Genomic DNA, 58,954 nt, shown 5'->3' with positions numbered 1-58,954 from the left:
TCAAGGGGGGGGGGCAAAAAAATAAAAAAAGTATTAAATTATAAACTGTCATTAATAAAAAAAAAGTATTTTGTTCAATAAAACAATAAGATATTGAAACAAAAATTAACGTTTGCTTTTTTATATTCAAAATTTGGTAATATTTTCTATAAGTAACCTGAAAAAAAGGTTGTCAAATAGAAGTTTATGCAACAAGTTGCAAAAAGAGGATTTTTTCAGCACGAGTCGTACATTTATCCAACGAGGTTCACCGAGTTGGATAAACACGAAGAGTGCTGAAAAAATCAAGTTTTGCAACGAGTTCCATGCAACATTTTTTGCAATTCCCAAAAACACCCATTGAGTGAAATTTTAAGTCAAATTTTCATGTATTTTGTCAATAAATCGTTTAAATAAAAAAAATGCTGAAAAGTGTTACTTTTCGAAACAAGTGCTGAAAAGTTCAACTTTTCAGCACCCATTTCAGTGCTGAAAAGTAGAACTTTTCAGAATTTATTTTGAAAAGTGTTGCTATTCGATTCTGTTATTTTTGGTACAGAAAAGTAGGCTATTTCGTCGTTCAAGAATGACAGGAAAAGTAAGTAGTTTCACGACGGAATTGCAAAAAAATTATTTCAATGTTCTGTTACCGTAAACCGGGGTGACATTGATGAAATTGAAATTTATTTTTCATATATTGTTGAACCGGTAAGACTAGTTTATGCAGTTGTTTGAGAACATGTACTTAGGTAGGCCTCAAAATATCCGTCCATGTACTTCTTCGAATCAGTTTTTTTAATAAGGTTTAAAAAAGATGAGTTGAAAATTGTTATTTTTAAATTTGGGTTGATAATGTGGTCATTGTGTTTCTTACATTTTAGATTTAGAGTGTGCAAATTTAATTATTAACGTCGAGTAGAACATTCGTAAGATTGTGTTTAATGTTTCATTCAAAAATTATCAAGTAAATGTTTGTTTAACTATGTTTACAAGTTAAAACAGGTTCAAACTATGCAAAAAAAACAATAGAAAAAGATTTAAATAACTATAGCTCCTTCATTTTTTTCTATCTGTTTTACTGGACTTAAAGTAATAATTTATGCTCAATATTGTTTGACGGACGAATCGTTTGGGTATTGCTATGATTTTTTGAAATCAGAATATTTTAAACTGTGAAAGTGCATTTTAAAAGATTTCCAACACATTTTTGATTTCAGATTTACAATTACTATAAAAAGTACTTGTGATATTTTAATAAAATACACCGTTTTCCAGTTAGGCCGTCGCAATTATTTTCAAAGTTTATGTCCGAAAAATCAGGGGGCAAAAGTTTTGTTTCAAAAAGCTTTAAAATTTCTATGGAAATATTACGTGTACAGCACCGCAAAATCTTTTTTTTTTCTCACAATTCTGAAAAAATCGCTTAGTCGAGAAAATTCTCTACTATTTTCGTTTTTGTTTTTTTTAAATAAATTCTTTTCCATTTCTTTCTTCGGATACAGAAAAATATATACAGATACAGGCGACGACTAATATTTCAAAAGTGCATGAAAGCCTTGATTTAAAAAAATTTAAAATATTTTAATAGACCATCCATAAACAACGTGGACACTTATTGGAAATTTTATTACATTGAAAAAAGAATCTCTAATTTCCATATTATCAACAGTTGAAAAATAAGGGCTGATTGGGTAACACAGTAAAAATCATGTTTCTTAAATTTCATTTTGGCAAAACTTATATTAAACCAACGAAAGGTTACGGAAAGGTTTGTATTGTACCCTTAGGGGTCGGTACATAAACCACAGGTTGAAATCATTTTTTTAAAAACTTGATTTAATCAAAATTTCTCATTTTTATTTATGTTTGTTTAAGGTCCAACATGCGATGAATAAACCCTAACGCCCATTGTTGCACCAGTGCACCACTAAATTTTTAGTTCAAATTGAAAAATTCTAAAAAACTAGTGTATAAATTGCACTGATTCTTTATCCAATATAATCACGTCAGTAAAAAAAATGGCAAGGAAAACGTAAAACTTATCTCCTTTTTTCGCTGGGCGGGATGAGGAAAACAAATGTTTTCGAAATTTAAGAGCGAGTTTTTCACCAATGTGTAACAGGTCGTATCGAGTTGCTCCGATTTGGATGAAACTTTCAGCGTTTGTTTGTTTATACATGAGATGAACTCATGCCAAATATGAGCCCTCTACGACAAAGGGAAGTGGGGTAAAATGGGCTTTGAAGTTTGAGGTCTAAAAAACCTAAAAAATCTTAAAATTGCTCGCATTTCCGTAAAACTTCATCAATTCCAACTCTCTTAGATGCATTCGAAAGGCCTTTTGAAGCACTTCAAAATGTGCCATAGACATCCAGGATTGGTTCGACTTTTTCTCATAGCTTTTGCAAATTACTGTTAAAAATGGATTTTTTTAAAACCTTAATATCTTTTTGCAACAGCCTCCAACACCCATACTCCCATAGGTCAAAAGATAGGTAATTACATGGACTATAAGCCTACGGAAATAACTTTTTGGCCAATCGCAGTTTTTCTCATAGTTTTTCGATTTTTCTAGAACAAACATTTTACAACGTTAGTTTTTGCCCTGTAGGCCGCCATAATGTCACTTTTTGGTCTCAATTTTGTCATATTCGGAATCCTCGGACAATTTCACGTAAGTTAGAGGTATTGGAGTTGTAAATTTGATTGGAAAAATTGCCATTTAGAATGAATTAAAATATTTTTTAACAATTTGTTGGATTAGGGGTAAAACAGGTTTTCGCCTACTTGATACAGCATTTGACGTATTGATCACAGGGTAAATAAGATCTATTTCTTTTTTCAAAAATGTTTTATTTAATTATTTTTTAAATCAAATTTGCAACTTCAATACTACTAACTTACGTGAAATTGTCCGAGGATTCCGAATATGACAAAATTGCTTATAGTCCATGTAACCTATCTTTTGACCTATGGGAGTATGGGTGTTGGAGGCTGTTGCAAAAAGATATTAAGGTTTAAAAAAAACCATTTTTGACAGTAATTTGCAAAAGCTAAGAGAAAAAGTCGAACCAATCCTGGATGTCTATGGCACATTTTGAAGTGCTTCAAAAGGCCTTTCGAATGCATCTAAGAGAGTTGGAATTGATGAAGTTTTACGGAAATGCGAGCAATTTTAAGATTTTTTTAGGTTTTTTGGACCTCAAACTTCAAAGCCCGTTTTACCCCACTTCCCTTTGTCGTAGAGGGCTCATATTTGGCATGAGTTCATCTCATGTATAGACAAACAAACGCTGAAAGTCGATACGACCTCTAGAACAAACCGAGCAATATTTACAAATACTGCCTATTAAGTTAAGATGCACAGTAAAAAAGTTAAATTTTGGAAATTAAAGATTGTATTGGATGGTTGAAATAACCTCTTTTTTATCGATGTAATTTTACCTCAATTTATGTGGAAAAAGTGTATTTACACATAGAATCAAAAAATAATCTAATTTTTCATGAGAACTCGTCCAACCTTCTAAATTTTTGTAAAATTTGACGGTGTAATATTACCTCTTTTGTTATGTAAATTTATCCCAGTTTGCAAACGTGACTGGAAAAGAAGTTAATTCACATATTTTCAGTGGTATAATTACACATTTTTCCTGACCTTGTTGAAAGCTATATTAATCGAATCGTCTTAATTCTTCTTACATGGTTTTATATAGAATGATTTTCTATTTAAAAAATCATGGTAATATTACATCTGAAAATGTGTACCTTTTTTCTGGTGTAATGTCACTTTTTCAATCTGAATTGAGTTAAAATTACGTCATAAAAGTGGTGATATTCAGCCTTTCAAAATAACACCTTCCAAATTTACACAATTATTTATGTGTAACAGCAATGAAAAAAAATCAGTTTGGTCAAGCCAGTAATTATATAAATAAGGAAAAATGGAAAAAAGGCTAAACAAAAAAGTAAAACACACAATCTTCCCTGATTCAACTCAAAGAAATTACTGTCATAACCTCTTCATCCACATGCTCGCCAAAAGCCTTTGAACCGAAACTGCGTTGTCGAAAATTTTCTAAAGCTTTTAACACCTGACACCGAACACAAACACACCTCATCCTAAGAGGGGTTACACGCGCTGGATGCCAATAGCACACTCACACACACACACACACACTTCGTCATCTTAATCAATCAATAACAATTTGTGGGAAGAATCGCGCCAAAATTGCCTTCGCCAACAGGTGAAACCTTGATGAATAAGCTTTTGAAAGTATGGAGGAAAAAACGTGTCGCACGCGTTTTTTGCCCTCTTCTAGCATTTGAATGACATTCAATAAAAACTTTTGCTTTGAATATTTTTGGTGTTGTGAGTTTTACAGGATTCGCAATTTTGAGTCGATTTAAGATTAATCTCTCGTGCGTGTTGACATGTGGAAATATGGTGAAGTTAATTTACATATCTTTTGAAATAATCAGTTCTCCAAATTTATAAAGGATGATAAAAAGCAGTCAGACGATGTTATCGCGCCTTATCTTAAATGGTCAGTCATTAGCAAACAAACTTCTGTCGAAAGTTTCTTCCACTTGAATGAATTTTGGCGTTCTTTATTTTTATAAGCACAATTTAATTATGATTATGTTATATCAGACCAAAGGTTCTAATAACGGTCTATGAAACTGATATGTTTGAACAGGGGTGCTTGAACGATAATTAAAATCATCCTCGACATTACGTCTCTGTTGTCCTAAAATGTACCTATTTGAACTAGTTTAGGCAAGGAATATAACCAAATTGAAACATAATCTCAAAATATCAATTTCATTTTCAAACTCAATTGCGCACCTTTCCAACAATTAAATCTAATTTCACTGAACGTTCCTCAAACACTTTGCCAAGTTCGGAAAAATTGCACAAAACTTTTCATCATTTAATTTCAAAGTTTGCCGCTCTCCGAGCCTAGATACTGTAATTATCGCCAGAAAACGAGACCCGCCAAAACAGCGTCCCCAAAATCTGCCCCGTTTGAGGCCCACGCTCATCGTCGCGATCCAATCCGGAAACTGGACTCCCGAAAGTGAAAACCAATACCCAAAGCCGGGCATTAGCCTTCAAAGTGTGTCCACAAGTGTCGCGCGCGCAATATTAATTTATTGCCAAATTTCCACGCCTCCACCCCCCGAGCAACAGAGGGAAGAAGAGCAAGAGAAATTAACCAATGTCCACCCCTTTCCACGAGATGAGCGGGGGAAAAACAGACGGATCATTCATAAACTGGCCACGAGTTCATCAGTTGGACGGGACCAGGATGACTAATTTGGCACGTTTGGCACGTTTTTCGTAGCTCCTGTGACCGCGTGGCCTTCCGGGAAGCGCTCATTGAAGATCTGATAATTTGGAGATGGACCACTTCGAAAGTTCTAATTAAAGCATACGCCTCTTTTTGTAATAGGTTTCCATGGCAAATCATGTTCAATTCGTATGAAACTTTCAGGGCTGATTTTTTGGCGCTAAAACAACTTTTCTCAACAGTTTTCAACAACATTAATAAAGCACGGGGCTTCTCTATGACCAAAGCAGCCATTTTGCATATTTGTTTTCCCCACACAAGTTTCCATGCAATGTTGACCACTATCGATACAAAAATTGTATTTAAAATTTTATGTATCTTGGGAATTGATTTTTCTGATCGATTTGGTGTCTTCGGCAAACGAATCTCAAAAAATATCATCTTGATTATTCGGCGAAACATCTATTTCACAACTACACTTGCAGGTGTAACGTCACACGTCGAAAATGACCTGTCTGTTTTTTTTTTTTTTTTTTTTTTTGGCAATGCGAGAACAAAACGAAATAAATAAATTTAAGTGGTGCTAACAAGGAGATTCACAAAAATCTTCAGCTGATTGATTTTATTCGAGAAGTTCGGGAGAGATTTTCTTTTGCGTTTTTTGCCTCTTCTCTCTTTCGCGGGTGAAGAAAGTTCGCGAGCGATTTTTTTTTTGCGATTATTCCATCACTGCGTTTTGGGTATCCAACTTTTAGTTAGTAACTGTTGAAACTTAAAACTGTTAAAAGTTGAACTCCCAAAACTTGTTTTTTAGATCTTCTTTTTTCGATATTTTTAAGGGGACTAAAAAATGCATATTTTGAGCCACAGAGAAGTATGGAAAAAAAGGTAGGTGGGGTTTAACTTTTAAGAAATTAAGATTTAAAAAAACGAATTTTAAAAAATATGTTTAAGCATATTTTAGGCCGTTGCAAATATTTCTCAAAGTTTATGTCCGAAAAATCAGGGGGCAAAAAAATATTTTTTCAAAAACTTCAAAATTTTAATGAAAATAGAAGTTAAATCAACTGAAAACAATCTAAAATGCATTTTTCTGCATTGATAATCATATTTAGCATGTTTGGGCTGGATTAAAAATATTTTGAATTTTTATGAAATTCCAATGCACAGCACCGCAAAAACTTTATTTTCTCGCAAAAAAAATCGTCAATAGGGGTAATTCTCGTTTGTTTGGCAGGTTAAGCACTCGCTCCTAACTCCATCCAATTTGCAGATTTTCACTATTTAAACAACTTATTTTGCAAAAATTTTGATAGAAACTTGCTTGCTCACTTCTTATTGAGCTATTTATCAATCCATTTCAGTTGAAAACGCTTCTAATTAGCTTTAATTGAATGTCAAAGTTCTGACCTGCCAACATTAGAGGCACGCTGGAATTAGATGCTGTTCCCCTACTTAGATATTTTGGAAATTAATGATTGCAAAACAACTGGACAGGTGTATAATGCATTTTAAAACACTTTTTTCATTCAAATGTTAAACCATGGCTCGTAAATTAAATTATTAAGCTTTTTTCGACTTAGGTCGAAGGCGACGGACATAAACTTCAAACAATATTTGCAACGGCCTTTTTGAAATGTGAAACCGAGTCTCAATCAAAAACTACAATACATTTTTGTTAAATTGTACACTTTTCGAGTTTTAGCCACGATTTTGAGAAAATACCATCAATTTTTCGATTTTTAAAAATAGTGCCGCGAGTGCCCATTTCTGAAAATACCTCTGTCAAAAGGCTGAGAAAATTTCAAATAAAATCGTTAAACACTGGAACGTCCGACGCATGTACAACTTACACGGACGCCCAAGCCTCCCAAAAAAGTTGAAACGGTTACTTCAACTCGTTGGTTCTCGGGCATAACTCAACCAACCGGGACGATTCTTGTTTCCAGTGATTTGTAAGAATGTCTAGATCAGTGTTTCTCAACCGGTGAGGAATTCCCCCCTGGGGAGGAATTTAGACATTCTTAGGGGGGAATGAGGATGCAATAGAAATGTAATGCATTTGAACGAGCTTGCAAAAATAATCCATGTCTGAAACATTCTTTGAAAGAATATTTCTTCTTTTAAAAGAAAGGTCCTTTGGATGGAAAAGCAGTTTTTATTAATTAAAATTTTTTTGAACACATTTATTTTTATTTTTAATCTTTCAAACTCTCCTAAAATTTAACAGTTTTTTGAAAAATCAAATTGACAATGCAAATTCTGGAAGTTTTTTGCCTTTGCAATTTAAAAAGCAGATTTTTTTTTTTTTTTTTTGTGAGATCTCTCATCTTAAGAAAAATAACACAGAAAGATCCTCAGGTTTTTTTTTTTTTTCACGGAAACATTTGCATTAATTCATACAGGAACAATTTTGGACTACATTTTGTTGAATATTTCACAAACTGCATATTTATATGTTTTGCATGATTTTTGTTTTTTTTTTTTAATTGAAGCTTCAGTCTTATGATAAACATCAAAACTTAAATTACGAAATTTGACTAAAGTTTGTCCAAGTTTGAGGGGGGAATGAAGTTCACAAAAATTAGCCAAGGGGGGAACGGAACGAAAAAGGTTGAGAAGCACTGGTCTAGATGATCGTAAAATTTTGCAGAACTTGATTTGAACCAAGCTGTCATTTCTGCGACCGAAAACATCGTTTTAAACGACTGCCTCCGCGGATTTTTTGGCGATTTTTTTTTACACGCCAAACAAAAAAATTGGAACGATGTTTTTGATCGCAAAAATTGCAGATTTGATCAAATTAAGTTCTGCAAAGTTCTAGATTATCTAGACATTCTAACAAATCACTGGAAAAAAAGAATCACCTTGATTCGTTGAGTTATGCCCGAGAACCAGTGAGTTGAATTTACCGTTCCAACCAAGGGTCCTGATTGCTCCAAAAAGACTCATTTACTCGCGACCACAAATCGAACGCGACAAACCCGCTCTGACCGTTTCCTACCGTTACCCTCTCTTTGCTCTCCCTCTCACTCCAATCGGGTAATACAGTGAATGGTTCAGAGAGACCGATTGCGTTATGTCGCTCACTCGAAATAGATTGCGACTTGAAATAGTTTGCGATCGGCTTTGTTTTGCTCAGTTATTAAACTGCTTAAAATCTATGTTATCAAAAATGTTTTGCAATTTTGTTGATAACACAACATCAAAGACACATTTAAAAGCAAATTCCATCATGCCAAATACAAATTTACGGCAAACTGGGGTAGTGCAGGCCAAAAGAGCACAGAGCTGGTATGTTGTCAAATTCTCTCCTCTCTGAACGACGGACGGAGTAGGCAAAGAAATTCACAAAGTATTTGTGTCGCTGAGAGAAGCGATTAAGCAAGACACTGGCAGCCTGAGTGTTGTGTTCACTCGCGACTGGATGCAAGCCCTAGTCGGCAATGATTCGCTCGACGATGAGTGAGTGATTTCTGATCTTTGAACCGAAAATCAGGACCCTTGGTTCCAACTTTTTGGAGGGCTTGGGAGTTGGAATGTTAAGAAACACGAAAGGTTGGTCTTTTCGTTCCTTACTAGAGCATCCAATTATCCGTCCCGAGAAAAAAATACTTGTAACTACCGTGAAAAAATATTTCCCGTTTCCCAGGATTTCGTTTTTAATTTCCCGGGAATTCCCGAAATGTTTTGAATATAATGAAAGAACTTAATTTGATTTAATTCCTTTCAATTAACTGCTCTCAGTCAAGCCATTTATTGATTTTCACACTAACGTTGACCATTAAAATTGCTGTCCTATACAATTTTGTTGCAAAATATTAATCAAAACCAGGATCTTAACAACTTTCAATACATTTCAATTTTCTCGGGAAATTTGTTGAAAGATTCCCGTTCAACGTGATTTTTGTAACCCCGGGGAATTGAACGCTCTATATCCTGACATACAGCTCCTTTTAATATAAAGAAACAATAAAATTGATGTTTTTTAAATGTCACCCAAACAGCACTCAATTAAAAAAAAAACGATATCATAAACAGTCAGAATCATTAATTTTCACCAATTGGTGAACTATTTGTAAAATTTTCTGATCTGCGCGAAAATTTTAAACCAAGATTAACATTTTGAAAAAGCCAAATCCAACTTTTTTTCAAAAATGTATTATTTAATTATTTTTTAAAATCAAATTTACGACTGGAATATTTTAAACTTACGTGGAATTTCCCGTGGATTCCGAATATCTAAAAATTGAGCCCAAAAAGTGCCGTCTTCTTGGGCTACAGGGCAAAAACTAACTTTGTAAAATGTTTGTAATAAATGAAAAATCGTAAATCTATGAGAAAAACTGCGATTGGCCAAAAAGTTAATACCGTAGGCTTATAGGCTTATAGTCCATGAAATAACCTATCTTTTGACCCATAGGAGTATGGGTGTTGGAGGCTGTTGCAAAAAGATATTAAGGTTTTAAAAAACTGCATTTTTAACAGTTATTTGCAAAAGCTAACCAACCAAACGTCAAACCAATCCTGGATGTCTATGGTACATTTTAAAGTGCTTCAAAAGACCTTTCGAATACATCTAAGAGAGTTGGAATTGATCAAGTTTTACGCAAATGGGAGCAATTTTATGTTTTTTCATGTTTTTTAGACCTCAAAATTCGTTTTACCCCACTTCCCTTTGTCGTAGAGGGCTCAAATTTGGCACTAGTTTATCTCATGTATAGACAAACAAACGCTGAAAGTTTCATTCAAATCGGAGCACCTCGATACGATTTGTTACACACTGGTGAAAACTCGCTCTGAAGCAGACATGAGTAAGAAATTTTGCAAACTTAACTGTTGTAATGGAGCACTTCCATTCGAGCAGTTTTTGCTTTTTTCTACAATGTATTCCTTATGGGAGAACTGTCATTTCTACCACTCGAATCGGGTGCTCCTTTCAAAGCTTTTATAATCTTTTTATGTTTAATAATGGAGTGCTGACAAATACCAATTACCAAGCGCCTCCACCGAAGTAGTCATCTGTAGAAGGAAAAAAAAAGAGTCAACATGCACGACCTCCCCGCCTGAACCTGAGAGCGCAGCGCGTTATCACCACCGAAGTCAACCCGGGGAAAAGGACAACTCTTCACCACCTACGCGCTGCAATCACGAGCGAATGCATCGATGCTCCCGGATGCAAAAGGTTCAACGGTTAAATAAACCAATTCCCCGATCGTCGCGATGGTCCATCGATCTCGTCTCGTTCGTCTGTCTGTCGTCCTACCTGGGTGCAGTAAGACCCCGATAGCTGGACGGCATTTGCAGTCAAAACAGCAGATAAGAAAGTGTCACAACAGTAGGTGTCAAACGAGCAGCAGCATACTGTATAGAAATCAGCAATTTCTGTTTGTTGTGATTGCATCCTTCCAGCGGCTGATAACCAAAGTATGGACCCGAGCTAGGCGCCGACCCAGAACAGGTCCCCACGTGGACTGCCATATGATAATGAGTCCAACTCCACCCGGCAGGTCATGTTCTGATTAGTAGAGTCCAGTGCGTGTGTAGGTGCGCGCTTGGGAACTACCCGCCGGCCAAAAGCAGCCCCGGGGCTTAACCCGCGATAGCCGCCAGCTGGGATTGTTATTATTAGGGTTGTTTTGGTTTTTTTTTTCGCTCCTCATTTATTATTGTCTCACATCAAGCGCGAAATAAATCAATTTGCTCCGCAATCAGCAGTAAGGCTCAATTGCCAACAAATTATCACTTTGCTCGATTTTTGCTCTGTTTTGTAAACAGCAGCGGCGTTCCCAAGTCCCAATTGAACTCCGAACTGGAATTCCAAGGGATCAAATATTTGAGTGCGTAAACAAACAAACAAACTTTTTGACAGTTTGACAGTTTGCCTGCATTTGTTTACAGAAAAGTCAGCCTGCATACATTTGGCTTTGTTTGCGAGTTTGCCGCAAACTGTCAAACACATAAAAGTTCGCGTTTGTTTGTTTGTTTGTTTGCCATAGTCTAATACCTTCTTTATTTCGAAAGTGAGTTTTAAACTGTTTAATCATCTTTGTCAAAAAAATTATAAAAAATATGTAATAAATATAAAAATTTAAATTACAAGCCATGGTTCAACATTTGAATGAAAAAAGTGTTTAAAATGCATTTTACACCTGCCCAGTTGTTTTGCAATCATTAGTTTTCAAAATATCCAAGTGTTGAAGAGATTTTTTTTCGCCGAAAAAAAACTTTTTGCAAAAATTTAAAATATTTTTGATCAATCCCAGACATGCTAAATATGATTTTAAACGCAGCAAAATGCATTTCTAATTGTTTTCAGTTGGTTAGACTTCTAATTCCTTTAAAATTTTGAAGGTATTTTGAAAAAAAAAATTTTTTGCTCCATGATTTCGGACCGATTTTAAAAGGGGGGGGGGGGGGGGTGGGGTGGGTCGACATTAATCTTTGCAGCTGCCTTACGTAATAAAAGAACACGAAAAAAAAAACGGATTCTTTTGCTGGTTTTAAAATTTTATTTTTTTTTCTTCAAAAATATGTATTTTCCAAAGTCTGTATTTTGATTTTAGAAATTTTTCAATATGTTTAAGGAGCCGGAAAACCCGGAACTTCTGAGCCACCGTGATATCTTATTTTGAAAAAAAAGGGGTTTCTTGAAAAAAATATAGAAAACTTGCTAAAAAAAAACCAATGTCTTTTGTTTTTATGCGCAATTGCCTTCGAAAAAAACTTTAATTTTTTTTTAATAAAATTAAAAAGTTTCAACTTATAGCTGTTTCAAGTCTAATTTATAATAAAAATTGAAATATTTTTTATTTTATTTTTAAAAGTTTCTTGTCTATTTTTGAAAATATTTCTATCGAATAGTTGATAAAAATCTCTTAACGGTACACATCACCCATAGCTTTTGCACCCAGATTTCTGTTACAGACATTTCAGTATTTTCAATACTACGGGAACTATCGATATAATTTTTTATTCATCCCCTAAATTACTGTCTTCGTAGTTATTTACAACAAAGTTTGACTATTTTTACAATCAGATTCTTGCAGGATTGGGTCCGTAAATTTGACAATTTTGGTATAAGAAGACAACAACTTCCTTGGTTGCTGTGCACCCTTAAGTAATGTTATTGGACTTTCAAAATCGAACAATTAGTTGCCGAGGTGCCTGATAATGAAAATGAAAATAAACTAGATTTTGAACTTATTTTCCCGTTTTAGAAGTCCAACAACGAAAATTATAGAGAATTTTCTCTGCTACAGTCCAGACTCGATTATCCGAAGGCCTCGGAAAAATTTCACTTCGGATAATCGAAACTTCGGATAATCGAATCACGATTTTTTTTTCGCTGTCTTATTTTTGATTGTCGAGCTTAAGTATGACCCCTAAACTACGCTAAAGTGATTTACATTTTTTTAATCCAAGATGGCGGCCAATATGGCGGTGACGAAATATTGAAAAAATGCATTTTATTATTTAATAAGCAATCAACTATTCAAATTTGACTAAAATGGGGTCGCAGAACTCGAATTTGATGTTTAAAACAAGAAAAAGAAAAAAACGAAAAAAAAATTTTTGTTCTTGATTCGATTATCCGAAGTTCCATACAAACCTTCAGATAATCGAACTTCGGATAATCGAAACTTCAGATAATCGAGTCTGGACTGTATTTGAATCGACACTGCTGTTTTAAAAAACTTGAAAATGATCTATTTTTTAACTGAAAAAATAAAATAAAGTTAAACTAAACTTTTCGATTGCAATATCAATTATCTGCCGTTCTACGCATAATTGTCCCATGTCAGTTTTTGACGATTTTGACTTTATGCCATTTTTAAGTTTAGTCTGATGTGTACTTTAAGAAAAACACATAAAATCTGGTACTTTGTTCGGAAACTCATCAAAAACAACACCAAGTCTGTTTGTCCCATCGTTGAACTTCTACGCATAATTGTCCCACCAAGTATTTTCTTACACGGAATCATTAGTTTTACTAAGCATTATGCCTTGTTTACCTGTTGTATAGCAAGAGGATCACAAATAAGGGTGATAAACTGCTAACTGGGACGATTAGGGACACATAGGGCGAATAGGAACCCACGGGACAATTATGCGTAGAAACACAGAAATCGGTCGAAAAATTTCAATCGCGTTTTTCTCAGTCAGGCACATAGGGCGAATAGGAACCCACGGGACAATTATGCGTAGAAACACAGAAATCGGTCGAAAAATTTCAATCGCGTTTTTCTCAGTTGCACTTTTTTGAACATGGGACAATTATGCGTAGAACGGCAGTTATGCACAAAAAACTGAATTTTTAGTAAGGTAAAAAAAAATCAACTTTAAAAACTCGGCTTCAAAAATTCGACCGTTCTTTTTTATGTCTCAAAAGTTGTGGGTTTTTGTGACTCCCGACATAAACTTAGTCTGTTTATTTTTAATCAGTAAAATTAAAAAATAACGAAAATTCCCTCTTTTTTCTAAGTGTCGTCTTCCGAAGTACAATTTAATTTGTCTTTCAATATTTATTCAATTGAATGTTTTATAAAATTTTACGATAAGAATGAGAAAATTTTGCCAATGATGTTTAATTGTTTACATTGAAAATTTAATCAATATTTATTATGAGTTGGTTTATTATTGAAATAGAGAAAACAAATCGAAAACGCATTCTACAAAGTTTCAATTACTACTCAAGTTTTCCTACAACTTATGGTACGAAAATCAATGTGAGGAAAACTGAAGTAGAGAGAATATTGAAAAAATATTATGCAATTTAAATTATTTTCGGTTGATTAGATCCTAATACCATTTAAATTTTGAATTTTTCAGTGTATATTTTTTCACATATGACCTACTAAATTATACGAAAACTGTAGAAAAAGTAATGGATCCGGATGGTTTCTGTAATATATCGACAAAAAATGAATATATTTGTGAAAATAATACAAATACTACGAAATACTTTCAAACCTGAAACTTAATTCAACCATGACTTCAAAGCTTTCCCCCTTCGCAACGATCTTTGACCGGCAATCGGTCCAGTTATTAAAATAGGGTAGTCCAGAGCCCGCGCGACGATGGATGCGATGTTGTTGTAAACAAGGTTGATGTTTACGCGGGGCGCCGGGGCGATCATCTTTTTACAATGCTGTGCAGCGAAGAAAACGATGATGAAGGCCAAAGTCTATCGTCCACATGACGTCCGACCACAGACACGGTGCGTGGCTGGTTGGTGGACCGCTCCACCATACTCTACGTCCTGAGTCGTCCTGATGATGTCACTGTCTCCGACCCTTGTAATCTCGGCCAAGAATGTAACATGGGGGGGTTCTTGGAAATTTGACCGTTTGAGAAGAGACATTTAAGCTGATAACCAGCAGTGACTGGACACTTTTATGTTACTAGACACGATGAGGCACTCAATTTCAGTTGATACCACGTGCAACCTAATCGAATTGTTCGTGTAATGAAAGTGGCATTGTCAAAGGCTGGAGTACGATAAGACAAATTGAGAATCAGGAAAAGGCCTAGTTGAAGAGCTAAGTGAAAGGTTTGATATGATTCCGTCTAAAGATTTATTTTTTATTTTTCAACAAACTTAACAAAAAAAAACAATCAGTCTAGATTTCAATGGAGGGTTAACAGCCAACCTGTTGTGAAAAAGAAACCCCCTTTCTTGACCTTTGCCAAAGCTTTAATTTCTACGCTAGCAACCAAAAGTGACACCGATTACGAGAGCGATTACGCCCAACTAAACAATAAACGGTTCTTTTTCGTAGTCCCACACATGTGTACACGAGGCCAGTTAAATCCCGCCAACGTCACCGCGTGTCGTGAGAATGTCCCCAGCTTGTCCAGCATCCCGTGAAATTAAACCACGCATCATCCCAAGAAGTTGTGCTTCCTGTTGCGGCAACCGAGTCGTCACCGAGAGGCTTCTCCCCCGGCCAGATTAGCAATCAAAGCTTAGATAATCCGTCACGCTTCCCCGGCAGCGGTGACCAGCGTAACCGTAATGCCTTTCTCTGTGTCACCGGATATTAACGGGGAGGTAAAATAAAAAGAATAACAACCGTTCTAGGTCAGGGGTTCTCAGAAGATGTTCCTTCCTTTTTTTACTCATGATTAAGCATATGAGAGTCTCTACCTTCTCTGACCGATGGGAATCAAGAGAAATTCCGAGTAAGAGTCGCTCGCTGTGAACGACTGCACCAATATTTATGTATTTAGCAGGCCAGTCAGGTGTTTAGTGGATGATAATTGGATTTTATTCTCCGGATATGAAGTTCCCCAAACAATTATGCTTTTATGATTTTTGTTTTGTTTCATGATAGCCAATAAAAGCATTCCTTGATTAAGCTAGATGACGACCGATTTGATTTCCAAGGTATTGCAGATTTCAGCGATTTTTAGACAATCGTGCAACTTGTGGAAAGCTCTATACAAAAGTGCACACCTCAAACTACAGCAGAAAAAAAACTATCTGAGACACACACCCTAGTTTGAAACTGTTCTAAAGTGGTCGAAAGCATCAAAGCTCAGTCAAGACACGCACCACTCCAGGCGAGCGGGGGGGAGAAGGGGTATGATTTTCAGTGTGCAAATATTTTGTGTGCAGTTATGATTTGCATAGGAGGAGAATTTGGTGCAAAGTGTGCAAAAACGTGGAAAACTGATTTTATTCAGCAGTTCCTTATAAAACGATAATTTTTTTTTTTTTGCTTGAAGGCATACAATAATTTGATGTATTTTTTGGTTTGGATGGAACTTTGTTCATGAACTCCTTATGTCAAAAGACGTTATTTTGCATTATTAGTTTTTCTATACAAGGCTCCATACAATTTGCGGTCTGGTCATAAAAATAGACATGTGAATATTCGAAAATCTGTATCTTGCAAACACATTTTTATCGATTTGGTGTTTTCGGCAAAATTTTAGGTGTATACAGCAATTCCATTTGAAAAGAGCCTAAACCGAAAAATAAGTTCTCCGATCGGGCTCAAATTTTTTCTGGGGTTCCTTGGCCAAAATTATTCGACCCGTATTTTTTGTTTGGCCATTAGGGTGACCTACATCGTGCTAGGGTGGTTCAAAAAATTGCTATTTTCGTCATTTTTCGCAAAAACCTCTTTTTTCGAAAAATCATATCTCCGCGCCATTTCATCCGATTTTAGCTGTCTTAGACGCAAAAGAAAGATGATGAGTTTGGCTATTTGGGAAAAATAGTAAGAAGTTTCAAAAATCTAGCTTACCATTTGAAAAAGTCGCATGAAAACTTAAAATGGCGTTTTGACCGTGTCTGGACCAAAGAGCATATGTCTGAAAATATTTTTATCGGATTCCTCGGAAAATTTCACATAACATATCAACATCGATGATGAACCGTACGTTTCGGAGATATGATTTTTTGAAAATAAAAACTGAGTTTTTCGACGCACCACGCGCAAAAACGGAAAAATGACGAAATCGGCAAAAAATCAACTTTTTCCACTAAAACTGCGATAACTTTAAAATTTCAGCGATGACCTATAGATGTTATGGTACCAAAAGTTGCGTCTTTCAATTACGAAAATTTTGACACCCAAACTTCTTCCTTTTTTCCCAAATAGCCAAACTCATCACCTTTCTTTTGCGTCTAAGACAGCTAAAATCGGATGAAATGGCGCGGAGATATGATTTTTTGAAAAAAGAGGTTTTTGCGAAAAATGACGAAAATTGCCATTTTTTGAACCACCCTAGCACGATGAAGGTCACCCTAATGGCCAAACAAAAAAATACGGGTCGAATTATTTTGGCCAAGGAACCCCCAGAAAAAATGTGAGCCAAATCGGAGAACTTTTTTTCGTTTAAGGCTCTTTTCAACTGGAATTGCTGTATAGATAGATATGCAAAAATCAATTAAAATTTACAAAAAATATATATTTTTTTTTCAATTAATTTCAAATAAATATCGAAAAAAAATTAAAAACAAAACTGCCAACTCCTTGTTATACATGTTTTGGTGATAGCCTTGAACCGACGGCAAAGTAGCTCCAAAAACTGGTCCAACGAGGCTGATTTGAAAAAATATTTTGAATTGAGTTTTTTTTTCGAATAGTTTTTTCAATGGTTTAGTGACGAAAAACATAAAAGAATTAAATAAACAACAGTTACATTGCTCGGAAACCGGACGAAATTGCCTGGTGTCAGTGTAAAACAGAAAAAATCATCAAGGCGTCGCGAGCCAAATCTGAAAAGCAACGAGGACGGAATTTTTGGACCTAATCGATGTGCTAGGAAAATGGTAGGAAATACGAATAGCATTGGAAAAAGTGGCTGAAAAAGCGGAAATAATCAAAAATGTTAACATTTTTGGAAGAGGTAAGCTACAAAACGATCCTGCTTACAAATTCTATTGATTGGATTCAGTAAATTCGTACCTTAAAAGCCTGAACTACCTCGATTAATAAAAATAAGTCTAAAATAGGTACTAGGTCCAAAATAGGGTCATATACCCTATATATGGGGCAAATAGGGACTTCCGGAACAATTATGCGTAGAAACACAGAAATCGGTCGAAAAATCTCAATCTCGTTTTCCTCAGTTGCACTTTTTTGAACATGGGACAATTATGCGAAAACGGCAGTGTTTCTCGGCAACCTGTCAGGTCAACAAAGTCAAAAAAGGAAATGGTAGGAAATTGGATTGTTTTTAAATTGGAAAAAAAACTTTACAGTTTTAATAAAATTTTACATTAAAATGCCTATAACTTGAAAACGGTAAACCTTATCAAAACATGTTTAAAGTTTTTGATTGCAAATTTGATTCTGCATCTAAAACATATGTTTAAAGATTTGCTTCACAATATTTAAGATTTTTCAACAATCACATTTAAAAAAAAATCATATCTCTAGTACCAGTTTTTGTTTATAGCACAAGGCCCCTAAACATATAAAAAATCGAATATTCAAAAATACGTATTTTTGGGAACGTACAACCACAGGCTGTGCTACAACTTTTCCGAAGACCGAAGATCAGAAAATCCCTTCAAATGCCTATTTTATGTGTTGTAAATGAGTGATAGAAAAAACTATCATTTGATGACTCCAAAAAAAAATAAAAAATAAAATTTATATATTAAAATAACAAGCCATATATATTGAATAACAAACCATACATTAAAATAACAAGCTCAGTGAGATGTCCATAAAAATAGTATTCAAGTCGTTGACCCGTCGACCCCGAACGACCAATAACCCATTTTTTTTTTATTTTTTTTTTGCTCCATCCCACACAAACAAAAACAGCAATTTAATTCGCTGCGTTTTTCGGTTATCATTCCAGGGTCGACTTTCAACGTGTATTTATTTGTGCTTCGCGGCCGTGCTGATTACCGCGTCACAGGGCCAACCAACCCGGCCCGACCAGCGACAACAACAACAGCCAGGGGTGACCAGCAATTACAGTAGCAATGCCCTCGCCCGGCCACAGATCAAGAAGGACGTGTTCATGTCCCGGGGTTGGGGAGCCGCCGGCATGCCCTTCAACATGGTTTACCTGAACCACTACACGAAGGCGCACAAGGCCTACGCCCAGAACCTGCAGCTGCAGCAGCAACAGCAGGAGCAACTTCGCCAGCGCGAGGCCGACCAGATTCGATTGCGATCCGGCGGGGTGATTCGCGAGCAGGGCCTGGACCAGCCGAGAACGCTGCCGTACGGAACTCGATACGCTGATGCCGTCGTCGCTTCGGAACCCCAAACGAACGCCCAACAGAGTGAATTTGGCAACGGCCAGCGGGAGGACGAGTACGCCGACAGTGGCGTGTACCTTTCGGCCAAACCCAGCTCACCGCGGCGGCAGTACAACGTGCCCCAGCTGTTTGTGTCGTACGGTTGGGGTCCGATGGGTTAGACTGCTTGCCGTTGCTGCTGCTGCTGCCGTCTGCACTAGGATTAGTTTCTATTTATTGCAATGACCTTTAATTCCCTCTCACTCCCACCACACTCAAGTTAATCAATGTTTCGTGTGTAGGCCCCCAAAAGCGCCCTGTCCAGCCCAGGTCAGCCGGTGCCACTATTACTGTGTACTATACCAAACACACGCAAAAACAAAAAAAAAAGAATGATTGTGTCTCTAAATGTGCCCCCTCAGCAAAATGTGTACAAACAGAAAATCGAAATAAAAAAATAAAACCTCAAAAGCACTCACCGTCCATCTCCTTCATTGCCCGAATAAAGTCCTGGGGGTCCTTGAAGCTGACGAAGCCGTAGCCCTTGCTCTTGCTGGTGCGCTTGTCCCGGATCACCTTAGCGCGCTGGAACGACGCGAACTTGTTGAAGGTGCGCGTCAGCAGCTCGTCGTTCACGTCGTTGCCCAGGTCGCCGCAAAAGATGCGAAAGTCGTCATCGGCCCAATCGCCCAGCGACGGATCCTCCCAGGTTTGTCCACCGGCGACGCGCACCGTCTGGAAGGCAAATAATTTTGAAATAAAGATTTTTGAAAATATGTAGATTTGAATTTATTACCTTGCGATCCTTCTTTCCTCTGCGATCAGCATTCCCAAACGACTGCAACGCCGAGGATGCCCTCGCCGCCTTGATAGCTTCTTCCGCAATCGGATTAGGTCCGGATTTCTCCGTCTTTTGCTTCTTTATCTTGGTGGTCATCTCAAACTGAATGTTCCCAATGTCGTACTGAAAGAAAAAATGAAATTATTAGACAGTTTACAAGCTTTAACAAAAATTTCCGTCTTACCGATTGCACCGGTGCGGACGAAATCGTCGGCCCGATGGAACTGCTGGAGGTCGACGGAGCGTCCACCTTGGGCAGCAACCCGACCGTTGGCCGAGCGTTGTACAGCTTCGGGGCACTGCTCACCACGACCGGCTTCGGTTCCGTCGAGTAGGACTTTTCCGGCTGTGAGCTGTGCTGTTGTTGGTGCTGTTGCTGCTGGGGAACCGGTGTGGAGTAGGTCGGAAGGAACGGTGGCACAGGCGGAGGTGGGATTCGTGTCGGTGCCGTGGCCAGTTTCTGCTGCACCTGGCTGTACGTTTGGGAGCCAATCACGGTGCGCACCTGGGACGGGATGAACGGGTTTGACACGGACGGGCCGGAAGGTTTGGAGGCCTTGGAGATTTCCGCTTCGAATCTAGAGGGGATTTGGGGGATCAAGCGCTTTATGAATTAAGGTAAATTGAGTAGCAACTTACCTGGACATTTCGTCCTCCATATTCCGTCGTTTGGTGCCCATTTTTCGTGATAATTTTGGTTAAATTTGCAAAAATCGAAAAAACGTTTTTCAAGAGCTTCGTTCAAAACACTTGTTGTTTATAAACTTTATGAGATCTGTCAAAGTGAGCCATATAAACACAAAGGAACAACGGAAAACGAACCCAGAAAAGGAACAAAGTGAAAACAAAATTAAAGTTGCACGGAAAATATCAAGAAAAATATTCAGGCTGATTTTGAACATTTTAGAATCTTATAAGGCCGATGCAAATATTTTTCAAAGTTTTTGTCCCTCGGCTCTGACCGGGTTCGAGGGGAGGGGGGGACAAAAAAATGAAATAAAAAGCCATCGTTTGTATAGACAAATCCAGCGAAAGCTCAACGATGTTTTTTGATGGTGAGAGATTTGACAGCTCCCATACTAAATGTCTCGATTTTCATACTTTTTGTTAATTTTCTTTTAAAATAAAATACTTAACATATGAAAACTATATATTTTTGGTGCCCAAAATTCCTGCTGAATCGAATGGTGTACTTATCTCGATTGGACATTTTTTGAACAGTTTTTATTTTAATGATATTCTAGACACATTTTGTGCACCTAATCAATCAATATTTTTATCATAAATAATCATTTTATTGTTTAAAAATTGAGTTTCCTTGAGCTCCCATATTCAAATACATGGAAGCTGTCATTTCTAACACCATTGGCCACCTGGCGGCCATTTCAAACTGGATTCGTCTATGGAAAAAGTGATTTAAAATGCATTGTACACTAGTTCATTTTTTCAATCATTAGTATCCAGGTTTTTAAGCGAAGATGGCGTTTGAATGTTGAACGTCCGATATGTCAAAATCGCGCAGTAGCACCAACATTAGACAAAAAATGTGGCTGTCATGCCATGGCACACTTTTTTCGCAATGTTGGTAACACTGCACGATTTTGACATTTCGGGCGTGCACCATTCGAACGCCATTTTTGCTTAAAAAGCTGGATTCAAAAAATGTAAGATTTGACAAAAACAAAAATTTTAGCGTAAATAAACATTTTGCGATACTAAACATCGACAATTTTCAAAAATTCTAGAGATTTTTAAATCAACCCAAACATGCTAAAAATGATTCTAAACTTAGTTCTGAACGCAGGGGAATGCATTTTAAATTGATTTCAGCTGATTGCACTTAATTTTACATTGTGAAAAAAAGTGATCAAAAATGGTTTTTAATCGTGCTTTTTTTTAAACGAGCCTTCAAGTATGACCTTTTCTGTCAAGAAGGGCCGTGATTTGACTTAAATTGATTTAAAAATCCAATTTAAATCCTATGCGGTTCTACAAATCTCGAGTTTTTTTTTTTATTCATAACTTATTTTTATTAGGTCCTATTAGGTGCTGTGACCAGGTTTGTCGAGTTTTTTTATTAGGTCCTATACTGCCGCTCAAATCAAGTCCGTCCCATATGTAATTTCGTCAATTTTGAGGTAATGATGCAGTTTGCTTCAAAATCACGTAAACTATCAGAAAAACCAATAAGATGTAATACTTTGTTCTAGAAAGCCGGAGAAAATCCACTTTTTTGTGAAATTCTAACACGTAGCCTTATGGGCGGAACAACTTTGACATGCGTTTTTCTCGGCTTGCTGTTTTTACACATGGGACGGACACGATTAGAGCGGCAGTATAAACATATGAAAGACAATAGTTTATAGGACCTATCAAAAAATCTCTGGAAATGGTCTTAATACTCAGAAAAATAAACTCTATCGTTGTAAACAATAATATCACAAATTTAAGCTTAATTTTAGAACCCAATTCAGAGATTTGGAGAACTATTCAACTGAGATTAGTTCTTACCCAGTATTCTAGCAGAGCTGGTTCTGTCAGAATCCTGCTAGAACGGTGGAACATTTCTGCTAGAATGCTGTAAGAATATCCAGCTCTGTTAGAACCACGGTTAGAACTCTCCTAGAATCCTGCTAGAACATCGTGACTGGGTAAGCCTTTGCAGGGAGGGTGCATATGTAAGTTTAGATTTTGCTAGCTGAGTTCTTTTTTAGGAAAAATAAATTTTAAGAAAAAAACACTAATTTTCTTGAAACAATTCCTTGGAATTTACCACGAATCTACCAATGTCAGTTGCACAATACGGTTCAGTTTAATAACTATTTTTGACGTTTGAGTGCGTTTCGATTCGAATACGTCCGAATTAGCGAGCAGACATTGGGAGCCTTCTTTTATTACGTAACGCAGTTGGGGGGGAGGGGGAGGGGTCGGAGGCCGTGTTACGCTCCATACAATTTTTTTTAAATTTGTATGGAAATTTTGTTACGAGGGGGGGGAGGGGGTCTAAAAATCCGATTTTTTGCGTTACGTAATAAAAGAACGCTCCCATTTGAAGTAACAAAATTATAATTAACGAATCCGCTCTGTAACACGTTTGATCGGTTAACATCGTTGACGATAATTTGTTAATTTTCATTAGTATTTTCAAACATGCTTAAGGTGAAACCGTTGATAATTTTTAATTATATCACTCTAAAATACTCTGTATTAAATTCAATTTAACAAATTTTTGCACCAAATGAATCAGTGGACCATTCTAATTTAACAAAATTTGCTATAATTTTGGTTTAATTGTTCGAGATCGATGTACGAAAACGGTGCACATTGTCTACGGAGGGCATGCAAATTTGCCTATTGTATTTCGCCAGACATTGCTCTTTATGCACGTTCAAGTCCAGTTTTCAGTTGTCCGTTTGTTTCGTTTCTTATTTAGCGAAATTGTGTTAATTATATAAAGTTATTGTTAATTTTTAATTATACCAGTAAGTAGCTACTTGTAGGTTACAAACAGATTGAACAAATGTATAATTTTCTAATTTGACTATGCTCAGTAAAAAATTTGAAAAATGGCGACTTAATTCGATATTTAAAAAACATGAAGCTTAATTATTGACTCCTCAAACAAATAATCTATTTATAATCTATTTTCAACAGAAATGAGTGCATCCGAGTCGGGTTCAGAGACCGAAGCTTCGATGGAGGAGAAGCCAGAGTCCGAAACGGAGCAAGGCAGCGAGGAGGAAGAAGAGGAGGAAGATGACCGTAAGTTTGCGTTGGATTAAAGTATGGCCCATGGGCCAATTGTAGCTCTCACAGAACACTCTGGAAATAAAATCATAGCAATATTAAAAATTTATTCGAATTTAATTTTTAGATCCTGTTAATGCTGAACAGCCCAAAGGCACCGTGCAGTCCGAAGAAGAAGAAACTGCCGAAGAGGAGGAGGACGAAGAAGAAGAAGACGATGAAGAAGACACCGAACCCGAGAAACAGGAAGTTCGACCTGTACGGCTGAAACCAGCCGTCCAGGCCATGCCGAAGCCAGGACCAGCTGTTCAGAAAAAGCCAGCGATGGGACCAACGGCCCAAGCGGCTCAGGCGGCAACAGCCCATAAGAGTAATCATCCATCATATATGATAATGGTCCTCGATGCCATGCAGGATCTTGTAACGGATGAACGTCGAATCTCCAGCGTCACGTTCGCAAAAATCAACAAGTTTGTAGCCGCGAAAACCGAGCAATCAGAAGCGCATGTTAAGCTGTTTTGTTGGAAAGCAATCGAAAAGCACATCAAGGACGAGATCCTTATGAAAAAGACCGGCGTTGGTATGAATGGTTCCGTCGGTTACTCGGCCAAGTACCGAGAGAAGCTCAAGAAAGCTGCCAACCCTAAGCCGCCGAAGGTCGCAAAACCTAAAGCGAAGCCGGCGCCCAAGAAAAAGCCCGAAAAGGCAGCCCCAGCGGCCAAAGCTGAACCCAAAAAGAAGCCCGTCGCGAAGGCCAAGCCCGCCAAAAAGGACTCGAACAACAATTCAAAAACCGTCAAACCAACCAAGAAAGTGGCCGCGGCAGCTGCCGGCACGAAAAAGGCCGTCGTTTCCAAAACGACCGGAAAGGTTCGACTCTCGGTCGGAGGTCCGACGGTGGCCAAGCCGAAAAAGCCAGTTGCGAAAGCCAAACCAGCAGCGGGCGCAAAGAAGGAGGCCGAAGCGAAGAAACCGGCAGCCGGGGTCAAGACAAAGGCACCAGCGCCGGCGCCGGAAGTGGCCGGGGCCTCCAAGAAGGCCAAAAAGTTAAAGTTCTGAAAGGGATCTTGATGTTATGCTATGTAATTTAATTGACCATTGATGTTATGCGTGTCGAAAGTAAGATATGATTTTCTAATAAATTTATTACATAAATGTTACAAAATTAAAGGACCATGCTTAAGTTAATCCACTTTTAGGGGTGGTTGGTGTCTTCCTCACAATCTTATAGAAAAAGCCTGCCCAAATGTTGAAATCAAATGTTCACATTCCAAAACAATTTTAATTAGGAACGTGTATTTGTTTAAAAAAAATGTTACTAAATCAACGTTTTACATTCAACTCCCGATGATTTGACACCAACTGTTGTCAAACGAACGGGGTCACTTTTTAGTTTGACACCCCTTTTACACGGAGTTTATACATACTACCAAACGTTTGTTTTGATAGTGTGCGTGAGCACCAAGGACAGATTGTCACTTTTTAGTTTGACTTTGACCAACCAACGGGGTACAAGATCTGAAAATTTCACGAAAGTTTCATATTTTAGCATTGAAAATCGGACCATTAGTTGCTGAGATATCGACATTAGAAAATGGTGGGTTGTTTTGGTGAGACATAGAAAACTTCAATTTTCCTGTTTATTTTTCTTTAAGCCGCTGAATCTCATCAACCAGAGGTCCAATCTTCAATATCTCTTAGACAATTTTATAGGTAGCTAATTTTCAGAACTTTTAAACAAAAATATTTTAAGAAATGGTCACTCATGGTCACTATTTTTAAAAATCGAATAACTGCAAATATTTCGCTAAAATCAAACTTTCGGTGGGCGGAGCCCTTTATCAAAAAATCTGTAAAAATACTTTTCGATTGCAAATTCAATTTTACGTAGTAAAAATAAGGTCAAATTTTTTTTTATGAAATTTAGATTTTTTTCCAAAAATCACTATTTTTTCAAACATTCATAACTCGGCGGCAGTTTTTTTGACCATACTTCTCTATGGCTCAAAAGTTGCGGGTTTTTGTCCCCTAAAACATATCAAAAAATCTCGAAAATAAAAAAAATGCGTATTTTGGGAAATTTAGTTTTTGTGAGAAAAAAGTTAATAAAAAAACGTTACTTTAAACCACCTTAGTGATTGATGCCTTCCCCCTAAAATCAATTGAAAACGCTTTCTGCTTGTATTCAAATGCGCCTGAATACATGCAAACAAAATGCTATAAAAGCGTTACTTTAGTTTCTGACATAAAAAGCCATTACATGAAGAATGCTTGGGCTAACGAGACCGATATTAATAAAGCTTAGTGCTGCCTCAACCGGATTTTTTGCAATGTTCACCCTTTTTTTATCTATCACAATTATGTTTTAGCACAATTGGGTACTAAAGCCGTATGTCAATTTTTATGTACAATGGCAAAAAACACGATTAAAAACCATTTCTTGTTTTATTTGGTAGTCAATTAAAACAAGTTTGATTAACTTAACAAACTAGCGTTTATTGACACGACTGTACTGCTCGGCACTCGGATACAGAATGAATGAAAAGTGAGAAAGAAAGAGAAAGCGCGCGTGAATGAATGACGTTTGTAGAGAGTGTCCATAAACTACGAAACTATGGCATGGTAGTAAATAACGTAATATAACATCTTCCCTGTTTTATCAAAAAGAAAACTAACTAGAACTGTGCTTGAGAATGAGGTTGATGTGTAACTAAACATAAAGAACTAAAACTAAACCACAAAATGCTGGATGTTTCTGAAGACCACTGTTCGGATGATGTGTGACTGCTAGAGGCAAAAAGCTTGATGACTGGTATCGAGATTTGGTGGGTTACCTTGGGCGTGTTGGGTTCATTACGTGGATCCGGACTCACCAAGTCTCGAAAACTTCGTGTAGCGGCCACAGCTAGCACCATTCGTGATTCGCCGTGCGTGGACTGGATCATCCGTCTGAGCTTCAACGCGGCAGATGCTGCGCTTGGTAGAAACCGGCATGTTGACGCGAGTCATTTTGCCGAACTCCAAGAAGCCCAAAGTGCGACACACGTGCGCAGATAGCAACGGACCTTGCTCAACATCGATCACTTGTAGGACCAGGTTGTACTTACGGCCGTATTGTCGACAACGGATAGTCGTCTGACCGATCACAGGAATCTCGCCGCCACCAAAGCCATGAAGGCGGTACTTCGACGGTTGAAGATCACTGTGGGCTCTTCCGGTCATCCGCTGTAACCAACTGTGTCCCACGAGGCTGGCGTTTGCCCCTGTATCCAATTCGCACTGAACTGACTGCCACTTTCCAGCGATGCACATGTCCAGATTAGCTTCAACATGCCCACCACTTCCATCGGAAACTTTTCCGATTGTTGCACTTTCGCTGCTCGTCGACTCCGTCTCCGTCAAGTCACCGTCGGTACTGCTATCCACAAGCACTTTCTGCACACGAGACTTCCGCTTTAGCTTCTTCCGACGCTCTGCCTTGCACACTGCTTCGAAATGGTTCTTTCCGCCACAACGATAGCACCGCTTGCCGAACGCTGGACAACTGCCTTTCGTGAAGTCATGCATTTCACCACAAAACTTGCACTTTTTTGCATGCTTCTTCACTTTATTCACGCTTGCACTTCGTTGCTCGGAAATCGGGTGCTGCTCGGCAATTTCCTCCGCGCGGCAAAAATCAACTGCTTGTGCCTCCGTCAGATTCTGCATCGTCAACAGCTTCGTGCGCAGCTTCAACCATTTGATCGACGTAACGAGCTTGTACTTCAGCAAATCTTCTTCCAGGACTCCAAACTTACACATCTTCGCTTGCGACTTCAATCGACACAAGTAGTCATCGATTCTTTCCTCCGTCCCCTGAGACAGGGAGAAGAAATCAAACCAATCGATGAACTTGTTCCGTTCACGTACAACCTTCCGCTTGATCGCCGCCAATGCCAGCTTCGGGTCCTTCTTCTCCACGGCGGTCAGTTCGAAGTTGAAATACTTCTTTAAAGCCTCCGTTCCAACCACCGACAGCAGGATGCTGGTTTTCTGCTCGTTTTGAGCCTCTGGCCACTTGTCCATCCAACTTGTCTTCCAACTTTCTTCGAAAAAATCGAAGTTTCTCTCCATGTCTCCATCCAGTTCCAGCGGGGGCGGAAGAGGAACCGATGCCACTTGTGGGAAAACACTTCACCTCGACACGACGTTAAAGAAAAATATGGCGCTGGACAGGATCAAACAAGTTCGCTCTTCACTGCGCAACTGCTTCGCGATCACTTCCTCTGATGATTTTCTTCGTCGCTCGATCGAACTTTTCCTCGCCAAACACTTTCCGCGATTTCAAATGACGCCGGAAATCACCTTTAGTCCACGAGTGCTTCTGACACCATGTTTTATTTGGTAGTCAATTAAAACAAGTTTGAATAACTTAACAAACTAGCGTTTATTGACACGACTGTACTGCTCGGCACTCGGATACAGAATGAATGAAAAGTGAGAAAGAAAGAGAAAGCGCGCGTGAATGAATGACGTTTGTAGGGAGTGTCCATAAACTACGAAACTATGGCATGGTAGTAAATAACGTAATATAACATTTCTGATCACTTTTTTTTTCATTATAATGCAAAATACCTTTCTAAAAATGTATAACATGACGGGTTTCCTTACAAAAACCACCCTTTTTACAATCTTCCGGACTTTAGTCAAAATCGTTTTTTAAGCATAACTTTTGAAGTACTTAACTAAACATCACTATTTATAGAAAGTGACTTAGGGAACCCCAAGACGGATCGAATGAGGCCAAAACGGACTAAATCGGTTCAGCCAGTTCCGAGATAATCGAGTGCAATTATTTTGATCAACATCTAACCACCCGCACAGACATTTGCTCAGAATTTGATTCTGAGTCGATATGTATACATGAAAGTGGGTCTAGAAGGTCAAAGTAAGAAGTTCGTTTTCCGAGTGATTTTATAGCCTTTCCTCCCAGAAAATAGGGGCCGATCGGTCTGATCGTCAGAAGAATCATCCTACAGGTCCGATGGGGTCTGATTTTGAACACGATCAGAGAATAAATATTTTGCACCCGAAACGTCAACCTGTCAAGGTTGTTCGAACATCGCAAGAGGCCTACGTGCGGGGGCGATGTAAGAACGACGTAGGGGTGAAAAATCGGACGCGCATCAACCACTTTTTTGTGCTCTTCTTCTTGTTTTTCTTTCATCTGTCATTTGATTTGTTGATATTAAAACTGCAATTTTCGCGTTTCGATTTGTTTATTTTCATAAAATTGTAAGCTATAAGTTAATTTAATCTAATGCACATCAATTCACCGGTTGGACAGTCTTCAAGGGAACGCTCCAGGCACGTGAGGACCGGCTCCGGTTGATTTAGACCTGGACGCGTTCGTGCAGCATTTCATCCGTGATTCCGAGGGCACCTGCAGGGCGGCGACCGTCCGCCGAGCCTGTCCATGAGCGACGTTCCGAGGGAAACTTGCAGGGCGTCGTGTCTGTTCCATGTTGCGTCTTTCTGAACGAATTTCCAGGGACCATGTCCGTCCAGCGTTGTTCCGAAAGCACTTGTAGGTTGGCAACCGCCCGGCAGTCCTGTTCCGTGCTGCCTCTTTCCGACAGAACCTCGAGGTCTATTGCCGTTTCACTTGGCAATTCCGGATTGCGTGAACCTTTTTGAAAGGAGAATAAACAATTAGTACATTGAATCAAGCTAATTTTGGAAATCAATTACCGAAATTAGTCAAACAATAGGCCAGGATTGTGGACCGGATTCGTTAGATCTTGACTTGGCGCGTCCGTGCAGGTTTTAGTCCATCGTGCCGAGCGCACTTGCAGGGCGGTGACCGTCCGGCGAGCCTGTTCCGTCCAGTGTAATTCCGAGGGAACTTGCAGTTTGGCGACCGTCCAACAACCTGTTCCATGCAGCATTGTTTCGAGAGCATTTACAGGTTGACCGCCGTCCGGCGAATCTTATCCAGAGCTATGACGACCGTACCGCGAGCTTGTTCAGTGCTGCGTGTTGCGCGTGGCAGTTCCGGATTGCAAGAACCTATTTTAAAAGGAAAAAAAAAATTACTGCTCTGATACTGCACAAAAATGACACAAGAAAATTACCAAAAGAATTGACCGGGAACGTGAACCGGTTCCGGTTGATCTTTCGTTCCGAGGGCACATGACCTTCCATCGGAGCTGAGGTTGTAGACTGCTCACCGGTTCCTACGCTTAGCCGGGATGGGACGGAACGTGACATGCTTTTTGCTGCTCGCGAGGCCAGTTCTTTTCTGTCCGGTGGGCAGCGCTGCGGACCCCTCGGTTCTCGGTCGTGGCCCCATTGCTCCCCTCGTAGTGAAGCATGCTGGGATCAAGCAGTTTTTTTTGAGCTGGAAATGGGATGGGTTAGCTGGGAAAAAAATCAAGGATAACTGTTTTACCTGTCCTTACAGGGCATTGGTTGACCTCCAAGGTGTTCTAGCTGCGAGGCCGTTGTTTGATTCTGGAACTGAATGATAAACTCCCGGGAATTAAAATCCGTCCAAGGAGGTAAACTGACCGCCCTGTAGTCCTCCTAACGACAGTTCTGGCTAACGTTGATCAACCGGGAAGCAGGACCTGGTCCTTGTTTTCCGACTTTGTCCCCAAGTGTATCACCCGATTCAGCGATTGACATTTGATTTTGTTGGTCAGTGCTAAATTCACCTTCACTGGATTGACCATTTTAGAGGGGCTTCTTGGTGGCGGTGGCGGAAAAACAACGGAATTGAGCGGCGGCGTTCGATATTCCCAGGAGGCCCAGGTCACCTGTGGCAGCTGCAGTCGTGGGTTTAACCTGGCGCACTTCCTGTGACGCCTGTCCTCCGTCTTCACCCTCTTGCTCTTCAGCTTCTGCTCCAGCTCCTGCAGATTCCCGGCCGCGGCCTGCTTGCGTTCCATCTCCCTTCACAGGTCCTTCTCGCGACGCAACATGAGACGTTCCTTGACCTCGGCGTACAGGTCGATGGTGGGCCGCTGAACGACAATCCTTGGCGGGTTGACGAACGGAGCTTGCTGCTGCTGCTTGTTTTGTTAAGTGTCAGCTTATGGTCTTCCGGTCGCTGAGGATTCTTTCAAGCTTCCTTCTTGATCTCGGTGTCAGAACGTTCCTCGTAGTGTTGACCACGCTATCGTCGGAGGAGTCCCGAGTGGTGCCGATTCCACTGATAGAGACGCTGCAAATCTATAGGGAGAGAGTAAAAGTATGGAGTTATGATAAGTTTTTTTTTAAATTAATTTGGAATTTTTCTCACAAAAAAAAACCTTCTATGTTCTGGAACAACAGATCCTGCCAGCTATCGTCTTCATGGCCGCAATCGGCTTACAACCTGCATCGCCAGATTCCGTTGATGGCCTCTCGGAATCGTCTTGTTATTGACTCTGGTCTCGATTTGATCAGCTCAGGTCACCGACCCCGACCTTGGCCATGTTCTCAAGGCTTGAATCGTAAACGATGCTTTGCCCCTGATGGCGGCCGGTGCCGATTTGAGCGTAACGGAAGTATGGTTCCTCAGCTTGTTGACGTCAAGCGAGGTCGATTCCGGCGATGTGCCATATGTCATCTCCGGTCGACGTCCTGGTCGATCCATCTCCATCATAAAACCCACTTTTTGGGGTGGTGCAAAATTATTTGACCTGGAATTAGGAAAAGTTAGTTCGGGTTGAGAAATGTAAAGGATAATTGTTTACCCTAAAATCTCGCAACATTGGTTCCGCTACCACCGGCTTTCGGTTGACTTCCCTTCAGATTGTTCCGGAAGGTTTTCGCTCTGCCTTACGCTTCTGGAACCTCTGCGGCAGATTAATGTGGAAGTTCTTAGGAGGACGACGAATTGTCCCCGGCGCTTACTCGCGACGAAACTTGGTCTTGGTCTTGGCGTCCAGTTCACGACCTCCGACGCCGATGTGGCCATTCTGTTGCGAGGGCGGTGGCGGTTGTGGTGGGTCATTGAACGACTTCATGAATGAAGCAGCCAGATGCTGGTCTCACTGCTGCGAATGGCCAATCTTGGAGGTTGCGTTTGTTCGCGATGCCGCGACCACCACCTCTTCCGCATCCTCCGTACGAGTCACGATATTTACCACCCAACTACGTCTGCGAACAGTCACGGAACCATTATCAGAAGCCAGGTGGTGGCCGGTGTCGTCTAGGTCGAAACGGATGTACGCCGCGGCGTTTGGCTTTCAAATTCTTCCCGGTCAAAGAGCTGGACACAGAACGGGCTTTTCCGGTTCAGTTCCCAGGGCAGATTCAAGTTTACGACAAGTTTAACGACTGTAGATTCTGGTTCTGCTTTTTGTTGGCTGTGACAGTCGGGGCAAATGAAACACCGTTTTTTCAAAATTACTCGACGTTTCGACTCTCTGGTTTGAGTCTTCTTCAGGAGGATCTAGGGTTTATTGAAGACATAACTTAGTTTAATCCCTCCCAAATGTGTCCAGCCACTTACTTCGTGTCAGACAGTGTCCCAAGTCCGGATTGCTTACACAAAGCTTGGTCGGGGTGGGGTTTTGGAGATCCTTTCGTCCAGACCGGCTAGCAAAATCGAGTAGGAAAATCAACATATCGCACAAGAAGTTGTTTTGTTCCAGACTCACCCCAAAATAGTAGTGAGGCCACCGTGAAATCTGGAGTTCGCTCGATTTTGCCAGGGGGAATTGCGCCATCAACACTTCACTACACAACGGGTTTTGAACAGTGAAGGCTGGTGCCGTAACTCGGGAGAAAGTTTGTAGTGTTGTGCGTACATAGCTTATTGTGTGTGTGTGTGTTTGCCCGAAAAGGGGGGGGGGGGGGGGTTTGTTTGGATGGGTGGTATCACGGTACTATGTGTTTTGGTGTGTGTTTGGTTGTTGTGGTTTGTTTACATTTTGTGTTCTGTTGAGTTTCATGGATTTGATAGTGTGAAGAATGCCCTGGTAGGTAGAACTGATCCGGTCGACATCTGTGCGACGGTTTACCACATCCGGAGTGTTCAGAATGTGGAACATTTCCAAAAAAAAACCCCACCCCGACCAAGCTTTGTGTAAGCAATCCGGACTTGGGACACTGTCTGACACGAAGTAAGTGGCTGGACACATTTGGGAGGGATTAAACTAAGTTATGTCTTCAATAAACCCTAGATCCTCCTGAAGAAGACTCAAACCAGAGAGTCGAAACGTCGAGTAATTTTGAAAAAACGGTGTTTCATTTGCCCCGACTGTCACAGCCAACAAAAAGCAGAGGCAGATTCAAGCACGGTTGGCTTCCTTGCAGTTGATCCGGATCAGGTTCCGGGGGCATCTTTGGAGTTGAAATTCAGAAAGAAACGATCTTTTATAATCCTTTACACTTGAGCGTTCTGAGCTACTTACCATTTCAGTTCCTTTGGAACCACCGTGGCCATTTTCCCTGAGCTCAGCTGGCACTACGGATTGAGTTAACTGGCCATTTCTGGCAGAAATTTTCCTTCCGAGGGTTGGCACTTGCAGGCAGGTTCCGGTCGGTGATGCAGGCACGGAGTCATTTTTGTTTAGCAGCAGGTTGCATGGCTTCAAACAGAAGAATTTTTAATCAAACAAATTTATGCAGAAATAAAAGGATTAACTCACCGTAAAACTGTTTTTTTTTTTCAAAATTTTCCCGACTTGAACAAACTTGTCCAAAATCAAAATGGCTGTTTGGCACTTTGACAGTTCTTCCAAATTTTCGCAATCACGAAAGAACGAGATAGCATGCTGAGCGAAACTTCGATGAAAATACTTAGCATGCTTTCTCTTTCACTCTAACGCACAGCATACAGTTCATCGAAATTTTCGAAAAACATCGTTGCCTTACAAAACATCGTGGGTTTACGGGCTTCCGATCTGGGTCATTGAGGTGAAAGGCAAAAAACGGCATTTTTTTCCGTGTACCTATTTTTTTTCTCAATAGTCCTCAACAATACCTACAACTTTGCCGAAGATACAAATTGATCAGAAAATTCACTCGAAAGTTACACATGTTTGAATATTTACGTACCATTGTTGTATGGATAGCAGCCGAAATTGTATGGAGACTTGTATTGGTAAACCAATGACACAAAATAGCTTCTTTGGGCATAGGGAAGACCCCCATAAAGTTGAGCCAAATAAAAAAAAACAAATAAAATCCATTTCCGGTTTTGGTAGAGAATTGCTCTAGTGTCCTAATCATATTGACGAAAATACCAAATTAACCAAAACATCTCTTTTCATATGTGATATTTGAAAAGCTTCAATATTGAACATTGTTTCTCATAAAACAATCAAAACGCGTCTTGTAAGCTCGATTCAATCAAACGAATTATATTTCAATAGGTTGTCAAAATACTTTAATAAATAACATTAGTGAGAACAAAATGAAAATAAGTTCAACACTTCCGTCCGCCAATCACTCGCTATAACATAACCCTATAACTCCTACTCCACCGCCTCGTCCCCACCGACCGTCACAATCTCCTCGATCCAGGCGGCCTGATCGCTGGCGCTCATCTCCGGCTCCGCGTGAATCGAATTTCCATTCCTCAACCGCTTGAACAATCCGTCGATAAAAATGCGCACGTTGCACCGTCTCGACGACGAACATCCCCAGGTGCTGCTGCTGCCGGACTCGTTGAGAAACACCAACCGGTACCGGTGACCTTCGTACATGATCGTCACGATGGGGCGCAGGAAGTTCGGTTGCACGCGGAACCAAAACGGCTTTTCCGCGCCCGTTTGCGCGTCGGTGATGGTACTGCGGCCGAGGGGGAAGGTTAGCAGGTTCCACGGCTTGGTGGAGTGGCTGTGGCGGGGGATTTCCGGGAGGTGGGCCAGCTTGCAGCTGTTGTCGAGTGTGATGGTGGCTCGACAGGCGCGTACGGTGGTGTAGATGCACTTCCAGCTGGTGAATTTGGCGGTCGACAGGTTGTAGTAGTACTCGAAGCCGTTTTGGACGATCTTCATGTTTCGGTTTTTGAGCTGGACTTGGAAGTTGCGGTCTGGGTCTTGGGTGGAGAGAATTTCTAGCAGGTCGTGGGTACTGAGGGGACCTTTCTTGATGGGGACGGTGCTGGTGGAGGGCGTGTCGGGGAAGGAGGCACCTTCGAGGAGGTCGGGTTGGTCCGATCCGGTGATGGTTTTGATTTCTTGGGGTGTTAGGGCGGCGTGTTGGTGAGAGTTTTTGCAGGCGATGGAGCGGAGGCTGCACTCGACTTTGATGTATCCGGTGCAGGTTCGGGGACATTTCCAGGTGCTGTGTCCGTTTCGGTCGATTCGACAGAGCGTGTACTTTTGGCCTTGGTAGATTAGGCCACGGTTGGGGAAGAAGTCCGCCGGGTAGGTGTACAAATAGTAGGGCTGGTCGACGTTTTTGGTTTCGTCAAATATTGTCCTCTTTCCGTCGGCGAGTTTGAACGCTGGGACGTCCCCGTCCGAATGGTTGTGCTTGTGGTCGGATTCGTGCAGTCTTGCGCTCATTCCGTCGGGGCTGATGTACAGCTTTACATTGCAAAGGCGAATGTCGCTCCAAACGCAGCTCCACTGGCTGAAGCCTGTTGATTCCTTTGCGTTGAACCGGAAGTCACGCCCTTCGAAGGTGACGACCAGTAGTTGCTTTTTGAGCTGTTTGACGGTGTAATTTTTCTCCGGATTGTGTTGGCTGATGGTCGTATAGATCGGCATTGGCAATGGCTGAGCAGTCGCTGGTTGCTCCACGGATTTCATCACCCTTCGTCCAGCAGGTTCGGTGTCCTTAACCAACGAATCCATGGAACTTTGGGGCAGCCCCAGGTGCGTGTGTTCTCCCTTGACCTCCATCTTGCGGAAATCTCCTTCGGAGAGCAAAATCGCCGCACAGGACTGCCTCCTGAGACATCTCCACCGAATGATTCCGTGCTTGCCAATTTCGTGCAGCGTGTAGAGATATCCACGGTACAAAACCCGACGCGACTCATGGTTCGCGTTGAACCATTTCAGCAGCCAAACCGGCTCTCCGGCGATCATTCGTTTGCCCAGCGGATAGTTAAGCAGCTCGAGCGGTCGAGTTTCGTGGTTGTGTTTGCGCTCGATGAAGGTCAACTGTTTGCCATCTAGACTTACTTGGGCAATCGCTTTGCAGTTTCTAAGCTGGAACATCGCGCACTTCCACAGCGTTGAATTGTCCTCAAGTTGTGTGGAATAGCAATACTCGTAATTGTCCTCATCGACGACCTTGAAACCTGTATCAAGTGGAAGCACCTTAAAGTTGCGCGCGGGATCCTTCTGCTGGATGAGTTTGAAAATGTCCACATTATTCTCCTTCACCTTCGCTTGAACTCCATCCTCCGCTCCGTTCAAACCTTGAGACTTGGACGTGTGAGTCCCGTTGCTCACGTAACCTTCCTGGTCGGCCCGCTTTTCAATCGCAACTCGCGACGTCGTCCGCTGATACGTACGAATTGCCTCCAGCGAGCCATCCCGAATGCCGCGCAACCTCAACGCGTGGTCAATCTCCCACTGCGCCAGCGGTGGATGGTTGTGCCGACCGCGCATCTCAAACTTCTCAAAAAGCGGATCAATCCGAAGCAACGCCGTGCACTTCCTGAACACGTGATGACACTTCCAAACGCCAATCAGTCCCTTGAACCGAATCGACTGCAGCAAGTACTTCTGCCCGGCAAAGATCAAACTCCGCGTGTACTGACTCCGCTGGCGTTCGCCGTACAGCAGCCAAAACGGTTGCTCCCTGCCGTCAAACTGGACCATCCCCATCCCCTCCGGACACTCCATCAGCTTGTCCAGCTCGTTCATGTGGTTGTGCTTGTCGATTGATCCCCCGAAAGTGGCCAACATTCCCTTCGCGTCAATCTTCAGCTTCACGCGACATTCTCGCAACTTACACTGCACACAATGCCACAGCGAACTCCCGTCCGGCAAGACCAACCGTAGGTCGAACGAATATTCCTCAAAGACCACCTCAACCGCCTCGTCCGTTTCATCCAGCACGTCAAAGTTACGATCCTCGTGGTCACTTCCAATCCACGGCAGCGACCGTGCCGTGACCTTCCGCTTTTCCCCACACTCCTCCCCCTCCGCCGCCGTCGATCCATCCGACTCAAACCCCCCCACCTCCTCCCCATTCTCGCTCCCAATGCTGTACGAATCCGACGAATCCATCACGTCCTCGAGCTTCACCGGCACGGCCGTCGGGGAAAATTCCGCCCGAAATCCAGCCAACTCTTCAACACCGCCCACACAAACCCCGCAAAGCTTCGTCACCGTGTCCCAGCTGTTGATCTCAACCCCCAAACAATCCCGCACCGTTTGCACCACATCCGCCACAACGCTCCCCCCTGGAAACAACTCGACCAACGCGCCCTCCGCCTTCAAGCAGAACCGACACACGTCCTCGTCTTCCTTGTCATCCAGCCCGTTCTCGACGTAGCTGTTGCAGTGCAGGGCGCGCGTCCGGAAGGCGTGCTGCGCGTCAACCCGGTCGGCACAGCCGGCGCAAATCTGCCCCGTCGGATCGACCTCCGGTGAGATCTAAAAACCAAAGAAATAATAAAGTAAGCAATTTCGAAGATCTAAGAATTACTCACCCCTAGGCCAAGACAGTCGATGATCTTGTCGGCGGTTTCCGGGTCGGAGCGCAGATCCGCACTGGGCTTCTTGCACAAATTGCAGGTGGATTGCGGGGAAGGTTGTTGTTCGGGTGGTTCATCACTTGGTTCAGGTGCTGGCGCTGGAGATACCGGTGCTGGTGGTGGTGGTGCTACAGCTTCTGCCGGTACATCTTCACTGCGTTTACGTTTTCGTAGCGAGCGTCTCATTGTTGTGCTGGGATCAGGTTTATCTAAACGTTCTTAAATCGTCAAAATGCTGAGAATTTTACTTTAAAATTAATTTTATAGCTAGGCAACGATTTTGTTCTACCTCTCGGAATCAAAACAAAAACATTCCCGTGAAACGTCAGAAATCTGGTCCATGCACTGATGAAAATTATCAGTTTAATTTTATATTGATTATAATATGAAAATTACTATTTCGACATCCATAAGTCGCCACGCTCTGAGGGAAGAGAGTAAGATAACGCAAGCGAGTTTGAAGTATCCTAGACCCACCTCCAAGAATAAAACCGAATGACAATTTTATGCACTTTTGCATATCTAGAGTTCCACTTGAACAACATTTTAAATTTTTGCTTTTTGGGTGTTTTTGAGACCGCAAAACATAGAATTATCTTTCTTTAAAAAAAAAAAAAAATCACCAGATATTCATGTTATGGAGGAATTTATGTCAAACTTTGCGTAACAAAACAATAAATCGTAGAACCTGCAACCATCTTCCGACATACGGCTTTTGTAAATTATTTTAGAAATTTTTGAACATTACATTTTAAGGATGGTATGCTGATCGGAAGGAACGCAAAACTCCATATAAAAAAACGCCCAAGAAACGGTCAAGGAAAGGGTCACGAAAAGATTTTTCTTAAGCGGTACGCAGCTGAAAAGTAACAGAAACGGAAAGATTGCGTTTGACGTTTCTTCGCGCGGTGCTTGTTTGTAATATGTTTTAATAAAAAAATCAAAGAATTGTAATTTTCTTTTTGATTGCGACTGATAATTACAAACGTTTCAAATAATTTTGTATTGGATATAATAATATTTAAAATTCCCGCCAAATCTCAAAATGCAGAATATTGTAATTAAAAGGACAGATTTAGTTTTTTGGTCGAAATGGAGTAAAAAAAAGAAGTTGTCTTTATAGATGTCGGCCATTGTGTCACCAACTATTTATTGCTAGTACCAACCAGTACTCTGTATTACGAGTCCCCTGCGCTGTCCGATTGATCCACACTCGCGGGACCAAAATGAAGTAAATCAGAGTGAAATTAAACTTGACAATAATCATACAAATATCTATGTTCTTACTGAAAATACAATAACAATCTAAAATTTTGAAATCCAACCAAACAACAAATTCAAAAATATGAAAAAACATACATTTATAAAATTTCAAATAACATTTTTTTTTTAATAATAAAGAAAATTTCAACAAAAATCTGAAATTTGGAAATTCTGTAATTCTGTAATTCTGTAATTTCGGAATACATTCGTCCGGCTTCAGCTGAAGATTCATGCTGTCCCATGTTGCATGTTCGAGTGTAGACCTACGGAAAACCTTGCCGCGAAGAGAGGTGAGTGAACCTGTCTACGAGCCACCTACGACATAATTCCTCGGGCGGCCCAGGTCAACTCGAAGTTACCCCAGGCACCCCCAGTGCAGGACACATTGGGGGTAGAAAGCGGATAGAATAAGCAAAACATCAAAGCAGAGCGCGAGCCATACTTTTAAAGTGGTTTCTGCAAAGAAATTTGTATTAACAAAATGGTCAAAAATAAAAAGGCGATACTAATTAATACTTCCCTGCGACCTTGGAGGTCTCTCGGTTGGACATATAGCCGTGGACACCAAGCTTGGTAGCAATCCTTGACAGTCAGGGTGGTATTGATCACAGCTGATGTTAATTTGTCCTGCAGCTGTGTAGCAAGTCAGATGCTCGCTCATTCGGTTTGAAACGAAAAGAACAAAATAGAACACAAGAAAACATTAGATTCTGATAGTGAGTTTTACACAGATATAAAGTGTAATATAATATTAAATATATTTATAATAATATTTTTACTTCACGATTATTTATTGACACTTTATTTAGTTAGCTTTCACTATCACTTTCACTATTTCTTCGGGTCGTCTAATTTTCGTCGTGTTCCCGCACTTGAAGAATTCCGCATAACTTATCATTGCTAGTTAGAAGTGTCATGTCGAACATGTTACAAGCTAACACAACAGTGACACAGAAACAGAACTTCACAAGCACGGGAATTTGCACACGACCTCCCAGTGAATTAATACCGAGCTTTGACCATTTTTTTTTTTTTTTTACAACTATTACCTAAAATGTCTAAAGCAGCTCAGTAAAACTCACTGGGAGCGTTCCACAATTTAGCCCCATCCGGGGGGAGCTTATCCCTTTGTACCCTCGTGTTTGTTTCCTTTGAACAATAGTCTAGGTAGTCCAATAATGTTCAGTACAAGTTTGAATCGAAAGCAATTGCTTCAACAACTGAACGGATCAAACTATTGCTTCCCTTGCCGAACTAACTATGCTACTGTTACTAAGGAAACAAAAGGATAAAACATCATGATTTGATGTTCTAACAGGTACGTTCAACTAGCCAGCTGCGAGACCCATCAGCCCGGCCGGGAACCAGTCTATATCTGTCGAGTACAGCATACGGTGTGGTTCACAAAATATCAAATACAGCAAACACAACACTAAGGCTATACATATGGACTGGCGGGATGGAAGCACGTTGACACCTCCCCCCAACAAAAATCTGAAATTTGGAAATTTAAAATTAAATATATGCAGAATTGAATAATAATTTTAATATTAAAGTTTTTATAAATTCAATAGCACGCAACATTTCTTAACCGCGTTCCTTCCGATCAGCATACCGTACATTAGAGTTTAACTATTTATTTTCTCAATTTTAAAAATTGAGAATTTTAGGTCAAGAAGTCAAAGTTTGAGGCTTGAGAAAAGGATTCTAAAGCCCTATGTCAATTTTTATGTACAACGGCAAAAAAAAACACGATTAAAAACCATTTTTGAGAACTTTTTTTTCATTTTCATGCAAAAAAAAAGTATGTAAAAAAAACATTTTTTTTCGATGGATTGGAAAGGATTATTTCTATCAAGACGTGCCACGTTATTTTTTTTTAAATTGATTTAAAAATCCATTTTAAATCCTTTGCGGTTGTACCACGGGGTTGGGCACATCGTTTATCCGTAGCGCATATGGAGCAACTTCCGTAAATATCGGTTAATCCTATGCACGATTATGCACGGCATGCGCGGGATTTCAAACGAAATTTTGATCAGTGTGGAATGTGACGTTTCTACACATCAGCTGAAAATGTCATGTCTAGCTGTAATTTTTTTTGTGTTGGACGAAAACGCGGAATTCGGCAAACAAAAACAATTTTGTGCTAGGCCAAGTTTCCGATCCCTTCTGTCCTCCTGTGCTGAACATTCAAAATGTTCCTTTGCCAGAACGGCCAGAACCAGCATTGTAACAGTAGAACAGATTGGTTGGTAAGTTAGGATGTGTAAACTGCCGTTCTACGCATAATTGTCCCATGTTCAAAAAAGTGCAACTGAGAAAAACGCGATTGAAATTTTTCGACCGTTTTTTGTGTTTCTACGCATAATTGTCCCGTGGGTCCCTATTCACCCCATAAGTCCCTAATCATCCCAGTTAGCAGTTTATCACTCTTATTTGTAATCCTCTTGCTATACAATAGGTAAACAAGACACAATACTTCGTAAAACTGATAATTTCGTGAAAGAAAATACTTGGTGGGACAATTATGCGTAGAAGTACAACGATGGGACAAACAGACTTGGTGTTGTTTTCAATGAGTTTCCGAACAAAGTACTAGATTTTATGTGTTTTTCGAAAAGTAAACGTCAAACTAAACCTAAAAATGACAAAAAGTCAGAATCGACCAAAAATGACATGGGACAATTATGCGTAGAACGGCAGTAAACCAATCAGGACTTTGAAATGTTTACGATTTTCCTGATTACTTTCAGCATTGGAATTGAACTAGAAATGCAACGACGAATGTTGATTTCATCCAGCGCAAACATGGCCAACTACATGGAGAATTATCTGGTCTTGTTCAAGAATCTGCCGGACATCGAAGGCGGTAGTGGAAAGGAAGAAGTTCTTAGTTCTTCCGCGGGTTAGTTGAACGGCGATGGCCCCGGAAGTAACAGACTGTCGGCGGTCGCCGCCTTGTCGACAGACCTGTTCAGTCAAGCTACACAACGTATTATCATCGTTGGTATGCAGCAGGTTGTATCGCGCGGGTGCTAGATGGAGAAAAGCTGTAGCAAAGCTGAATTTGATCGACCATAAGATGCGCCAAATGAACCAGGACATTTAAACATAAAAAAGAATCAAAAATAATAATATGTGTGAATTATTACAAATTTATTAAAAATAAAAGGGGGTGGGGGAGTAAAGTTCTTGAAAAGCCAAGGGGGGAATGGAACGAGGAAAGTTGAGATCGACTGTTCTACAGTGAGTATTCCGACGAGTGAAAAATCGCGGCCCTCACTTCCCACTGCTTAAGGTTTTTACCGGAACCATCAGTTTGTCGACCGCATCTCAATGATCAACACCCACAGGGCATGGTCGCATCCGAAACAATCTCCTCAATGACACTAGAAACTCTTTGAAACTATTGATGAACCTCTAGAGATCCGTGTCGCGTCGAGTTCCGAGAATCACCAATCCCCCTTCGAGTCCAACCAGCTACGATGACCCGTGTTCGCACTATTCGTTTCGCTTCAAGCAGCAAATCCGCGGAGGTTGAATCTCATACATTTAGATCACTTTGCTGAAATCGTAGTCGCAGTTCAACCGCTACTTCTGCATAACCCTGACGGAACAATGCCACCGAATCGCCCATCTGCTCGTTGCATGGTGCCTTGTGATGGATAGCCAATCTGGGGGACGGTGGTTCCTCCGTCGCAGGTGATAGGAATCGTACGCACCTTCAGACTTTGCCCATTGCTAATCCTGGGCGGTTAGGAGGAGATTTCAGTTGGTCAGTATGTGCAACGTTTTGCAGTTTACGCTGGGATGGAACCGATTGGATTCCGTCCCAATTAGTGTGACCGGAATCCCGAGCAGTTGGAACTGTCCAGAACCAAGATTAATTGCCCGAAAGGGTCCAACTCTTCATCTATGACTGTTCAAAGTTTCTGATGCAGACGATTCGTGCTGCTCTGGAGTTCGTTTTCCCGTACGGCTCTCGTTATGTAAGCTATCGAGAAATTAAAAGTGAGAATGTGTGCGTGCAACATGGAGTTAAACTTTTCCAAGTGCCATGGGAACCTTCACAGCAACTGCACAGAAAGTTTAACTCCATGTTGCACGCACACATTCTCACTTTTAATTTCTCGATATAAGTATATCGCAACCTTCAACGGATCGTAGAAAATGGTTCCAGAAACCGTAACGGAAATACAGCTGTTTAAAGACTAACGGAACTTCACCATGACTCTTGTTAAAACAGTCGTAGGGCAAAGGAAGTGGTCAAGAGAATCGGTTCCAACTGCTCCGAGGTCCCGTTCATTCCAGCGTTCCGTGCCATCCAAAAAATGTTGCCGGAGTCAAGAGTCAAAAGAAACTAATTTGTTTGAGCATGAGCATGAGCATGAGCATGAGAGACCACCCATGGTTGTCCTTCTCCGTTGCTGAACAGGACCGTTATATGCATTCAGCACAACCAATCATACGCTTCAACGATCTAGTGGTGTTTCCCTTATCAACAGCATGCATGAATGCGCCGAAAAGATAAAACACCAAGGTCGCTGAAACACGAATGTGTGCAAATAGGTAACAGTCATTGGCCACCAACGGCGCCCGCCATGTCAGTTTGTAGATCTCGAGGGAACGGGACGGGAATGTTAGTTAGCACAGGCTGCTACCAAGGGTGGGTTCTATACGATATCCACACCCCCGCGTGTGCCGGAAAACTACTTCTACTTGGGATTTTGTTAGTAGGGAAGGGTAATGGTCAGGATTCATCATAGAAGATGATGATGTGACCCAAATAATCGTATATTTTTTATTAGATAGATTATATATTATTCTCAAGGCAAGCAATCGGATGCTGCGGTTGAGACAATTCCCGTTTATTTGATATGGAATTATATAAATGGTATATATCTTAGGCAGCCGGCTGTGGAAAGATAGAACCGATATTATGTTTAATTATTTAGAAAATATTAAACTCCGCGTAACACTGGTAACACGAGTTGCTGCTAAATGACGCGTATATGAATGATTTATCAGGCCATACTGAAAACATTAGGCGGGAATTTGTATAGTCGCGGGGAGGAGGGTCTTGAAACCTCAAACGAATTATCTCAACAAACATTACCGGATGGTCCTACTCTTACACCGATAAACTCGCAAATACTCAAACTAACTACCGACCGAAAGACCGAGAAAAGTAAACGAACGAAATCGCGACGTAGGTAAATCAAGCAGCAGAAACTAGATTGTATTTGAAATAGAAATAAGGATAACGATTGGAATTTTCTCACCGGAAATAAGTCTATTACGATGGTTAAGATGATCGATCGGTGCCACACACCCGCGACGACAACAACAATGTCAAAATGGCGATGGCTACTTGGACGCGCGAGTGGTCTAAACTTTCACGAAAATGTATATGCTTCATTTAAGACAATTTACTAAACTAAACTAAATAGTGTCAAACGAAAAAGTGACCGACCACCGGGGGTTGAGTGTATGCTGTGAACAACATTCAGAAACCTATCCTTAATGTCTTAGTAACATAAAAAACGCGAAATTTTTTAAAAATCTACAAAAAACGCGATAATAAAAAGAAAAACGTAACGTTTTACGTTCACAAACGATCTCTAAATGATAAAAAAAACCGTACGAATACACTATGTATTAGAAATTTTATATGTACACCAAGGGTTATTTTGAGTCTGTCATGACCTTTCGTAAATCCTAACACACTCTCACAAAGCAAGCCGTATGCGCCACAGCGCAAAACGGCTCGCATCTCTTTTCTTATTGGGACAAACGTCAAGCCCCAAAAGAGAGAAAAAACACTCATACAAACACATCTCTCAAACTCGCTCACTCTCACGAACATGCATTCACGCAAACAAAGCATTTCCCCATACCAAGTCGGAACAAACTCACCGGATGTCTGCCACTCCGTAAGAGCGGTCGGAGGTGACCCGTTGTCCGCAAAACATCCGACACTCCCACGCATTTCGCTGAGGAGAGCGTTTTTTCGTCTGCGCAAACCAGCACACGCAGGAGCAGGACACACACACTTGCAGATTTTTCTCCTCTCTTCCTCTTGCCACCCTTCCTGCTCTTGCTGATCGCAGCAGGCCGAGAGCACACACACAACATTCGCAAAAAAAGCTATTCAAACTTCGTCCGACGATTTAACTAAACTAAGCCAATCCAAGCCTTTTTTTCCTTCCTCTAACTTTTCCATTTCCTCCGTAAAATTCACTTGTGACGCACATTCCTTTTTCGTTGATTGAATCGCCAAATTAAATCTTTCAAATTCAATTTAAAGATCATCCCAAACATAAACTTCACACAGCCCGCACGCATACAAAGGTAGAGTGCGCACGCCAAGCCCCTCCGCCGCCTTGGCGTTCTCACTAATACAATCAAAATGTTGAAAAATGTTTTCGGGCTTGGCGACGCCATTGAAGAAACTTAAACAAAATTGCTCGAAAATGCACTTATATTATGGAATTTTTCAAAAACTCCATCTTTCCCGAATGGACGAAACACTTCTCAGTCAAAAGAAACTAATTTGTTTGTACACAAACAGTAGTGCGCGCGTTTGTGATGTCATCGATGACAGCTGAGAAAAACACTGAAATAAAATTTATAGAGAAATTGTGCATGCACGTAAATATGGATGCACATACGGATCAACATATGACATAAATGCAATATATTCGGAGTGACCACCTCGTGGGTTGTACAAAGGGTCATTGTACTCAGAAAAATAAGCTTTATCGTTGTGAACAATAATATCACAACATTAAGCCTAATTTTAAGACCCAGTTTACGAAAATAAGAATTTAAAAATGTGATTTGGTTGTTTTGAAAAAGTAATCTAGATTTAAATCAGATAAAAATGTGTATCGCAGAATTGGGTCCTAAAATGAAGCTTAGATTGCTGATATTATTGTTTACAACGATAAAGCTTATTTTTCTGGGTACATGCAATGACCCTTTGTACGACCACAAAGAGTTTAAAATGGATTTTTAAATCAATTTTGAAAAATTATCCTCGCGGCCCTTCTTAACAGAAAAGCTCCTACTTGACAGCTCGTTCCAAGGAAACCATAGTTGATCCATCGAAAAAATGTTGTCTTGTCAAAAAAAAATTTGCATTAAAATGAAAAAAAGTGATCAGGAATGGTTTTTAATCGTGTTTTTTACGGTTGTACATAAAAATTGCCATGGGGCCTTAGTACCCAATTAAGGAATTCAAGAATTTAGTTGTTAGAATTTAAGAAATTCTCAAATTTTGCAGAAATTTGAAAATTTTGAAACTTTTCATACGAATGTTTGAGTTTTACCCGGAGATAAAATCCATTTTATTACCCACTGTTCTGCAATTCTTTTGGTTACCTGTGGAAGTGTCTCTATTGCCAAGGACAAACGAGCTGTTGGGTTCTCCGTTCGACTCGTTCAAGGCTTCCAGCCACTCCTCGTCGACTACAATAGGAAGCACACTTGAATTTGTCGCTGCATCAACGTCCTCCTCCTCGAGTTGAGGGCTGTAGAAACAATATTTATCAAATAACCTACAAGACAACAAGCCAAATCGTACCCTTGGTCCTGCACCACTAATGGTGGGTCGCGCCAGGACGTGCCAACAATTCTCGGAACGACTCCGAACCGCAGCCCGCGGTCCGGCCGGCCCCGAATGCGGAAGTCCTCTTCCGCAAAATGAGCGGAACATATTTTCCGGTTGACCAACACTTCATCGCCGTGCTCTTCGTAGTCGACCAGCAGCTCTTCCGAGTCGCAAAACTGCACCCACCGAATGGCAACGGTCGGATTTCGCGGGAATTTAATAAACGACGTTCCGTTCCGCTTCACTTCGTTGTTCGAACACGTACTAACTTCGCACTTGCGACCCATTTTTTGTTGGGAAATGAACGTTTTTATTACGCGACTTGTGAGTCAAGCTCAAAAGTTAAGCAAACTGACAAGCTTTGTTTTGATCGTTGTTTGACATAAGCGTTTGCGTTTTGAATGCACGGAGAAAAACATCCGTTTCGAAATTGTATCTTCGTTATTCGCCAACTGAGCAATCCTCTACGACAGCGATTCTCAACGGGGGTACCGGGCCTACTTGATTTACATGGCAGGGGGTACCAGCCTAGAAGAAGGTTGAGAATCGCTGCTCTACGAAATCGTTTTTTTCTTAAATTTTAATTTTTGTATTTTTGAATCCGGCTGAAACTTTTTTGGTGAATTCGGTATGCACAAAGAAGCCATTTTGCATCATTAGTTTGTCCATATAATTTTCCATACAAATTAGGCAGCTGTCCATACAAAAATGATATATGAAAATTCAAAAAATCTGTATATTTTGAAGGGTTTTTTTGATCTATTTTGGTGTCTTGGGCAAAGTTGTAGGTACACGCAGAAAAATAAGGCATATTTGAATCAACAAAACGTTTTGTTGATTTAAAAATCAAGATTTTTGTTGAATCAACGCTAAACGTCGAAGCAACTTTTTTCAAAACAACAAAAGATTTTTGTGGATTTGAGAAAATCAAGGGTTGTTTCAACGCAAATTCGGCGTTGATTATATTCAACAAAAAAATTGTTGAATCAATCCTCTTACAAGCTGATTCTACAAAATATTTTTCTGCGTGTATGAATAAGGACTACACTGTAAAAAAATGATACACGGTATTTTTTTGTGAGTTTTAATTTAACTTTTTGTCACTAAAACTTTATTTGCAAATAAACATTATTTTTATTATTTTTTATTTTCTGATGTGTTTTAGGGGACATAAAATGCGAAATTTTCAGAAATTTCCAGAACGGGCAAACATTGAACCAATACTGATTTTTTTTAAAATGGAAATATTGGTCACACAAATTTTACAACTTAATTTTTCGATGTTAAAATGAATTTGGAATCAAAAAATACTTTAGTGAAATTTTGATAAAATGCACCGTTTCAAGTTATAGCCATTTTCAGGTAACTTGTTTGAAAATAGTCGCAGTTTTTTATTTTTTTAAATTAGTGCACATGTTTGATGGTCGATTAAAGCTCCAAAAATACTATTTAGGCTATAAACTTACCAGCAACAGCACCGCCTCAAGTAAGCACGCAAATTTATGCCATTTACTGGCCAAAAAGATCAAATTTAATGCACTTTTGATCATAATTTCTATTTTGCGAGACCATTTCTCATCATTTTGGTGGCACACACATCCACACGCAAGATGAGAGGTTAACTGCTTAACGAAAGTCGCCATCAATATCTTTTCACTTGCGCTAACGATTTCAAGACGCTTAAGATATAAAATTGCTTCCAACTACAGCAACATGTTCTTTTGCACATTAGTTAGTCATTCACTTGAAAAATAATCCCGAAACATGTAAATAATTAGCAAGCGCCATCAAAAAAACAAACGCGCTGGGTCTTTTGACGTTTGAATTTTGACTACCCATTCCAATCGAAGGCTGAAGAAAACCGAGCGAGAAGCAAAGGCAAAGAAAGAACAAAGGGTGGTCACCAACACCACCACCAGCGCCGGTTGGAGTGAGCCAGTGATGCCAGGAAATATTCTCTATAAATGCTACTTTTCGTGAGTGTTCGCTTAAAATTTCATCAATGTTGGCAGCACTAAGCAGACCCAAAAGAGCGCTGGAAGAAAAAAAGGACTAAGCTGAAAATAGGAAAATGGCCGTGGCCTTATGCACTCGACTGATTAAAATGCATTTGGGATTTTTTTTTAAATGCTTGTAAAAGGAATAGCATAACTTTTAATAAAAGTGAAAATAAACAGAAATGTTCACAAACTCGTTGGTGTACTTGGTTTTAGTAAATTTCAAGGAACAATCTAGATTATCCAGCATAATTCAAACACGACCGCTTATTAGGCTTAAAATGGGTATATTTCCCCTAGATGTCGATTTGTGAACCATATTCCTTATTTTCAGGCAATTTAGAGCTTTTTTAATAGGTCCTATAAACATATGAAAAACAATGGTTTATAAGAACTTTTCGAAAAAAAAAAAATTCTGGTAATTTTGCTCATTTCAACAGAAAAGAAAATTTAAAAAAAATAAAAATTATTTTTTCAAGGCTTTCGGACACAATTCGAACACACACCCTCCGTGGAATGGATTACTCGCACTCGAGATACATTTATTATTTGAGTCCAAACTTTGCCCAACCTGCATTTGCACTTGTTCCAAGAGTGACATCAAAAAGAAGCAATTTACGCTTACCGGATCCCCCGCTCCTCCTCCTAGTTGATAACGATCAAATCGTCGTCGTCATCCTCCTTCTCCTCAACGCGTGCCTTCTTCGTCGAAGGTCCCTCCGTGTCGTCGTTTTTGCGCTTCTCGGGACCACTGCTCGTTCCGCTGGGGCCCGCTTCCGCTTCGTCCGACCCAGCCGCTGCCGGCTTCTCTCCGTCCTCCTCGATGATGCACATGTCGTCGTCGTCGTCGGCAGGTGCTGCCGCGGTTGAGGTTGAGGGTTTCGAGTTGCCATTGGACGTGGAGGGTGTGGCGTCGGGTTCGTCCTCTTTCGGTTTTAGGGATTCGGGGTCGGCGACGATGTCGAAGGAGGGTTCGTCGCGGGCCGGGTCCTTGTGGACGATGGTTACGGTGAGTTCGTAGTTTTGGACAAAGTCGTCGACTTTGAGGATGCACCCGTCGACGATTTGCAGTTCTTCGAGTTTTTTGTCGTTGTTGCAGTCGGTTTCGCCCTCTTCGGAGGAGATGACGATGGTTCCTTTGCCGTCGATGGTCACGTCCGGGCCGATCATGTTGAGGGCCTTGATGAGGATGTCGTCGCGGAGTTCCTTGACGGTGACGTTCTTGGTGTCTACTTTGAGCGTGACTTCGGGTTTGGCCGCGCAAACGTAGCATTTGGGGTTCGGGGGGTTCAGGGCACGATCCGGTACGAAGAGCTGGTTGCGGGCGTTTGGCCGGAGGCGCATGTAGACGGACTTGCACTTTTCGAACTCTCCCTTGAGGACGCGGAAAGCGTGCATTACGACGACACCGGCGGTGATGGCGTTGGTCGTGGCGATCGCCGGGATGATGTTGCCTGCCATGGACTTGATCTCGAAGCGACTCTTGCGCGGGATGTTGAAGATCTGCGCCCGGATGTTGGCGCAGGCCGCGACAAAGTCCATCGCGTACTTGTCATCCTTGTCCCAGACGAGGTGATCACCGTCGGGCAGCTTGCCGAAGGCGTCCTTCAGGGCACCGATCGCGTCTCCAAAGACCTTTGCGGATTCCGTAAGGCTGAGTACCTTCTGATCACGCAGCACCGTATCGGTAGGGGCGGCAGCTTCGCCGTCCTCTTCCAGTGCGTCCCACTTGGCCGGATTGGGCGGCGTGCGGCTCTTCCACAGGTTGGACATACTCAGCAGATAGTTTATATCGTCGTAGAACAGCTTGTTGAAGATCTTTTCCGGATCGTAGCCGCACTGCGCGGCCCAGGTGCGCGTGTTGACGCGATCTACGTTGCCCTTCTCGTTGGCATCCGCCGCCAGGGCACTCTCTCCGGCTTCAGCCCCAGCCTCCGGATCGGCCGTGTCCGGTGAAACATCCTCATCTTCGTTGCTCTCACCAAACAGTTGACTGAAAAAAACAAAAAAGTTAGTCTCATTCAACAACCCTCAAAGTAGTCAAAAATCTTCACTTGAAGAGATGCTTCGCCCACACGATGCAGTGGATCGGCTCCGACGGCGTGTTCCGGATGGTGCACCCGGGGAAGGACTTTTGCGCCGCCTTCGGTGTGCACTCGTAGCACTGCGTCTGCCCGCGCTTGATCAGCTCGACCTGGCCGTTGTAGCCGGCCGTGCCGGACTCGATCAGCGGCACGTCCGCCGTCAGGCAGAGCCGGTTCACGTGGTTCCGGGCGGCGCGGTTGTCCAGCGCGTTCAACACCAGCTGGAACTGCTGGAAGAAGCTCACGCCGTAGTTGGTACTGAAAATTGAGAGGAGATTAGAACCTCGAATTTGAGCTACAAGAATTCAATCTAACGTAGTAATACTGTCGTGATACGCCTTTATCTTGACGTTCGGATTGAAGCTGAGGGCGCTCTCGCGGGCCACATTGGCCTTCGACTTGCCGACGTGCTCCTTGTGGAACAGAAACTGCCGGTTCAGGTTGCTCACGTCGATCGTGTCCAAATCAATCTAAAAAAAAGGAAAAAAAATCAACCATACTGGCAACACTGCGCCGCGAAAGATGCACTTTTTGCAGGTTATGTCGCGTTGCAACAAGTCTGCAAATTTTCTAAAAATAAAAAGCAAACACTCACAATTTCAATGTCCTGAAACCCTGACAAAACCAGATTCTTCAGGATCTCGCAGCCGATTCCACCCGCACCGACGACCAAAATTTTCGAGTTGGAAATTTTCTCCTGCAGACTCGGCTCGAACACTCCTGCGATTTGAGCCGCCATGTTTGTGGGTCGCGCTTGTCTGCCGGGTAGAAAGAGAAATTTATAATTCACTTTTCCTCCGAAAAACCAACTCTCATCTACTTACCGGTGCTTGATTTACGTGCGGGAACCTTTGAGGTAACGATTGCTAGGCAAATGGGCCGTAATTATGCGGTAAAAATTGGTCAAATCGTGGAACGACGCGGCTGCACGAGCAGAAAAGCGGCTTGCAAACAAAACAACTTTTTGACAGTTCGCCGATGCGAAAAAAATGTGACAGGACGCGGTGATTCAACTTTACACGCTAAAATTTGGATTGAGACGGAAGGGAACGAGTGGAAAATGGAATTTGAGCGCAGATTTTTGCACAGGAGTTTGCAGAATTTGGAACACGGTGGGAAAAAATCTGATTTGTAACTAAAAACTAGAGGTGGGCAAAACCGCAAACCGCTCATTGAAAAGAGCGGCTCTTTTGCTCTTTTTCAAAATTTGGATAAAAATGCCTTTTTCAAGAATGGTGTGATTTTTCTTAGGTTTTTATTGGAATTGTATAAATTATTTTAAAAAAAAGTAAAAACGAGAAAATGCGCGCGAAAACCATAGTTCCTGGCGGTCTCTATGTCAAGATTTCTACCCAAACCTTAAACGTTCGAATAATTGAATAGCACCCTAACTTAAATCTAGGATTTTGCAGAAAACTGGTCTTAATTTTACGAAATCGCTTTCATTTCTGCCATTATTGAACAAATTCTAATATTTGGAGAAAATATTCTGCAAATTTTGTTCTACATTCTGATTGTTGATAGGTATGCACTTCGGAAGAAACCGGTCAAGAAAAATTTCAAATGGACAGCAGCGGTAGCGAAAGCAAGCCAGAGAGGGTGAAGAAAAGCCCCAAGAAAACGTTCCCTCTTATTTGATCTGCCGTTCGTAAAGCTGTTTCTTGACCCCCTTTCTTTTGAAGAGCATACCGGCCCTGAACCGACAAATGCCAAACTTAAATCGGGCAAGAGGATTTGATTTTTTTTTCCTGAAATGTTCAAATACTTTAATTTACGATCAGTTGTACAATGAAAAGATGTTTTACTTTATTTAGAAAATCATTCACTTTTGGAATTTCAAAGAAATCTAGGAAACTGAAAAATATGAGTTTGAAAACTTTCAAGTGGTATTCAAATATGGGCATCAATCGTGGCATCAATACTATTCAGAGTCTTACAATATATATTGAAGAGAAAGTTGCAATAGACCCCTTAACGAAATATGACGATTCAGCTCACAATATACCGGAAAATAACCCCTGTTTAACCTGACTTTTTTTTATCCCAAAGAACTTGAGAAAATACACCGTGAGAAATTTTTTTGATTAATTATTTAATAAGTATTGAAATTTATACATTGTATTTTCAATTCTCAAAAACCAAATTTAAAGCTACAGTTTGTAGGAAATTCTATTTCGAAAAAAAAGCCAAACTTTGAAGGTCTGTACCGAGCTCCAGGGTGCTCCAAATTTCAATGTTATTGTTGTACCACCCTGGACTAGCAACCTAGCGAAACCAATCGAAGCAAACATCGTTCGCTAGCTTCACACTTTTCACCATTCAGTCGTTGGCAACCAAACAGTCAAGCAGCAAATAAAGTTTTGTCTCCACATTTGGTACAACGCTGTTTCCTTCCGGTTCACATCCGGACGTAACAGTTGGCGACGAGGATATCCGGAATCAAGATCTTGGAGAGAACGCGGCACTGTTTCTCAAGACGTCGTCGTATGACAGCTCAAGAACCTGCAACTTTCCACCAAACCGACAAGTCCCAAGGCTTTGTCAACCCGTTGGAGAGCGTTCCGAAGACTCAGTGTCATCACGAACTGAAGTCATCAGCCGCCATCGGGAGGAGGAACAGTTCAGCGTCAAGAACGTCAGGAAACCCGCTCTTCAACGATTTTCTCAAGACACGCATCCGGAGCGGTCACATTCATCAAACAAGTACCACGGACGTTTCGAAAGCTCCAGTACTTCCAGCCAAAGCTGGTCTAAGGGGAAGACCTTCATCCAAGCTCAGGACGTCTTCGCCAAGCTGGAGCACAACACCGGTAAGCTCAGTTCGCGGTCAAGCAGCACCAGGACAAGCCTTCACCGACAATGGGTTCCAGCTCAGCAACCAAGCCAGTCCACGAAAACACAGTCAGCCCTACCACAGTCACTCTGCTGGTACTGCGGCTACATGCTTTTCGTCCGCGCATGCACCTTCAAGCAGCAGACAAACATCAACAGTCTGTACGTCATCATCAGATCAACTCTACTTCGAAGCAACCAGCATCGAGTCTCAAGCCACTTTGCAGTTCGACACCGGCTCGGACATCGTAAACGTCTCGCGGAAGCATTGTTGCACAACGCTTCTCGCCATGACAATTTCCGTATCAGCAGCATTCAGCAGCGTCACTGCAAAGATCAACCACATCAAGCAGAACATCGCAGAAATTTCCAAGCTTCAGCAGCTGCCTTTTCTCGCAGTCAAATTTGCGAGGGGAGACCCATACTCGAAAAAGGGAAAACATCATCGAAGCACCAGCAGACTCTATCAACACCGGAGGCAACAGGTGCAGGTTCAAGTCTTTTCCAGTCGGATGCCTGGGCCCGCTAGGCGATACCTCACCGACACATGATGACGACCCAGTACTCGCACCTGTGCTGATCTTAAGGGGGAGATGTTGTACCACCCTGGACTAGCAACCTAGCGAAACCAATCGAAGCAAACATCGTTCGCTAGCTTCACACTTTTCACCATTCAGTCGTTGGCAACCAAACAGTCAAGCAGCAAATAAAGTTTTGTCTCCACATTTGGTACAACGCTGTTTCCTTCCGGTTCACATCCGGACGTAACAGTTATATATACCAAAAGATGCGCAAGGATCTGGCCTACACGCCAATGATGTTGAAAATAGACGCTTCAGTGGCCAAAATGCCTCAAAAAGTGACATTTTTGAAAAAAATCTTTTCTTACGGGTTAAATCGACGGTAACATTTCAAAAGGCATCATGTACATTTTGACACTTTCTGGGTTATTGCATATTCTGAAAATACTCCTAATAAGCTATCTCTCCACCAAAAATGAGCAAAAGTTACTTCAGTTAAGTCTGTTTAATCATGATTTTAAATAAAGTAACATAAACCAAATCTCTGCCATCAGCCGTCCCTGTTTATATAGCCCTGTCAACCTGTCAAACAAAAGACTACATAAACCTCGTGACGAAAAAAAAGCAACATGAACAAAGCGCCATGTACATTCGGCGAAGAAAAACGAATCATAACAAAGCGTCCCCCTCAATGACAGCAGAGTGATATAGACGTTGGTGATTTCAAAAGAAGTTATGTTTGTTTTTCTTAAATATAAAGATGGAAATAATGTTTTATTGAATAGGTATGATCAAGTATCAATAAAAGCAACGTTTTTCATCGTTTGTTATTATTAGAACATCTTATTTTGCTTTTATATTAAAATGGGAATTGAAAATGGATGCTCAACATTCAAATGCGTTTTTCTCAAAACGCATGGTTTGTACATGATGCTTTTTGAAATGTTGGCGTCGAAATCCCATTTAAAATTGAAAGGTGGAGCGCCAGCTCCTGTTACGTCCAATCAAGCTCATATTTTGGATTTGGGCTTAGTATGCCCACCGGAACAAACCCTTGAATGCCCGTCAAAAAGTCATTTTTGTTACATCCTAATGTATCGAGGTTTTTAAGCGAAGATGGCGTTCGAATGGTGAACGCCCGAAATGTCAAAATCACGCAGTGGTACCAACATTACGGAACAAGTGTGCCATGGCATGACAGCCACATTTTTTTTCTAATGTTGGTGCTACTGCGCGATTTTGACATTTCTGGCGTTCACCATTCGAACGCCATCTTCGCTTAAAAACCTGGATACATAAAAATAGACACAACTTTTCAAAATCATTCCATCTTGGAACTGTTCTTTCAAAAAAGTGGAATTTTAAAAAGAGCCGCGGCTCTTTTTTTGTGAGCCATGGTTCGTTCGCTCTTTTTAGTGAACCGGCTCTTTGAGCGGCTCGCTCTTTTTTTTTGCCCACCTCTACAAAAAACACGACTCCAACCAAAAAATGTAAATGAAGCATTTATTCAAAAATGCAAAAACATCCAAAACTTAAAAAACTGAAACACTAAAAAAATATAATTATATATATTATATATAAAAACTTAAAAACTCATAAACACAAAATCATAAAATTTTAAAAAAATTATCAAAAATCTATTTCAAAAAAATCAAAATCAAATAATTTAAAAATGTGAATCTCTAGACTTTAAATAAGTTTCCCATAGACACTAAATACTTAAACAAAATTCAACTTCTAATCGGAATCTGTAATAATTTCTAAGTTTTGAAAAATACGAGACATATTTCCTTGCATATTTCGAAAAAAGTGAAAAATTTCGTGACGTTCAAACGCCGGAATGTGTAATGACCGATTCTTCGGCTCCTTTTCAAAAAAATCCCAAGTTTTTTTTAGCGTTTTGGCTGTAGTGGTAAAATAAAACAAGAAACCCCCAATGTTATTACATATTTGGAAAGATAATTAATTTTCCTACAAAGAAATATCATGCAGAAGTAACCATATAGTACCTGTGCGTCCCCTGAAATGAAAATGTAGCGTGACGGGACAACATCGTAAAACTGGACTTTTAAAAGGCACACTACAAAAATCGCTACAGTTTTGCCAGTTTGATTTTTAAAAACTTTTGCTCTTCTACACATTATCACAAATTAAAAAACGAATCTTTTGCTCCTTGAACTGAACGAATTGGTTGAAATTTGAGTTTTTGCCAGCCATTTCTTTTCGTGACGGGACAACGAAAGGAGCAGATTTGTGAAAAAACTCCTCTCCCATTCAATGGCTTGCAGACCATATTTGGTCAATATTTTTGGCTTTTGAGGTAAGAAAACGCATTTAAAGCACATTGCAATTATTGAATCATAATAAAAATGAAATCTTTCATATTAAAAATCACATTGAAAATTGAAAAAAGTTACATTTTGGTGTAGCTTCGCTAAGAATCGGTCAATTCAAGCAAAACATTGTGAAAGGACCCAAGTCAAAAAAGTAAACAAACAGCTTTTTTGTTGCAAACGATGCTAAGAACCTTTAACTTACGCTACATATTGAATAAAGAATAAAAAAGATCACTTTTGTGTGAAAAAAATAGAATTTTACAAAGGCCCAAACCCATGACTTTTTGTTTGTTTCGAAGATTTCTCATAGACCCTTTGCTCCCGAGGACCAATATGGAAACTGGGTTGTTTTGTTTTTGAAAACGTGTTAGCTCAGGGACGAAAACAATGTTTTTCAAAACAAAGACCAGAACGTGTATGGCCCTTTGTTTCAAATATTAGGAGAATAACCAGCGGCCGGGACGGAACGGAGCAGCGAGGCCATGGAACACATTACTGTTTCCGGCTGCGACGAAGACGGCCTCATCAACCTGGAACACCGGAACGCCGAATAGTTCGCGCAGCTAGCTTAGAAGTCCATGCAGTACTGGCGGGAATGACGTTCCATTAAATTTTCATCTTGTCTTCGTTCACTGACGGAGGTCGCGGGGGAAGTGAATGTGGTGGCGGCGGATGGGGACTTCCGGATAGTGGTCGCAGTAGCAATTCGAACTCGCCAAAACTTTAGACCAGATCGAGATCACTTGCTAAAATCTGTTTTGTCCATTGCGAAGAAGCTGGAATCGGGTGAGTGGAAAATTTTGAAAGTGCAATTTCCAAAACATTAATATTTGTTTTTGAATCCCTCTGTTAGATCCCAAAACCCTGCTGTCCCCGCTTCTTCAACTCTTTCACGGAGGAAACCCTGCGGACACACTCAGGTCGCACGTCGCCAACGGGCGTCTACCCGACTTCGGCAGCAACGACGTGTGCCAGGTGGTCCTACCCCCGCAAACGACTATGTCGGGAGTCAACGTCCTGAACAACCTGGCAATGATGTCAAGTGCTGGTGACGATTGCGGAACTGACCACACAAGCAAGGTCGACGACATAAGCGCCAACAGAACAGGTTCCGCTCAGTCGGAGCGGTCGATGGTTTATTGTTCGAAACAAAAATATGCTGGCCCTGGACACGATCATAAAACCAGGTGGCTGTGAATGCTGCGACGAGGAGGAGGATGGGTTTGGTGGAGAACCGATAGAAGCAGTTTCCAAGAAGAATCTGCTACCGGAAGCAGCGGCGGCCGATACAAGTCAGCGCTCCATCACTACAAGCGCTGTTCCGGAATCGAAAAATGAACATCGAGCGTGCTGGTCGACATAAAAAAAACGTCGGTTGAGTTGCCTACGGAGTTTATCCATTTTTTTTAATTCGTCATGTAATGAGTAGAATAATGCTAATTTTTCAATATTTACGTATTTTATTTAAATGTAACTAACATATTTTGCTTATTGAATACGGTCCGATTTGTTGATGAAGATTTTGTTCTTCAAAGCGAGTTCAAAGTCTTGAATTGTCCAAGCAGCGAACATTGGTGGCAACGCATGAGAGGAGTCCTCCTGGCTCCAGCACAAGGATGGCGTCGAACATCGTGATCAGGGGGCTGGTACGGGAATGCGTCCACTCGCTCAGGTCACGGCAACCTTTCTGGGGTTTGAGCACGATGCGGTAGATAGAGTTGACCTAAAATAAAGTAACGGTAAGTGAAAATGTCGAAAACCAACGGAGTTGAAGTTACCTTTATGTTCATGAATTTGATCTCGGGGGTCATCATCAGCTCCTGGTCAACCTAACCCTCAAACGCTTTGTACCCGCTGGCTTTGAACCCGTTTCCGGACTCTCAACGATCGCAAACTTTTCGAATTGTGCCATGTAGTCCGCCTTCACGTCCAGCTGATATGTTGCGTTCCAGATAAAGGTAAAACTCCCAAATCGCTTGCTCGGTAAGCACCGCTGGTTAGACAGGACCAAATCCCGCTCGCCACTCTTAAGCGTAATGTAGCTGACACCCTCCGATTCGGCCCGAATATGCACCTCAACATCCTGTAGGTCGTGCCGATTGTGGCTTGAAGATTTCTGGCGTCCAGCGCGGGTTCTGCACGTAAACCAGTTTGCCTCATGATCGTACGTTACGAACGCGTCGATCTTTCTCTCCAGCACGAACATGTAGATTTTGGTGGGCAGACTCTACGTGGAAAGTTACGAGATCAGCAGCGCCAGTATCAATCTGAAATTGTTGATTTTTTGTAAGAAAGATCTTCAAGCTTCAAGAGAGGGTCAAACTTACTGATCAGCTAACTTGAAAGAGCAGAATATTTCAGATTAGGCTTACCTGCGGTTGTTCCGACGGTTTTGTATCCATAAATATTGCACCCATCACCTCTTATCACAGCATATTTAATACTAAAATCAATCAAAAGACGCTGAACAATTTGGTTGAATGCAAAAGGCCAAACAGGATACTGTGATTTGTTTTGGTTAGATTTGTTTTGGCCACGGGCCGACCAAACAAAACGTAAACAAAAACAAGCTGTCTTCGTGTTAGCCCAAGGGCCAAAATGGAAAGTGAAACTTCCACTGTTTTCAAAGGATCTAAAATGCAAAGGGCCAACTCTCTTCCCATGGTGCAAAATATTTTTGTCAGGGCCTTTGTTGCTTTTTCATCAATTTTCTCGAATATAATATATTTCTTGACTTTTTTTTGATAAGGTCCTATAAACAAATGTAAACATTGAGTGTATCCCGCTTACTCCGATGGACTTTGACATAAGGTGTGAAAGGGATACACTCAATGTTTACATTTGTTTATAGGACCTTATCAAAAAAAAGTCAAGATTTGTTTGTAATTCTAAGTACAACAAAACGTAGTCGTAATAGTTTTTCACTATTTAAGTCAACAATCTCTTAGATAGTCTTCATTCGCTTGAATTAGGATTTGAAAAACTTTTTCCAAATTTCACCTTGATTTTTCTCAATGTTTTGAAAATGGACTTTGAACCTTTTACAATGTTTTGCTTGAATTCATATTCTACATTGATTTTTTTAATTTTGAGTATGCTCT

The 58,954-nt window shown here is 40.9% G+C and overlaps 6 protein-coding genes, 1 long non-coding RNA gene and 1 pseudogene across 8 annotated transcripts; 2 read left to right on the top strand and 6 right to left on the bottom strand.

Moving 5' to 3' along the window:
- Positions 1 to 14,255: 14,255 nt before the first annotated feature.
- Positions 14,256 to 19,355, top strand: LOC128092891 (uncharacterized). Its single transcript, XM_052707975.1, has 2 exons — positions 14,256 to 15,324; positions 18,597 to 19,355. Exons 1-2 carry the CDS (start codon positions 15,289 to 15,291, stop codon positions 19,164 to 19,166), a joined length of 606 nt encoding a protein of 201 aa, XP_052563935.1. The 5' UTR covers positions 14,256 to 15,288; the 3' UTR covers positions 19,167 to 19,355.
- Positions 19,356 to 19,437: 82 nt separating this feature from the next.
- LOC120430578 (RNA-binding protein 42) lies at positions 19,438 to 20,621 on the bottom strand. Its single transcript, XM_039595685.2, has 4 exons — positions 20,465 to 20,621; positions 20,010 to 20,403; positions 19,781 to 19,948; positions 19,438 to 19,719 (listed from the first exon to the last, which is right to left on the bottom strand). Exons 1-4 carry the CDS (start codon positions 20,503 to 20,505, stop codon positions 19,450 to 19,452), a joined length of 873 nt encoding a protein of 290 aa, XP_039451619.2. The 5' UTR covers positions 20,506 to 20,621; the 3' UTR covers positions 19,438 to 19,449.
- A 2,525-nt stretch (positions 20,622 to 23,146) lies between these two features.
- Positions 23,147 to 24,742, top strand: LOC120430585 (uncharacterized). Its single transcript, XM_039595691.1, has 3 exons — positions 23,147 to 23,307; positions 23,480 to 23,587; positions 23,700 to 24,742. Exons 2-3 carry the CDS (start codon positions 23,482 to 23,484, stop codon positions 24,629 to 24,631), a joined length of 1,038 nt encoding a protein of 345 aa, XP_039451625.1. The 5' UTR covers positions 23,147 to 23,307; positions 23,480 to 23,481; the 3' UTR covers positions 24,632 to 24,742.
- LOC120430577 (uncharacterized) lies at positions 24,714 to 27,745 on the bottom strand (annotated as a pseudogene).
- Positions 27,746 to 28,794: 1,049 nt separating this feature from the next.
- LOC120430576 (uncharacterized) lies at positions 28,795 to 31,795 on the bottom strand. The gene is made up of 4 exons (XR_008212073.1): positions 30,003 to 31,795; positions 29,686 to 29,951; positions 29,303 to 29,620; positions 28,795 to 29,240 (listed from the first exon to the last, which is right to left on the bottom strand). It is a non-coding gene; the product is annotated as an uncharacterized LOC120430576 (long non-coding RNA).
- Positions 31,796 to 33,889: 2,094 nt separating this feature from the next.
- On the bottom strand, positions 33,890 to 46,396 carry LOC120430581 (uncharacterized). The gene is made up of 4 exons (XM_039595688.2): positions 46,057 to 46,396; positions 45,855 to 46,003; positions 37,161 to 37,423; positions 33,890 to 37,104 (listed from the first exon to the last, which is right to left on the bottom strand). The coding sequence occupies exons 1-4, from the start codon at positions 46,368 to 46,370 to the stop codon at positions 34,021 to 34,023; spliced, it is 3,810 nt and encodes a 1,269-aa protein (XP_039451622.2). The 5' UTR covers positions 46,371 to 46,396; the 3' UTR covers positions 33,890 to 34,020.
- A 2,196-nt stretch (positions 46,397 to 48,592) lies between these two features.
- Positions 48,593 to 51,145, bottom strand: LOC120430584 (SUMO-activating enzyme subunit 2-like). The gene is made up of 5 exons (XM_039595690.2): positions 50,989 to 51,145; positions 50,760 to 50,922; positions 50,480 to 50,634; positions 50,135 to 50,422; positions 48,593 to 50,073 (listed from the first exon to the last, which is right to left on the bottom strand). The coding sequence occupies exons 2-5, from the start codon at positions 50,901 to 50,903 to the stop codon at positions 48,726 to 48,728; spliced, it is 1,935 nt and encodes a 644-aa protein (XP_039451624.1). The 5' UTR covers positions 50,904 to 50,922; positions 50,989 to 51,145; the 3' UTR covers positions 48,593 to 48,725.
- Positions 51,146 to 57,416: 6,271 nt separating this feature from the next.
- LOC120430575 (uncharacterized) lies at positions 57,417 to 58,579 on the bottom strand. Of its 2 annotated transcripts, none has more exons than XR_005607679.2 (3): positions 58,226 to 58,579; positions 57,632 to 58,120; positions 57,417 to 57,576 (listed from the first exon to the last, which is right to left on the bottom strand). XR_005607679.2 is itself a non-coding variant. In XM_039595682.2 (3 exons), exons 1-2 carry the CDS (start codon positions 58,268 to 58,270, stop codon positions 57,667 to 57,669), a joined length of 459 nt encoding a protein of 152 aa, XP_039451616.1. In that variant the 5' UTR covers positions 58,271 to 58,579; the 3' UTR covers positions 57,417 to 57,576; positions 57,632 to 57,666. The 2 variants fall into 2 exon arrangements, 1 of the variants encoding a protein (XP_039451616.1); XM_039595682.2 differs by having other exon boundaries at positions 57,632 to 58,080.
- Between the last annotated feature and the right edge of the window lie 375 nt (positions 58,580 to 58,954).

This window comes from Culex pipiens, chromosome 2, assembly GCF_016801865.2.
Source record: "Culex pipiens pallens isolate TS chromosome 2, TS_CPP_V2, whole genome shotgun sequence".
Classification (NCBI taxonomy): Eukaryota; Metazoa; Arthropoda; class Insecta; order Diptera; family Culicidae; genus Culex; species Culex pipiens.
The sequence above is the reverse complement of the archived record's forward strand: the minus strand, read 5'-3'. Positions and strand labels throughout refer to the sequence as shown.

Bases quoted from the DNA above. Each gene is read 5' to 3' on its own strand.
- LOC128092891 (XM_052707975.1), top strand. From the start codon at position 15,289: ATGCCTTTCTCTGTGTCACCGGATATTAACGGGGAG. The intron at 15,325-18,596 runs GTAAAATAAAAA...TTATCATTCCAG, and splicing joins CACCGGATATTAACGGGGAG to GGTCGACTTTCAACGTGTAT.
- LOC120430578 (XM_039595685.2), bottom strand. From the start codon at position 20,505: ATGGGCACCAAACGACGGAATATGGAGGACGAAATGTCCAG. The intron at 19,949-20,009 runs GTAAGACGGAAA...TTTTTCTTTCAG, and splicing joins CGTCCGCACCGGTGCAATCG to TACGACATTGGGAACATTCA. The intron at 19,720-19,780 runs GTAATAAATTCA...TTTGCCTTCCAG, and splicing joins GAGGAAAGAAGGATCGCAAG to ACGGTGCGCGTCGCCGGTGG.
- LOC120430581 (XM_039595688.2), bottom strand. From the start codon at position 46,370: ATGGGTCGCAAGTGCGAAGTTAGTACGTGTTCGAACAACGAAGTGAAG. The intron at 46,004-46,056 runs GTACGATTTGGC...TTGTTTCTACAG, and splicing joins TTAGTGGTGCAGGACCAAGG to CCCTCAACTCGAGGAGGAGG. The intron at 37,424-45,854 runs GTAACCAAAAGA...TGACGATTTAAG, and splicing joins CAATAGAGACACTTCCACAG to AACGTTTAGATAAACCTGAT.
- LOC120430575 (XM_039595682.2), bottom strand. From the start codon at position 58,270: ATGGGTGCAATATTTATGGATACAAAACCGTCGGAACAACCGCAG. The intron at 58,081-58,225 runs GTAAGCCTAATC...CTTTCCACGTAG, and splicing joins AACCGTCGGAACAACCGCAG to AGTCTGCCCACCAAAATCTA.
- LOC120430585 (XM_039595691.1), top strand. From the start codon at position 23,482: ATGAGTGCATCCGAGTCGGGTTCAGAGACCGAAGCTTCGATGGAGGAG. The intron at 23,588-23,699 runs GTAAGTTTGCGT...TTTAATTTTTAG, and splicing joins AGAAGAGGAGGAAGATGACC to ATCCTGTTAATGCTGAACAG.
- LOC120430584 (XM_039595690.2), bottom strand. From the start codon at position 50,903: ATGGCGGCTCAAATCGCAGGAGTGTTCGAGCCGAGTCTGCAGGAGAAA. The intron at 50,635-50,759 runs GTGAGTGTTTGC...CCTTTTTTTTAG, and splicing joins GGTTTCAGGACATTGAAATT to ATTGATTTGGACACGATCGA. The intron at 50,423-50,479 runs GTTAGATTGAAT...CTCAATTTTCAG, and splicing joins TATCACGACAGTATTACTAC to TACCAACTACGGCGTGAGCT.